This window comes from Centroberyx gerrardi, chromosome 18 (genome assembly GCF_048128805.1).
Source record: "Centroberyx gerrardi isolate f3 chromosome 18, fCenGer3.hap1.cur.20231027, whole genome shotgun sequence".
NCBI classification, from domain to species: domain Eukaryota; kingdom Metazoa; phylum Chordata; class Actinopteri; order Beryciformes; family Berycidae; genus Centroberyx; species Centroberyx gerrardi.
The window spans coordinates 24191810-24256784 of NC_136014.1; the positions used below are offsets into that span (position 1 = coordinate 24191810).

General features: G+C 42.3%; 1 protein-coding gene across 3 annotated transcripts; it reads right to left on the bottom strand.

The window, feature by feature from the left end:
- Positions 1 to 986: 986 nt before the first annotated feature.
- rad51b (RAD51 paralog B) lies at positions 987 to 59986 on the bottom strand. Of its 3 annotated transcripts, none has more exons than XM_071896081.2 (10): positions 59834 to 59986; positions 59294 to 59407; positions 58656 to 58760; positions 57930 to 58066; positions 56888 to 57007; positions 55883 to 56066; positions 49360 to 49402; positions 36476 to 36594; positions 31772 to 31850; positions 987 to 2749 (listed from the first exon to the last, which is right to left on the bottom strand). In XM_071896081.2, the coding sequence occupies exons 1-10, from the start codon at positions 59915 to 59917 to the stop codon at positions 2625 to 2627; spliced, it is 1110 nt and encodes a 369-aa protein (XP_071752182.2). In that variant the 5' UTR covers positions 59918 to 59986; the 3' UTR covers positions 987 to 2624. The 3 variants fall into 3 exon arrangements, with proteins under 3 accessions (XP_071752182.2, XP_071752183.2, XP_071752184.2); XM_071896082.2 differs by having other exon boundaries at positions 987 to 2735; positions 31761 to 31850; XM_071896083.2 differs by lacking the exon at positions 31772 to 31850.
- Between the last annotated feature and the right edge of the window lie 4989 nt (positions 59987 to 64975).

Here is a 64975-nt window from a genome sequence, read left to right on the forward strand (position 1 = left end):
AGGCAGCAGGGAGACTGTCCCGTAACTGCGAGATCGCAGGATCAATCCCTGAAACAGCCAGTGGGGGTCCATCAACTGCCACACTGACCCGTTCGCTGCTCACTCAGTCTAAGTAGGTCACTGGATCCGCTCGTGTGGACAAGAGCGCCAGCTGAATGCCTAAAAATGATGCCACATGGTGATTCTTTTTTAAGGTTTATGATCTCGCATTTGAAAACGCACGATAGCATCGCAGCAGTCATAGCATTTCATGTGCTATAGTATTAAACCTATTATCATCCCATCATTTCCATTTCATGGTTTTTCAATGTGTTTTGTTTTTTTTTGCACATGAAAAGGTCATCTGTCCAGAAATCATGAAGCCACATGTAACTCTAGAATCAGCGCAGAATCTGATCTCTCTACCAGTCACATTTACATGATGGAGGAAAACTGTGCTGACGGATGCAGAAAACCGACTGTGCTGAAAATGTGACTGAATGCCAGTGCAGCGAATCAGTTTTTCTTGCACTGAATGTGAAGTCCTGTTGTCGCTGCAGCAATGTGAGCGCTGTGCACCCAGTAGGTGCTGTGCTACTGTTCGTTATTGATACGTTCATGCACCCATGTCAACAACTATATTGTACTTGTGAATGATTCTGAGTGATGCTGATGAGATCGCATAATGGGAGGGAATCTGATCTGTTTACCCGTCACGCTGTCATGATGCTGAGGTCAACAGAATTAGACTTTTAACCTCTAATGCTGAAAAAGGGCGAAGTCAGAAGGCCTTTTCAAAATGCCTGCATAACTAAAAAGTATGTTACGATACAATAACGTACGATCAATAAAGTATGATCTGTGTAGTGCCTGTTATAGGGATGGATTCATTAGAGTTTCTTTATCAAGTTTTGCATGAGCTTTCACTTGAGTTACAGACACTGAGGTTACTTTTTTTTTTATAGTTTGATGTATTATTTACAAATGATAAACAAAACACTGGAAAAACAAAATACAAACAGCAACTAAGACAAAAAGGTCAGAGGAGCTTACAAAGACCTCTCAACCCAAAAGAGAAGAAAAGATAAGAAAGATAACAAAATATTACAAAAATTACATCAAAACTCTCCAAAAACAACAAAATGCATAAATAACAAGTAAAAGGAATACAATAAATTAAACAACAGTGTGGTTGTGAAGGGAGTGAACTCAAAAAGAGAAAGACGTGGATTTTTGGGGTCTAAGATAAGACCAATAAGCCATCAACTGAAGGCAGTAAATCTAAAAAAAAAAAAATATATTTCCTTGCATGATTTTTAAAATCTAACAACGCCGTTTTGTACAGAAAGTGAGTCTAGGAAAAGTCTTGGAGGGACATTTTGAAAGCTGAGATATTTCAAATCTAAAACTCAACACAGCCGTCGACAGACAGGAGTTTGGCTTTTCCAGCGTTAACTTTGCTTCCCGTGTCCTTCGCTCCTGCAGGAGAAAGCCAGACGGGACTGTAACTCTTACTCACCCACGCATGAGATGATAAGGAGTTAATACAATACTGACCTGTCTGGCAGCCTGAGCTCAGCCGGTGCCTTTATCACCGCTGTGATTTGTTAACCCATTAGGAGCACACACTGCCGTTTCACAACATTACTTTAAAGGCAGAGAAACACGCAGGAAACGTTCGACGCATTCATTTTCAAACAGGACGACTGTTTTCAAAGGCCCATCCTGGACTAAAACGCCAAGATGGCACCAAGATGTTTAAAGTTTGTGGATCTGCAGTGATTCACCAATTTGAAGTTAAATGACTTCCAAAGGTGATATAATTAGTGTTAGAGCGATAAAGCGATATTCTTATATATGCCGATAATTTTGTACATTAATTCTTCATTTAAAGTTAATGTGTCCCAGTGTTTACCTGCCATTGAACAGGTGTGGTGGGTAGCATGGATTCCAGTGGAGAGTTTTAGTGTCCCATGATGGTCTAAATGGTTTCAGAGGCTTTTCCAACATGACAAGAATAAAAATCTGGGAGAAAGACTGAATAATGGGAAAATTGCAAACATATTGGATATTGGCACAAGATATCATGACCTTCAATGCAGAAATATCACTAGCAGCCTTCCAGATCGAACCCTAGATACGATGACTGCAGACTAAGTGGGTAATTTAGCTGGTAGCATCGTTCAAAGATATGGGCCAAATATGGACACTAAACGGCTCGCTTCAGGTGTGTTCTGGTCTTTATTAACACAATCAATTTTGACGCTGAAGTCAAAATGACCATGGAGGTAAAATAATATCTGCCTCTAACTCAAATGCAGATACATTTGGCTGCAAATGATCCCTCAGTCAGTTTTATAGCCAGTGTAATGGCTTCTATAGTTATTTTAACAGCCGATGCATGGAATCCTTCAACTGAAGTTAAAACATGAAAACCACCAACCGGAGTTGTGAGGTTTTCACCCGACAGCGACAAAAATGGAGGCGGGGCTCCTCGGTCAACCCAACAGAGATGAGTCATCATCATTATCGTTTACAACAACAACAAAGGGAATCTTGATCCAGGCACGTATCACAACGACACACCTTCTCTCTCACATTTTCTTCCTGCGCGCTCTGCACACACACACACACAACTCCCGGAGTCAGAGGAGCGCTTGGCCAGTTGAGTCCATGGATTTGGTCAGGTTGTAGTTGAATCCTGTGCGCACCCTGATTGGCTGGAGGCCCGGGTCCGTGCCCTCGTACAAGGTCTCCTCATTGTCGTTTCCTAGAAAACACAGAGAGAACACAAACAGAGTCAAACACACTGCCACTGATCCGGGTTCCCTTCAGGCGACACAAGAGATGAATTGTGTATCACGTCACACCGATTTCCATTTAGTTATCCTGTCTTTCTGTCTGGGTAGATGTCCAAAAAACCCATTTTTAAAAACCAAATCTTAAAAAGAAGAGCTGAAGACGTTTCACCGCTCATCCAAGAACGTCAGAACTGATGAAGCCTCTTGGATGAGTGGTGAAGCGTCTTCAACTCTTCATTTTAAGTCCAGTAGATTTTGTTTTTAAATTTTTTTGGGGGGATATTCTGTCTTTCTATTCTGTGTTTTTGGGCATCAGGATGGTTTAGTGGTTAGAGAAGCTGTATCATAACCAGGAGATAATCGGCAACTCTGTGTCCTGTCAAACTGAACCCCCATCGGCTCACTTATTGCAAGTCACTGAACAAAAATGTCAGCTAAAAGCTTAAAAGGGGAATGTAAAATGAAGCTTGTGAAGTTTCTACAACTGTACAGTCAAAGAAACCTTTATTAGACCTCTTAACTGTTAGAGAAACTGTGTCACAACTGGGTGATTCGTTCCCTGCAACAAACTGCGTCCATGAGTCCTGTTGAAGACACCAAACCCCGACCTGATCCCACACTGTAAGCCGCTCTGGATAAAAGCATCAGCTAAATGCTTAAACTGTAACTGTAAACGACAACATCCCCCCCCCCCGCCCGCCGCCGCCATCATGCAGAGCCGATACTCCGTGTCCGCAGGCCTGCAGGAAACAGCCTGCCGCTGGTTTGTTTCCATAGATCGCCATATGGGTACGGACCAATGTGGGCTCTTGTTTGAGGTAAACATTTACAAAAATGTTGGTCCAAAACAGACTTTGTAAAACAAAAACAGCCGAAGGAAAATAGGGGACGGATTACTTCCATACCTACTGACGTCATCAGAGGTATTTTTATAACATCTATTTGTTTTGCTGTAATCCATATCCAGTCCTCAAAGGGAAGAGAAGGCGGAGAGAATGGGTTTAAAAACACAGACCGGCTGCAGATCACTTCCAGCCTCAATCTGAAAATGGAAAGACTTCATGGAAAACGTGAAGAGACATGTGAAGGGTCTCATACTAAAACAAGCTGACGTTCATGGCTCAAAATTTGCAAAATACAGATGATTGCATCCTTCGAAACGTAACGTTTCTACAAGCAAAGGCAGTGCCGGCAATGATTTTGTAAAACTGTAACTTTTTTTAAAATGGTGGATGCCTCATTTTGGAATTAAATTCTTTGTGAGCACCAACCAAAACATGCTTATACATTTTGTACCATCAGCACTAAGAGTAAGACATGTGCTTTCATCACGCCGTTTGTGGGATTCTCTGATGAGTTGGAACGTGGTAAAAAACCTAAATATGGTTACATGTAATTATGAATAAGTCCCGCACAAAGACTAAGAGGTGGAGATGGCTGCAAAAACCCAACATGACTCAACGAAGCCGTGTCGCGCTCAAACACTGGGGCCTGATTCACACGGCCCACATCTGAGTTTTGATAACAATAAAACTTAATCTGGAAGATCATCTCTCTTCATAACTGGGCAAAAATCACGGTCGATTGTCTTGAGAACAAAAGCGTTTTGGGTGAAGTCTATCTGAAAAGGAAGAAGGACAATAAACATCCCAGAAGATTTTAGAGTCCCGGGGCCGAGCCTCGGTCGCCACCTGTTACCATGACGTCCCCAGACAGCTGAATCACAGTTCATCCTTCATACAGGGTTAAGGTTTAAGGTTTAATCAAGGTTTTATGCTGACTGGGAGCTTTAGTGCTGTGGAGCAAAAAAAAAAATACAGAACTAGGGTAATTTTGCCCCTTTAAAGAGCCAATTAAGCAGCGGTTTATACCTTAGTATTCACTGGCCTCTCTACAGCAAAAGTTCCATTACGAAATTTCACCTCATTATAATAAGAAAATACCTATTCCACGGAAATCACACCCTGCTGAAGTTGCTAAACTGCAAGGCCCATTTTGGCAGATAACCAAGCATCATTTAGAGGTCCTCTTCTATTCTAAATATCTATTTGGCGGATAAGAGTGACAGTGGCTGTTACATTATGGGATGTACTGTCCCAGCCACTGTGGCTGGTGGACAAAAAAAGTAACTTTCCTGCCCTGGTGAGATTTGACACTTCCCCTGGGAGTTTTTCTAGTACTTAATCTGGGGTCAACTTTTCCCAACTGCCCCATTGTTAAGTAAATATACACTACCAGTCAAAAGTTTGGACACACCACATTTGTCTTTATTTTTTACTATTTTCCACATTTTAGAAGAATAGTAAAGACATCAAAACTATGAAATAACATAAATTGAATCATGCAGTGACCAAAAAAGTGTTAAACAAATCAAAACTATCTTATATTTTAGATTCTTTAAAGTAGCCGCCCTTTGCCTTGATGGAAAGACAAAGGCTTTGGAAAGAAATTCATACATAGGATCAACTTCACTATTTATATTTGTCTAATTTCAAGCATTTAAGCAGAAGCATTTAGATCAAAATTGCTTTAAGAGAATGAACAATATAGTGCATTCAATCAGGTGTGTCCAAACTTTTGACTGGTATTGTGTATGAAAGGGTAGAGAAGTTGTCCCGGGCCAAGCAGAGATAATTTCCTTAAAACACTTCCCTGCTCCTTTACTCGCTTAACTCAGTTCTAATGTTGGACGAAATGTTAATTTGGTTAGTCCCTAAGGGGAACGGAGGAAGGAGCGAGGAAGAGGCCGTTCAGGCCGGTGATAAGGGAAGACTGAGTCTGAAGTCTCAGGCTTCCGGAGACGCTTATTTACTCCGTCCACAACAGCAGTTTCCATGACATCATCGCCACAAGCCCCCGACTTAAGCCGCAAGTACCCGACCCCTGACCCCTGACCTAGAATACTCCGTCGTACAGTACGCCCCCCCCCCCTCCCTCCCTCCGCCTCCGAGCCTAAACCCCCCGAGCCCTCTGGTCTGCAAATACACACCCAGTCTAAAACAAGCAAACAATAAACAGACAATCCCAGCCCGGCGCTCCTCACATGCCGCTAACAGTCCCGCATGTTTCAACCCTCCATTTTTCACCCCTCCGTCTCAAAACAAAGAGTCACGCCGAACCCAAACAGCGGGAAGGACTTTGTGTACAGGAAGCGGCCCTATTCTCCAGCAGCGTGCTAAACCTGCATGTGAAATTAATGTTCCATTTCATTGCCTCTCTGCCTCTCTCAGAGCCAGTTATTACAGCCGCACAGCCAGAAACATACCGCCACGGCTCCCAAATCAAACGAGCTCGATGTGGGTTTTTACACAAACTGTGCTCGTACTGTACTGTACCGACTAGCCCGGGATGAGTCAAAATAATAGTTACGGGGGGGGATTTGCTCATAACGGACAACACAGTAACTTCCTCAGTTTCATAAGAAGCAGCCAAGTCAGCCCAAATGATTTTCCGCCCCTCAAAATGAGGCACCGCAAAGAATACCAGCACCGGATCCTCTCTCTTCCTTGACAAGGACACTGAGAGGAAGCAAGGGGGGTATTAGGAGTAAAGAGAAAGGCATTCACAGTGCTTGGGACTGTCTGTGTGTATGGATGTATGTATGTATGTGTATCTTCGTATGCGTGTCTGCAGCTGTATCTGTGTGTGTGGGAGGGGTGAGAGATGAGTGATAGGGCAAAGTCCATGTCAGCGATCCTGGACGGGAAACAGGAGCCCGGGTCTTGTATCGAGCCCCCCCCCCCCCGGCCTCCCCGCCTTTGATTTCTGACCCTCAGACGGAGACAGTGGGGACGGAGGGGGGGGGGGAGAAGATAAAGGCCGTCTCGAAATGAGCACCTTGGTGAAACCTGCCGCTGTATTAAGTAACACCGGGGGCCCTCCTGCTGGACTCGGGCCAAACCGACAGCCCTTTTTTTTTTTTTTTTTTACAGCACTTCATTCCAGTGTAATTGGGAATTTGTTTCTTCGCACTTCCCTCTGAGCTGCCTCAACGCAGCAGGCGGAGGGTTCAGCGTCAGCGTCTGACAAGGATAGACACGTTTGTCGTTGCGGGAGTCGAACCTCTGCCCCGTGGTACTCTGTATCGCCGACTGATATAACACAAAGTTTTACATTTGCTGTTCCAAACACCTGGTGTCTGGTAGGGCTTTATCCCGCGAAAAATCCTCTGACGCACAGCGAGTGATGCGTTTCCGGTTTGTTTGGAATAAACAGAAGAAGAAGAACTGGGTAGTTAGCGTGAGCAGCGATAGCCACCATGGCTGAACAGACGAAGAAAAGAGAAACTCAAACTGCATCGACAGAAAATCCAAGCCCCGCCCACACTGTTTGATTGACAGGTGATCTCTGGGAAGTGCAGTGCAGAAACACCACAGTGGAGGCTGAGGGACAGAGATGTCACCAAGATTAAAAAATGAGAATCTCGCAGATTAGCAGTTAAATTCAGATTCAGTGTCTGGGCTTCCCTTTGGAAAGGATGTCGTTATGGACCCAAGGGGGCAGCGGGGTCCTAAGAAGACCCTTGTTTTTTTGGCATTTTGCCCTTTATTTGATAGTTTCCAGTAGAGAGGGACAGACAGGAAAGATTGGGAGAAAGGGGGGTGACATGCGACGAAGCTCCCAGGCCCGATTTCATACCCAGGACGTCCCAGATACACGGTATGAACCTTTGTGACATCTCACCCACACAGTTTCTATTTCTTCTCTCCCTTTTTTCTCCTCTTCTTCAGCCTTTTTATCATTTGTATGTGTAAATAAACTAAACCTAAAGGGAACAGCTGGGGTCCTAAAGGGCCGTCCTAAAGGCTTTACGGGAATAGTTTGGGAGTGAGAGAGAGTAGGGGAGTCGGGGCGAAGGCGACAGGGTGAGAGCGCCTTACAATGCAACACCCACTACTGCACTCAGACCCGTTTGAAGTCTTACATAATCGTCCTAATTAGCCCCCTTCTCTCACAGGCCCCGGCCCAACACAAACCTCACCAATAATCAAATCAAACTGCCAAATTACAGAGGAGCCCCATTACCGCTCCGCACGCAGTTCAGCCTCTCAGCAGTTCGGTCATGGGAGCTTGGCCCCGGCTGGCTGCGCGGCCCCGGCAGCTAAAGGCTTCCAGATCCTGCTTCTGATTGCTAATAATGAGTCAGTGTGTGTCAGCATGTGTGTGTGAGAGTGTGTACGCTTGCATCCAAGAGTCTCTCTCCTCTGTACTGTGGTTCTGCCCCCCCCTCCACCTCCCCCAACCCCAACCCACCCTCCCTCCCCTTCCTTCACCCCGTTCCCTTCCTCGCCCTGCTGGAAACACTGAGTCAACCAAGGCCTTTTGTTTCATGTTTATCTACACGCCTCTAACAGGAGGATTCGGACAGCGCCGGGCATGGAGGAACCCTCGACTCTCCACTCCCACTGTCTGTCATTACGAGTGAACCGCAGAGAGACTGAAGATAAGAGAGTGCTGCTGATAAACCCATGAAATGTAAAGCTAAAACATGCAACTTTTCACCTTTTCACCCCCTCAGTTGGTCAAGTTCACTCCAACACTTGTAACTCCCTGCATACTCGATGCTAAAGAAGCACCTCACCTCCCCCTTCCCATATGTTCCTCCTCTCCTCGCTCTAATATGTATATCTTTTCTTAGCTTTTATTTCTTTCTTCTCTCTTGCCTGATCATTCTAGGGAAACAGCATTATGGCTCTAACCCTTGTGCCTCCTCCTTACTATTAGATAGGAATTGAAGCTAATTCTACAGGTTTATTCAATGTAAGTTGCCCTGGAAAAGAGTGTCAGCTAAATGCCTAAAACGTAAACGTAAAGTTCCCTGCTTGTAGGCGAACACGAGCCGAGTTTTGACATGAACTTTCTGCGCCGTGCGCTGCTCCGCATGAGGACTCGTGGCGATGAGCAGATGTTATCGTTGCGTGCCGGAGCGGACGGCGGCTCGGCGTAAACCGGGCTCATCTGATCTAAATTGCAGCCCCGGCTGATTGAGCCAAAATGATACTGCGCTGATTCACGGACGCTTCATTTCCTCCTGCCCCAAACACCGTGCCTAAATATGGAGAGGACAGAACGCCATGTTGTGTAATTCCTTATATAACCGGGGCGTTGAGGAGATCACCAATATGGTTTTGTTTGACAGTCTGGTGATTAGCGAGTTTGGCGAAGACGTTCTGCTTTTTAAACTGACACACATTCACAGCCTCCGTCATCACTCCGCCTCCGAGGCCACGAGAGAGGACTGGACCCAGAGTGTGATGCTGCTGTCAAACAAAAAATCTTTTTCTCATATAAATAAATGTCAGTACTTTTTTGCATCAGTTGATCCCTCTTGGATTTGTTCTGCTGTTTTAAATCAGTGTGCGAGTTCTTGTTCTTTTCTTGTATGATTGTTGAACCCAAGCAGCCGAGACAAACAACCTGAATCATAGTTTTCCTTGGAATGCAAATTTGCTCTCTCAGAAAGTACATTATTACAGAAATAAGTAGAAGAATGCATATTTACTCACCGACATTCTCACATTTTCGAAATTCTGCAGTGGGGTTTTGACAAGTCAGGAAGTCAATGAATAAAAGACCATGTGGGTCAAAGCTTTCAATTCAAATATGAACAAAAAAAAAAACACACCAAAACTGCAGTTACTGTACGTGTTTTTTCCGCGACCGCAGCACATTGCCTAACATAACCTCTACCCGCCGTGACCGGGTGGGCAGAGACGATGGATTTTAACACCGTTCTCCATAAACCGGGTTTTCAGCTGGCTCCTGGCCCGGGTCCAGGTGTGAGTCATGTTTTCGCGGAGTAGGTGGCACATTTATTTTTCTTTAACTGCTTCGGTTATTAGTGTGTACATGCATGTGATGCCCTTGGCAGTCAGTACATGAGCAGTACGTGCCGGGGCTCGTAGGGATGGTGGAGGTGGGGGGGGGGTGGAGGTGGAGAGAGGGGGGGGAGGTGGAGGGAGGGGGGGCTGCAGCTGGGATAGCGTGAGTCACGGAGGCCTGTACTGGAAAAAAAGGGATCAGGGTTTCACCTCCACATGTGCTTTCACACACCCGCTGTCACTCAGGTATTATATACTCCTCACAGATGTGTGTGTGTGTGTGTGTGTGTGTGCGTGCGTGGACACAGAAAAACACTGACAAAATGCCAAGACTTGCTTACGGCTTAACACTCGGGAAGGAGGAGCGCTCATTTCGGTTACCGGTGTATTTTACTTTTACAACTTTATGTGTTTATCATGGACCTCGGTTTCTCTTCCATTTCACGTCATGCACACACACACACACACACACACACACACACACACTATTCTAAGTGGATGTGTGGTGGGAATACTGAGCAGCAGCTGGACCGAGACAGGGGGAGAGAAGTAGCTAGCGGTGTGCGATGGAGGAAAAACACTCCTTCACACTAGTGAACTCTCACACCACAGTAACAGTCGGTGAGCAGCATGTGAGAGGTCACACAGCCCGGCTATAAAACCTTCCAACTGTAAGCAGACGTAAGCAGCCACACACACACACACACACACAGTATGCACAGGCTACAGTAAACTATGCTGTAAAGGGATTTGTCTCAGCTGCTCTCAGGAAACGCTTGGTTTCAGTCTACAAGCCACACACATTATGACTAGATAGTCCTCTCTGCTACTATCATCTACACTGCATATTAACAAGTCATTTAGTCTATTATTGAGCCCTAAAATCATAATTTTCATAAAATAAGTGAAAAAATCTGCCAATGGGGTTAGATAATTTCACTTGTTTCCAATACAAATCAACTTGTTTCAAGAGTTTTGTAGAGCCAAGGGACATTTTCTTGATAGCAGTGCAGTGATCTGCCTTATTCTGACTTGTTTCAAGACACTGACACTCATTTCTATAAAGTTCCTGGAAGTGGAAGTGAAGCTGCTGAGTTATCTCACCTCACTGGCAGCATTGTTCTCTTGTTTTAAGAAAAAATAAGATTTGAAGGCTGAATATGAGACTAAATGACTTGTTAAGATGGATGTTTTTTTTTTGCAGTGTAGTGGTACATAATTCCCTTTCTCTCCACACTTTGACAAAGTTTTGTCCAATTGTAGTTTACGATCCTGTAGTCTCTCCTTTCAGACTGGCTCTTATCTCTTCCCCTTGCACTTCTCTATCTTAAATGATCTTTCTAGAAATAGCAATATCTGCTGCCTGTGGCTTTGACCCTTGCACTCTTTGCAACCGACTGCTTATGTTGGCGATCTGAGATTTTAAGCTTCCTCTACTGTTGTGCTTACTGTAAGTTTCTCTAGATTCCTAAAATGTAAATGTCTCTCAGACTGAACTGCAAGTGACACTCGGAGAGCAGAAAGTCCGGCAGATTCTTTGCGCCGCCAGGGGGGTCGGAGAAGATTTTACGCTTTCGTCTCATTTCCTGTCACCGTTATTTGCTTTTTCTACCCAGATAAAACTCTCGTCCTCGGTACGCGGGCAGCCTCGGACATTTTTCCCAACGCCTCCAGGAAATGAAAAGAAGGCCTTGGAAATATGATCTTTTTTAGAAATGCGAGGAAAACGGAGGGGCGAGGGGACGGCAGGCGCAGATACAGGAGAGAGGGGGGGGGAATACGAGAATGGAAGTCAAACGACGGGGGCAGGATTGAGAGAGGAGGAAAGGAATAAAAAGGAGAGAGAGAAAGAGGGAGGGAGGGGAAAGAGGAGAGGAGGAGGAGGAGGAGGAGGAGGGGAGGGGGGTATTTCTTTACAAGAGCAGCCAGAACAAAGAGGGCTTTGTGTGCAGTGCTGAGAGAGTGAAGTGGAGCCAGGGCTTAGGGAGTGTTTAACAGTGTACACTGACTGCATTCCTGCAATGTGATTACGAGCCGCTTTTAATTTATTCTCCTCCAGGAAACAGACTTAACTCTTCGCTGCCCTCCTCCCTCTCGCCTGCTCTCGTCCTTCCTTCCTCTCTTTCTTAGTCGTCTCTTCTCTCTTTTATCCACGTTCTAACTAATCTCTCTGTCGCTATCCTTCACTTTGAGATTTCAATTCCTTTACTTCACATGCCCCCCACTCCAATAAGTTAACATTTGTTTTAACTGTATGGCAGTACAGATATGCTGTACCATTAGCATCATGCTAATTCAAACTGAGGGGACATATGTCTTCTCAGCTGAAGACTTGACTTGACTTGGGTTCTGGTGACTTGGGACTCGACTCTGACTTGTACTTTGATGACTTGAAAAGGTTTCTAAAGTCTTGACTTGAGATCTTGTGTTTGTGTAAATGACTCAGATTGAAAGTGATGAGATTTGTTCCAGCAGACGACTGAATTTAAATTCTGTTTTCTGAATTTGTATGGAATGATTGAATTTATTGAAGTTGAAACTGATTATAGAAATCAAACTCATGATGCTCTTACCAAGTTTTTATCCTATTAAAACCATATTGCATTGAAAAGTCCTAGATATTTAGTTTTCTTTAAGATATTAAATTGATACTGGACTCTTGATTTGTTCTGACTTGACTTGCTGTTCTACATTTAGACTTGAGACTTGACATTAATGACATGGACTTGACTTTTGGACATTTAGACTTGGGACTGGGACTGACTTGGGACTCGAGCAAAGTTGATTTGGTCACACCTCTGCTTCTCAGATATTTGATAGCAAGATTTTTGTTGCTTTTCATTTGTCACATTAAGTCATTCTAATTGTATAATAGATCATACCTCAATCTACTCCTTTTTGTTCCCTCCTCAAAAAAGCTAGCACCAGCAGAGATAGCTGTATTTCAAAATGGCAAACTGGCAGTAACTCTGTTAATATCTGTACTCTGTCAAATGTTTTGGATGCCCTACGCCCCTGTGTGTGCTGCATGTAACCGCCTCCGCTGAAAAGAGATACATCTAACAGCTGTGTTGCATTACGGCTCACATGAAAACTCAATTCAGAAGACAAACGCAGAGCGCGGCGTTTACTTTCCACTCCTGTGTGAGTCACACAACTCCTATCACTGGAACGCGAGACAGATTAAAAACTGGGAGACTTTTCTAATCTCATTTCCTCGTAAACAACCTTTTGAGTGCGGAGATTAAATTGCCGCAAAAAGTGGAAGAGTGTTACATGTCAAACTAAGTCGATTAACCTGAAAAAACACGTACACTCTTAAAAAGGATGTCATTTTCCAACACTATTTGTTTTTGGCATGAGACAATGGCCATTTGTGTTCGTTTTTAATATGACATACAGTATGTTGGTAGCATACATTGTTGTCAATACGTGTTGTGGGATTAGCATATGTTGCGATGAAAATGCTATGTGTATTGTCCCAACCTAAACACAAAGCTGTGTTCAAAGTGAGAAATCTTTGCTAGTAGTGAAACCGACAGAAACATATTGAGGAAGATGTGTTGTGATGAAAGGGGATAGAGGCACATGAACATCAGTCAACCTACTGTACGTCAAACCCTCCCGGCATACACACACACACACACACAATATATATGTCGAGTCCGGAAACGAGACCCAAAAGACATGTATACAAATCTCCTGCGATTACCCATAATCCCTGTGAGAGGCCACACTTCCTGACAACCGTTTCTACCAAGCACCTCTGGAGGCAGATGGAGGAGAGGGTCGACTACTCATCATAACAAAACACACACTGCTTACAGTATGGAACTATAGGGTCGCAGGCACTTTGGCATTCTGGTCGCCATCTGTGTGTGTGTGTGTGTGTGTGAAGCACTTCCACTACGCTCACATGTACTCTAGAGCTGCAACGATTAATCGTTTAATCGATTAGTTGCCAACTATCAAATTAATCGCCAACTATTTTGATAATCAATTAATCGGTTTGAGTAATTTTTTAAGAAAAATAAGTCAAAATTCTCTGATTCCAGCTTCTTAAATGTGAATATTTTCTGGTTTCTTTACTCCTCTATGACAGTAAACTGAATATCTTTGGGTTGTGGACAAAACAAGACATTTGAGGACGTCATCTTGGGCTTTGGGAAACACTGATCGACATTTTTCACCATTTTCTGACATTTTATAGACCAAACAACTAATCGATTAATCCAGAAAATAATTGACAGATTAATCGACAATGAAAATAATCGTTAGTTGCAGCCCTAATGTACTCCTTACATGCTACTAAATCATCGATATTGCCACCATTTCTATGATTTTGCACAATTTTTGGTACAATTTTAAGAAAGTGGGTATATCTAGACACAACTGGGATTGTAGGGATTCTGGTCGCACTGTGTGTGTGTGTGTGTGTGTGTGTGTGTGTGTGTGTGTGTGTGTATGTTTGTGTGTGCACCTTAGGGTTCCCATCTAAGAAAATATCCCTAAAGGGTTCTTTGGAGAACTTCAATATCTTAGAGGATCATGGAAGTTCTGGAGACCCCTAAAGAGTTAGACTTCATCATCCGTTGAACTGTTTTATGTGTGCTAAAGAGTATCAGAGCTACATCAGGAGTGAATCGAACACTAAGAGAGTGTTTGTGAATTCTAGTTGACCCAGGTCTGGTGTCTCTGCGCTGACGGTAAGGACAGCAAAGACCGGGGGGTTTCACACAGCGCCCCGGGAGACGGAGAAGTGAATCTAGAAGAGGAAGTGAGAGTGTTTACATAGTGCTTCATGCTTACCATGCTGGCTTCATTTCCCCTTTCTGGTGATCTGAATGTTTTGAGTTCAAGTACTGTGCTTAGCTTTCTATTCTGACTGACAGACAGACAGACAGGCAGACAGACAGACAGACGATTGACTACTCTTTGGTTCTCCCCTTCCCAGGTTCAAACATGGAGGACCACACACAGACAGGACGAATGGAAGTCCGTTGGCTTGAGGCAGAAAACTGGAAGCACAAAATACCAGCTAGCTTGTTTATTGACAAGCGGTCTGTTTCATTACTGAGATGGTTCAACAACATTTTGCACCTCATGAGAAAAAACAGATTCCTTGAAGACATCCCTTATGTTAGAAGTTGGTGAAAGTAACGCCACGGTTCATGAACCCTTTTCCTCAGGGAACCATCTTGGGTTTCCCTACAGGAAGAAAAACATCCCTAAAGTGTTCCTTGAAGAACCCCCATATGATGGCGGTTCATGGAAGTTGCATCAGTGTTCATGGTTGCCGTTCCCTAAAAATACCTAAAAGCGCTTTCACTTTTAACATTTCAGGGATTTAGCTGACATGCTTATCCTGAGCAATTTTCAATGAGTGCAACAGTAGACTAAGCTTAAATTCCTAGATCGCCGACATTACAAGCAACCAGTCATAAGGATTTCAAGGGTCAAAGCCACAGCGGCCAAGGCAATTAATGTTACAGCAAGGAAAGGCAGAAAGGGAAGAGAAAAAGGGAGTAGCTACGACTCAACTAAGAGTAAGGAGGGCAAGTGTCAGGGCCATATTCCTGTGACCACAGACGGATCAAGTAAGAGAGAAGTGCTGGGAAAGAAATCAAATAAGAGCAGGAGGAGAGAGAGGTAGAAGGGATTTCTTTTTGAGAGAGAACGAGAGTGAGTAGAGGAGACGGGATAAGAGCTCTGGTCCCCTGCAGCCCCGAGGCCCAGAGAGAGACAGTGGTGCATGATGGATGGTGGTGAGATAGCAGGGCATCTATGGGGTTTCTTCCCCTGCCAAACCCCAACCACAACCACGCTTGGAGAGCCTATTCTTTTGACGGCGCCTTCCCGTAGCCTCGTGAACAACTGCACTGTCACTCGCCCAGCTGTTGAGCATGAAAAGAGAGGGCAGTTGTCGGGGGGAGGGGGAGTAGGGGGAAGTGGAGGGGGGTGAGGGGGGGTAGGAGGGTGGTCTGGGTGGGCGAAGGAGAGAGAGGGCAAGTGAAAGCTGGCCCAGAATAAAATCCCTTCTCAAAGGGATCAAAGCCAGGGCTGGCAATTTAATTCCAACAGGATATTGGTGTTCCCATAGGCTTCCCCTGCTTCCTGCAAACCCCCCCCCCCCCCCAACTCACTACCCCCTCCACCCCTCCTCCTCCTCCTCCTCCTCCTCCACCCACGCTGCCCCCCCCTCCCCTCCCACTCCCTCTGCATCCAGTCTTAAGTCTTGCACAGCGAACAGGGGAACCATTATTCCCTCTTCGGCTGCTCCTCGGCTTACAGCAGGGACTCATGGCAAGCAGAGCCAGGAGGATATGCAGCTAGTCTCTCTCTCTCTCTCTCTCTCTCTCTCTACCTCTCTTTCTATCTCCATCTTCCTATCTCTCTCTCTCTCTCTCTCTCCCTGTCCTAACACTCTGCCCGAAACCTCTCTCTCTCTACAGTTAGAGATTTCTTTATCTCCATCTCTCGCTTTCAGTTTCTCAACACTGCCAGAAACCTCTCTCTACTTATCTTCCTCTCTCTCTCTCTCTCTCTACAGTCAGATTTCTTTATCTCCATCTATCTCTCTCGCTCTCTCTGTCTCTCTACCCAACCAGACCTCTCTCTCCATCTCCTTCCCTATCTTTCCCTCTCTTTTTCTCTCTCTCTACAAAGCCAGACTTCTCTCTATCTTCCTCCCTCTCTTTTTCTCTTCACAGCCCATTTCTCTCCATCTCTGTCTCCTTCCCTCTATCTCTTCCTCTCTGTCTCTAGGAATAAAGCCCAAAGCTGAGGCTTCAATCCCTATCCCAACCCACACTCACACACACACACACGCCAACACTGAGAAAACACACATAGGATGTTTTCCCCTCGTTCTAACAGGTCCCAGATGCGCCTTTAGTATTCAGAGCGGCTCTGTTTTAAGTAAATCTGCAACAAAACCTCGAAATGAATAAACACAACAGGTTGAGTTTAAAAAGAAGGCCGAGACGCCGCAACTCTCCTACTCTCTCACACAGGTTTAAGAGCTGAATCACCTTCCTGGCAGTGGAAATGGGAAATGCTGCTGGTTGACCTGTGAGCGGAGGGGAGGTGTGTGTGTGTGTGTATGTGTGTGTGTGTGTGTGAGATATTGATTATGTTCTATTGTACGGTGTATGCTTTCAAATCCATTATTTTATCGTCTCTACATGGTTTGAATGCGCAGAATGCTGTGTGTTGGTGTTTTTGAAACTTTACATTTGGTATATTGTGTGTGTGTGTGTGTGTGTGTGAGTGTGTGTGCGTGTGTGTGTGTGTGCGTCCAGGGTGTAGAGGGGAAGTGCAGCTTTTGGAACCTGGCAGTGGAAATGGGAATTGCTGCTGGTTGACCTGTGAGATGAGGTGTGTGTGTGTGTGTGCGTGTGTGTGTGTGTGTGTGTGTGTCGGGGGTGTGTGGGGGCTTCCAGAGAGGATGTGGCTTGGCATGTGAGAGTGGAGTGTGTGTCAGCTGCCATGGCTGGAAAGGTCAGGCCACAGGAACACACAGGGCAGCTGTGTGGCGACCCAGAGAGGGAGAAAACAAGAGAGAGAGAGAAAGAGAGGAAGAGAGAGATGAACACGAGTGTGAGAACCTGTGCGTGTGTGTGTTAATTTTCACAGCATTTTATTTAGTCATAGAATTTAGTCATAGTCTTTTGCCAAAAATAGATTTAAATTTAGTCCAATTTTAGTCGGCTAAAATAATTACATTATAGTTTCATACAGTTCAACCTTAGAACAGAAACAAAACGCACCATTATTTTAGTGGAAATTACATTTGCAACATTTAAACATTTTCCTATTTTCCTATTTTTATCTCCTTCTCTTTAGAAAAAACACTGACTTTTTCATTATTGTGATGGTGGAAAAACATCTGCTTCGGTGTGTTTTCATTTTGTCATATTTTCGTCAATACTGGAATGAAATAAAATTATTTCAAATATCACCATGGGACAGAATATTTACTCAAGATAGCTGCAAAAAGCCTTTGTCAACATTTTAGTCATTAATTCTATGACGAGATTAACACTGGTGTGTGTGTGTGTGTGTGTGTGTGTGTGTGTGTGTGTGTGCGCACATACATGACAAACAGAGAGACAGCTAATCCCGGTGAACAGCTGGCCCTATAGAGCCACATCAGGAAGACGGCATCACCGGCCAGTGTAAGACAACTCTAGCACTAATGTTGATGAATAAGCTTGGAGGCAGGGAAAGGACAGCCGGGTCCTGAGCAGGTACAGTACACCAAGTCACTATAGATACACACAAGTGGGAAAAACACCCAACGTCCCAACTCATAGATTCCCCATCCAAACCACTGCAAGCGATCCAAACCTAAACATCATAATTGTATTTCTTGTCAGCCTGTCGTCGTGTTAGCTAGGTCGACTTTTACACCATTTGGCAGTCTCTGCTGTAAACAGCCTGAATTATGGTGAGAATTAATAACTTGTAATGCTAACAGGGAAGGCAGGAAATTACCACCAGCCACCAGCCAAATTCTGGTCAATCCAGGCTGCAAATTTAACTCTGAGAGTGTAAAGATCAACACAGCTCCAGTGTTTATGCGAGTCCACACCCATCACGGTTAATTTAACACTTTTAGACAGTTTTGAACAGCTGCCCCCAGAGCCATATCAGCTCTATGAGTGGACAAAAAACACTCCAATCAACACCTGTCAAGTCCAAATAATTGTCACCGAAAAACCAACACTTATTAATACTAGAAATCTGCTGTGTAGTCTCCTCTAACAGCTACTTTGGTAGGTAACTAACCATCATCTAAGGGGTCCTATCCCATCTTAAAAATCTAGCTGGCTGGTTAAACAGTGTCTGGTGAATTTTGGTGTTCGCTGGTGGATGAAAAAGTCAGTTTCCTGCCGCGCTAGAAGGCATCAACAGAGATTGTTAGCAAGGCTAGGAGTTAGCTGCACCCCACAAAAGTACCCGGTTGGTCTGGGAGGACTGACGGCCACAACAGCAAACAAGCACAGAAAGTCCTGGCGCCAATGTGGAGTCTGGATGCCGAAGTGCGGCTGACCTCAGTGGGATAGTGCTGTCTTCTTCTAAATTACATTTGATAACACTGGACCACACACATTCACCAAAGCCAAGGGGACTGACCGCTCACTATACAGTGTCGCCAATTCCTCAGATACAACTCTAGGTTGCTAAAGTCCTCCATTCTGACCACAGTTTGTCCCACTGGTAGATATCATTTTTTTAACACCCAGTCTTAGTCCTGCGTAGAGGATTGGTGACCCAGACACACTATAAGCCCCTGTGGATATTAGTAAAAGTCACCAGTGTCTGAATTAAAGCTGACTGAAGCATTAAGACTTCCTGTGTGTGTGCTGACCCTGATCAGCCCCGGTCTAAACATCCACCAGAGCCTCTGTGAAAGACTGCGACATGTGACTCAAGTCACATAAGACTTTGGGCAGCAAGGTGGCCTAGTGGTTTCAACCGGAGGATCCTGGTTTAAGCCTCCATGACGGCAAACATTCCCTCTGCTGAAGTGTCTTTGAGCAAGACAGTGAACCCTACCAGCTCCAGGGTTGCTGTTCTGTAGCTGACCTCTGACCTCCTGTGGAGGGGGGCAAGAGGACAATTTCCCGACTGGGATCAATAAAGTACTGTACCACATTCAGATTATTATTTTAAGTACTGTATAGCCATAAAATTTTATTACCGTCATTTAGACTGACATACGGCCTACATTAGGAGGTAAAAAAATGGCTGTGTGTTAGAGGTAAATATGGCCGAGGGTCTGTAAATATGTATCATTGAGCGTTGGCTGAAGTACGATTCCAAAATAAAAGAATGCAGAGGACGTTTACTGGAAGTTTACTTGCCTGACAACCGAGAATGCATCGAAACCCCAAGACTCATTGCGAGAACACCACATCACGTCCATTGAAACAGGTTGAAACAGCTGGGAAAATGAACACCTGTATGTCTTAACTGATTGCGCAACGTCAAACACACAGTCCGTCTCAAACTCTACGGATGCGTTCACTGTGCTCTTGAGAAATTCCTTCTCTCCAGGACAACTGGGGAAGAACGTTTTCCACAAGGACAAGTATCGACTTGGTGTTCTTGGATTTGGTAATCACTTCATCTGTGGCAATCCTGACGCCAAAGAAAGCAATCACCTTAAAGATGTGACAGTTGGCAGAATTCAAGAGTCAAAGTCATTCTCTGTCGTCAGAGGATAAACGAACGGCGTGGGCGACATACCTTCACACAGTCTGCATCCGCCACTGGTACACCAAATAATGACCGTTGGGCTAAATACCCAGCTGCTTGACTTTCAGTAAATTACACAGAATGGTTGCCAGATCTGCTCATGTTTCACCGTATTCAAGACAGGGAGAAAGTATGAAAAGTGCTGAATTTCTGTGTGAGCCAAATTAGGACGGAGTTACCTGTCGGTGTCCAACACATGCACAGCAATGGCATCTGCACACAGGTAAGTAAGAAAGTAGGCCGGTACATAGGTGCTTTATCTATCCCAGAGGGAAATTCAACTGTCAAGTCAACATTTGGCACCGTAAGCAACAGAAACAGAAAACAGAAATTCTCTTCTCCAAAGAAAGCCTGTATATAAATCAAGAAAGATATTGCACAAATCTGTGTCCATATATCCCCCTTAATAAATTACATGTCAAGTCAGGTATTGCACACATCCATACTCACATATCCAGTTATATGTAGTATATGAGTAGCAGTCAAGACCGTGTATCACCAAGCCAGGCCTTCATCAGAAACAGGGGAACATCTAGACATCCCAGAGGGAAATTCAACTGTCGAGTCAACATTTGGCACCGTAAGCAACAGAAACAGAAAACAGAAATTCTCTTCTCCGACGAAACACAGTTCATAAATCAAGAAAGAAAGACATTGCTCAAGTCTGTCTCCATATGTCCCCCTTTAAACATTACATCAGTCAAGATGGGTGTTCCACAAATCTATATTCACATATTCATCATAATCACAAGATCGGAAGATCTACCTGGGACAGCATCATGTATCAGACCAGAGATCTGAATATATTGGGTTCCATCCCTGCATTCCAGAGGGTTTGGCACGTCTTCGGCAGTTGCCTGGCAAATTTAATGAAAACCAGAACAAACCTCCACCGCAAGGAGCAAAACTGAGGCGGAGGAGGACTGGGGGGGGGTTGAGGAAGGTAAGATGAAACTATGACTCCGTTCTCACCGCAGGCCGTCATGCTCAATTTTGAATTGCTGCTCATATCTGATTCTTTTGGGATGACTGTTTATTCTAGGATGTGACCCATATCCGATACCAGTATGAACTGACAGTGATGCTGAAAAGACGCGTGCACACAGAAAGATGTCACATTCCTTTTTGTATCCGCGCCTCTCCCGCTTGTTTCAAACACATTTCGGTTACAGTATCTGCCTTCAAGTTTGGACTGAATTGAGGCGTCTCTCAAATACCAATAAAGAGTCAGCTTTGTTTTCTCTCCGTTGTTGTGTCTTGTTGTCCTCCGCGCTAACGCTGAATCAGCTAAGTTACCGTGGCGCCAAAGTGATAACAACTGTCTCAGGTGAATATAAGATTTACTTATTGTCATGGCAACGGTTTGATTTGAGCGTACAAGGCGCATGTAGGCCGCAAGGTTCTAGATCCAATCTGGTAGACTGGTAGCTTTTTTTTGCTCATACTGATTAGAAAACATCAGATCTGTGTCACAAACAAAGCAAAAAATCTGAATTGGGACAGTTTGAGCTGCAGTGTGAGCCTGTATCTCACAAACAATCCTTGGGTAGGAACGTCAGGATCACTGATCAACAAAGTCACAAGCTGTCCTTCTCCCAGAGTTCCTAAATATTTCCATACACCGTTCCCACACCTCTACTTATTTTCATGAATGGATTTGAAGATTTTAGACCATGTTTGATATGATCTATGCTGATAGTGGCCGGGCAATATGACAATGTGACAACAAAAAAACATAATATGTGAAATTACAGTTGGTCTACAGCTATATAACAGTTTTAGTAATGTGTGTGTTGGGACTGAACACCCCAAAACAACATTTTTGAGTAATTTTTTTACACGTTTCAAGTCCTGGAAATAACCAAATTCATATTCCATTCTTGTCCAGAGTTTCCAGACCCTGTTCTCCATCAGGGCTCATGGTTTTGCAATGACTTGCCCAAGTAGATCAGGCTAGCAAAATCAGTATCTTCTGTGAATTTCGGTTTGAAAACACACTTAAACAAAGACGAGTGTCCTTGAATATGACGCCAAAATGCTTTGAGTACAGGTACACACTGAAACAAAGCAGTTTAATCAAGTGTGGCATGTCTCATGAGGCAGAAGGCTGTTTCAGTGTGTACCTACACTCAAAGTAAAAACAAAAAAATTACATCATATTCAAGGACGCTCTTCATCTGCTGAGTCTACTTTTGTACTTTTGCATTTCACTATTTTTTTGTCATATATTTCATTGTTTCAGCTTTTAGTTTTTTCTCTCAAATGCCGTCTTTTACTTCTTCATACTGCTTTTCTTGTTTTTATGTTGAGCTACTGTTCAATGCATGCAAAGAACTTCATGACCTTTTTTTTGAAGACAGCTTCATAAATAAGGTTTGTTATTATAGTCGCATCCATGAAGAGAACTGGCATCAAGAAGCTTTGCTCTTCTTGTCCTTACAGAAAAAGCAGGTAATCCCATTTACATGTAAGGCATTTAGCGGACACTGTTATCCAGAGCAAGTTAAAATGATTGCAACAGTAGAATTAGCCTAGATTCCTAGATTGCCAACATTACAAGCAACCAAGACTAATGAGTGTACGGGTCAAAGCCACAGTAACCATATAATAGATGTAGCAAATATGCCTTTCCCTAGAATTATCATAATGACAGAGCGGTGTTGGGTAAAGAAATAAGAGTCCGACACACATTATACATTTTATTGAACATAGGGACTTGGGGCATTTCTTAATTGAGCCAGAAGATGAATAGAAGTGTGTGTGTGTGTGTGTGTGTGTGGGCTCAGTGTAGGTATATGGATGTGCTATGTGTATTGTTTTTTTCTTTTTCCCTTGTCTCCAGATGTGCAATGTGTTGTTGTGCTGTGCATTGTTTTTTGCTATTATTGAAAAAAATCAATAAACATATGGAAAAAAAAAAAAAAAAAAAAGAGTCCGACACACAGGTTCACAGCCCTTTGTGCTTCGCTTGACGCCCCTTCCATCGCTCTTAGCCGACACAGGCCCTAAACCAGGTGCATGATGGGCAATATAACAATAAAAGTCAAGTGTTTGGACGATTGTAAAAGGCGGCTCGCCCTTTTGTCTGAGGGTGTGACAGCGGAGTGCTCATGTTCAAAGATAGCGAGCACTAACAGGGAAGTCAATTGTGAGGGGGGCTATAGATACAGGTTGGTGATATATGTGTATAAAAAAATCTAAAAGTGCATGTGCAACAAATCCCTGTACCATGCTGTCCTGAGAAGGTGAACTTTGCTGTGTAGGCAAAGTCTTGACTAGGGATTGAATTGCAAGTAATTGTGCATAAATGCAAGTGTCTGAAATAACTTTTTGATTTACCTGCCATGGACTGGTAAACTAAAAAAAAGTTCTACCAAGAATAATTTTACCCTACTCCTTTTCACACTGTGTTCAACTGTATTCTACTGTGTATAATCAGGTACTGTGGGAAACAATCAATGAAGAGGAAAAAAACAGATTTATAGTTTTAATCTAAAACTTGCTCAGTTTTTTGTCTTCATCTTCATTTTGTCCTTTCCGGTGGCCTCACACCTGCTATGTGTCGCCACATGGGAATAAAGTTAAGTTCCATCTAAATAGGCTTGTTAGCCATCCAGGCAGCAGACAAACAGAAGTTTAGATGCTACCGCTTTGTGTAGAGCAGCGTAACAGGCAGCCTTTAATGCAAAGCCATTGTTTACTTTGATTCGATTTGCTCATGGTCAGAGAGAGTGTACGGTGGCCAGCAGGGACAAAGTTTGAGAAGAGGCAAAGACCAAAGACTGTATATAACTGAGGCATTCAAAAGTTATCATCTCAAAAAGTTATCGGCCAATGTAGCGGCAGACAAATTATACTGGCACTTGGCGCTTGGTGGGTGTAAAAGCTTGTAAATGATACACAGTTTGCTGCTTTAACAACATTACTTTTTAGATGAAGTCATTTTTCTCAGTTGCTTACACAGTTACAGCTCTTTGGCTTTGTAGGGCGCCATGTGTGTCAATATGTACTGTGTTACTGCAGAAGCTGTTGGTGTATCTCTGCACCAATACCACTGAGTCAAATTCCTGAACTGTACTTGGCGAACCTCGTGATTCTGATTCTGAAATTCAAGTAATCTATCTACCCTCCACATTTCACCACCACGCCGTGCCAAGCGTGGCTCAGGTCTCGAGTCTACGTCCTCCTGACGTAAGCGAGTCTTAGTCCTCTGCTTAGTCGACCCGTACAGTCAATCCACAGCGGCGTCTCTGGTTACCTGGCTGCACATGTTCCAGCCGTCCACCAGCCAACGGCAACGCGCACATTAAATAACACATCAGGGCGAATACACCGGGGACTCCTGTCCTTCGCCATGTCAACTGAGCTGACGACAATAGTGCGATATGCTGTTTGCTGTGATAAGATTACAAGACAACAGCGACGGGAAGCAGAGGAGAGAGGTCGGGTCTCGCCGGTCTGAATGGAAACGAGGTGAGCAGGATCAGGGTCTATGTGGGTTTTGATCCCCACCTCAGGGCCTGAAGGAGAACACATGTGTATCTCCATGTCCCACTCCATGGACATGAACAGGTCTTATGCAGGTATGAGTATTTGGATACATGCATACACACAAAAACACGGCCATACACAATACTCCGGAACATACATGTACAATAGAGGATGGGGCGGTCACCTACTAAGCAAGATTCCACATTATCATTTACTTATACCTACAGTATACAACGTTTTGCCTTGAGGCAGTAAAGTGTATTGGTAATTCCTCCCCTCATTGCCCTCAATTCAATCCCCAACACACTGATGAGCTGCCTGCTTTGAAGCGACATCTAGCCTGAGGATGAGGTAAAGGTAACCGGCATCCGTAAAGACGCTGAAAACGGTGAATGCAGCCAATCTGCAATTAAAAAAAGCCAATGTTCACTGTGTTTCTGAATGGGTCTCGTCTGATGCACGTTTAGCTTCGACCGTTCTTTCGTTTCTTACCGTTTTCCGCCATTGTTGTGGTTACTATGACTTCCCTGCTCTTGATAGCCACAACCAGCACATCGTTGGCCACGCCCACAGCAAATGGCACACATCCCAAAACGTCCAACATCATTAAAAAGACAATTTCAGGCAAAAGTTTAGAGATATACACAAAGGGTCACAGACTTACACAGACCAATACATCCTATTTTCCTATTTATTTATTACTTTAATGTCAAAAAAGTTGCACATTGCAGCTTTAACTGTATTTCTAATGAGAGAAAAAAGAAAACTTCTGCTCACTTTATAACAAACTATTGACTTTATTTTACCTCCACTGCCTAAGCAAAATTTGTCTGGGTGTGTGGTCATCTCTCTACAGATTAAAACCATTAAAGCACAGTCACTGAATTGGCCCTGCTATGAGAGACATTAATCCAACGCGAGATGAAAACAAGAAAATAAATTATCTAAACATACTGGGAAACTCTCCTGTCATCTTCTCTGTGAGACACCAGGGTTTCCGTGACTCCCATGATGCATCTGTGCCAGCTCTGCTGCGCTGGTTACCACATGGAACACAGTAGGAACTGAGATAGCGCCCGTAGCCTTATACAGTTAGACAGTTGTGCAGTGACAGCACTTTTTCCTTCCGCGTGTTCTGCCAGCTTGGCCACTCCAGGCAGGCCCATAAATAATCCTGAAGGCAATAACAATAAGTGAATTCCCAGGCATGCAGGATCTTGCTAAGGTGCTTTCTCTCTTTCTTTCTCTCTCTCCCTCTCTCTTTTTCTCTCTTCTACTCTGTTCCCTCTCCTGCTCTCCTGCTCTCCCTCTGGCACCGGGCACAGTCTGGTTTCCTTCTCCTTAAGAGAGGAGGCCCTTTCACATCAGTCACAGGCCTCAGTGGGTTAGCAGATCCCACACAAACTTACCTCCTACTTACCTCAGCTTTCCTCTGCCAAGTTCAAAACTCCCTGAAAGCATTAGCACTACATATCATATCTGGGTCAAAGGATTTTATACAGCATTTTAAAATAATTAGCAAATTTGTTTTGACCTGCCTGACGTACCCGTTGGCTGGCGTTTGTTTTGCATAAATTCAGATATTGACGGGGAAGTTGTCAGCCACAGCAAAGCTAAATCTACTTTCAGATACTTTGTTGTGATTATCTAAACTTTCTGGCACTCACCATCTAAAACTCCACCCATATTTCATCCAATTAGGCCAAGACAAACCATAAAAAGTATGTGGAGGTACGAGCCAGGCTTGGCGAAGGCCGACCTACCTCAGCTCCTCTCTGCCAACTTTAAAACTCGCACAGAGAAAGCTTCCTATGATCTTCAGTACCAGATATACAAGACCAAAGTATAAAGTAGCAATTTGGATTATTTTATAGCACTTTTTGCGTCTTTTTTTGCATCTTCATACATTATACAAAATCAACTGTTCAGCTCTAGTAAAAAACATCTACCCAGATAGTTTTAATAGTCTGCTGTTCACTTTAATAGTGCGCCAGCCAGAGTTCTGCACACATGGCTCAAATGTGTTGACACGGAACTATTGATTACAACATTACCACGGAAATCTTCACTGCAACTCTGACTTACTGATGACAAGTCTCTTCAGTATGAAAACATCACACGGAGCCAGATAAAAATGGGACTAAACATCCAGTGTTGTTCACAGATGCAGGATCAAGACAAGGGGAAACTTTTTTACTGTTGAAGCAGCAGAAAATAACAGGATGCAGAATGGAAATATAATTAAGAACAGAGCAAATTGAGGGTATCTGAACATAACGCATTTGCTCCATTCTCATTTATAGTCCATTTCTTGCTGTACCATATAAGTATAATAAAATCCAACGCATTCAATACTTGCTTCACAACATATCGCATTTGCATCCACAATGCAACGATGACATTAATGAACTTCCATCGCATTCGACAGAGTGAGTGTGAGGCTTTAGAAACACCTGCTCTTTCTAGACTGAATCCAGGTGTAAAGCTACGATCCCTTACTGATTCGACCAATTAAATACACTTAAACCATGGAGGGGAGATGCAGATGAAGGAGGGAGACAGGTGCAGATATTTTTAAGCCTTCAGGCAACTGAGAAGTGGATTGTGCAAAAGGGAGAGAGAGACTTACTCTGCGCTTGTAATGTTAGAAATTAAGGAACTGGGGCTTTTTCTACCATTGAACTCATTGTAAATTGCTCTGGATAAGTCCGGTAAATGCCTAAAAATGTAAATGTTTGATCAGACTAATAAAGAATGAGTTTTGCATGATACATTATGTGTGGATTGCTTTTTTAACCTTCTTTTTAACATCAACATAAATCTTTTTAACACGTATTTTCTTCCCTAACTCTTCTCTGTCATACTCGATCATCCTAAAGTCAAAGCAATGTTTTGTTTCTTCTGTTGTCAGGGAGCTGTACGGGTTATTTGTAATGTTGGCGATGGAGGAAATGAAGCTTTTTGTGCTGCTGTACTGCTAAGTTCCTCTGGCTAAGACGGCCGGCTAAATGCCTAAAATGTGAGATGTAAATGTTCTGCATCTGTGAGCTGCTCTGCGGCTCTCTCCAAAACCCCCGGTCACGAACGCTCTCCTGACAAAGACGAAGAGGGGGAAGTTACGTAATGCCGAGGGACAGCGGGTCCCCTAATGGAAGCGATGTGCGCTGGACGGGGATGGTAATGAGATCATTTAATGAGACACCAGAAAGAGAGCCAAGCCTCCGCTAGCTCAGGGTGTCACATTTAACTTTCAGAAAGCAGTTGTCATGGTTTTTGGAGGGGTTGCACCGCAAAAAAAGAACAAAAAAAATCCATCTTGTCAAGTCATTTGTCTTAAAATCTTACTTTTCCTTAAGCAAGTGAAAGGAACTGCATTTGGGGTGAGATAATTTCACTTGTTTCCAAAGCAAATCAACTTGTTTCAAGGATTTTCTTAAATTGTCATTTTCTTGAGGAGTAGTGATGCAGTATTCTTTTCCACTTGTTTTAAGAAAATTTAGATTTTAAAACTGAATATGAGGCTAATTGACATGTCAGGATGACATTTTCTGTAGTGTAGTTACTCTTTTTCCTAATGCACACTCTCCTCTGCTTGTGTAACCATTACAAAAAATACAAATTAAAAAAAAAATAAAGAGCCTAGAAAATGTGGCAGGTTTTTGGACAGCTGAAATGGAACAGCAATGTTTCTTTTCATAATTCAAATCTGTTAATCAAGTGTGACGGAGGGAAACTGGTTTCGAAACCTGATTTGTCTTGACCGTTGTGGTTTTGAATACTATGATGGGAACATTTGGGGTTTTCGTTCCATCATGCGTTGCAAAACCACTCATTGTTATCAGCATTTGGCAACAATCAAGTAGAAGTTGTAGATGGGAACTGAAAACGCTGCACAAGGGCTTCTCATTCCACTGAAATCCCCATTTCCAAAAAGTGATTCCTCAAATGATGATTGTGTTTATTTGAAGATCTTAAGTGGCTCACGGTGTCAGCCGTCTGCATCCATCAAGGTGATGTGGAGCTGGCATCATGGGAAGCTTGCACTGTGAGTGAACTTGTAACGCTGTTATACAATCTGACTCGGTTTGGTCCAAGATGGTGGAACAGCAGTGGATTATGGGATACTGGTTGATTTTGAACCATTCAGTTATTTATTTAAGACGATATGAAGTTATATGCTGCATGTTTATAGCCTACATATGTTCATCTGCTCATTATGCGCTGTTGTTGTGCTTCTGAATCTTTAATAAATATTTAGACTTTGCACAAGTAAGGTGCTTCCAATCCCTTTATTTTGATTAAGACAATAAGAAGTAAAACCTAAAATAGGATGAAAACAATATATTTTAGCAGAATTTTAAAAATTGCAACCTAGATAATCAACTCACTGTTTGCAAAACATTTCATTTGCAAAGACACACCTCCTTCCTGGTTTCCTAGTTTGCATGCATCGCTTAATGAAGCCAATCAAAGATTTTCCAAACTGGTACAAGCTTTAGGTCGGTTTGTCATCTTCTTATATTAAAACCAAAATATTGTGGACAGAAATTAGTTCTACTACAAAGTACAACCTTATCAATCAATATCACTACAATATAGAGGATCCAGACTCTAAAAGTGTTATCATTTTGTCAACCAAAGACTTATAAGTTATTGCCTATTCTACCTCCTATCCTTAAACCAGGTTTTCCTTGCTGTTCTGGGAATTTAAACCAGAAACCTTCCGGTCCCAATCCCAGTTTAACTTGACGTCACTTTGTAAGCAGCGATACTGAACAACAACTTAACAGCTGTTTTTAAAGCGTGCATTTTTGCCTGTGTCATAAAACAGTTATTTGGGGCCTCAGGGACAGCAGGGAGGTCAGAGGGCTCGCTCTAATGAACAGTGACACAGAGCCGGCGGAGTGTACAAGATAAACAGGTTCAACACTGAGAACCGCAGCAGAACCACTGGAACGACTCGGATGGCCCCCAGAGCATCCATTTGCAGGCTTACACAACCCAAAACGTCACCGTACACACACACACACACACATTATTTGGCTTTGATTCGTGTTACCATGTTCCAATTGGATTTTAGGCTTCGGCTTCAAGTGAAAACAGCAGTGAGTTATTGCGCGCAGCTTTTTCAGGGCACGTCTCCGCTGTGGGGACGTGATTATGCAGCGGTCACACAGTACAGATGGAGGCAGGTGGGAGGCTCCTCTTTCACTCGCTCTCTGTCTCCAGTTGACTGGATGTTCGGGAATATTCAGCGGCCTTGCCTTTTCCGTGAGAGAGCTCCAAGGTGATGTTTCCATATGGAGATTCATGTGGCCTCGAAGCGGCGCGGCGATAATAAAACACTGCCTGAGAGAGACTGAGAGACTGTGTTACCTCATGGGCTGAGTGCATTACGCAGGTCGATGCCATTGTACATTAGGTGAAGAAGAGGTCGACCGACATGCACAATCAACCTTTTTTAACCGGTGCTCATTTGGATGAAGTTGACTGAGCACATGTGCTCTTTTTCAGAAACACCCTGTTTCACATGCACACAGTTCTGCACACTCACACCTGGAAGCAGGGCGGAAAGATACTGACAAAAAATCCAATTGCGATTATTTGACAGAATGTTGCAATTGCGATTTAAACTGCGATTCGTATCATCACAAGTTTTTCTTGTCAACATTTTCTAGAACTTTAAAATTGTTTAAAGAGAAGTCAATTGTTAAAAAAAAAAAGAATAGATGTAATTGTGCAGGATTTAGGAGTAATGAAAGGTTTTCACCAATATTGTACTTGATTCATCGACCAAAGATTACCTGCAGCTCTAAAACACCTTGTTTAAAAATTCAGTTTGGACGCTCCTCTCTCTCTTAAGCAATTAATTACAGCCTCTGCGAGTTGGAAATTACACAAGTTCATATTGCGATTTATTAATTGTTCAGCTCTACCTGGGAGCTGCCCAGTTTCTTTTTCCCCAACCACATTTCCCCAGCTGGTCCGCGGATTCAAAATGGCGACCTGCCAATCACAAGCCTGCTTTTCAAACCTCTAAGCCACTACCACCTCCCCTGGGTATTTGGCAAGTCAGCCACGGTTCTCTATGAGTATGGAGAGTCATTATTAGTCATTTTGAAGCCACATAAAACGCTGATAGTCTGAAGTCTGTCACTGGTCTGACAGAATTAGGCAGGTTGGACGTTGGTTGAAAAAGAGGTCAACCAAAATGTACAATCAAAAAAATATGCTCATTTACTTGGAAGGTCGGCCTAATGAGTGCTTGGAGGGTCATGTGGCCTCAAAATGGCGCAGTGACAATAAAACGTCTGACAGACTGTAACCTCTCATTAGGCCGAGCACATTAGGCAGGTTGACCATGATGTACCTCAGGTGAAGAGGAGGTCAACCAAAAAGTACAATCAAAGAACTAAATGCTCACTTGGTTGGCAGGTCAGCATTATGAAGATTCATGCGGCCTGAAGACAGAGTAGTAATAACAAAACGCTGCCCGGCAGGCTGTTTTCTCCCACTGGACTAAGCGCATTAGGCAAGTTGACCCTGAACTTATTTAATTGGCAGGTCAGCCATGGCACTGAGCATGGGGAATGACCTTTGGTCTATGCTTAAGACTAAAGATGATCTGGCTTTTTCCATCAGGACCACAAGGTTTGCAACGACCTGCCTGAAGAGCTTAGCCTAGTAGAATCAGTATTGAATTTTAAATCACTTCTTAAAATCTATTTTTATAGATTTACTTTCATGTGACGTATTTTATACCATATTGTTTTTACCCTCTAGTCTCTTCTTTTCATCTTTTGGTGCCTTGTTGTTTGTATGTGTTTGTTTTTAATTGACCGTTAAATCACTTTGTATAGCAAAAACTGCTATGCAAATACAGTTTACCACCCATGCGGCCTCGAAATGACACACTAACAATGAAATGCTGATACTTTAACTTTAGTTTTATTAGGTTGGCCCAATCTGTCGCTGCTTTTAGACCCGTCTTAAAACCTATTTTTAAACCTATTTTTTTTATTACATTGGTTTGTATGCCTCTATGTGTGCCTTCTATTGATTGTGTGCGTGTGTTTGCTCTTTTTTTTTATCTGATCGTCTGTGTTATAGTTGTGTATGTGTATGTGTTTATGTGTGTACATTTCTGTATCTCTGTAAAGTACCTTGGTACATTCTACTATTTATACAATATGTTGTTTTGTAAAGCACTTTGGTACAAACTTGCTTTGTTTTTAAAGCGCTATATAAATAAATTTAAACTCTTGGCAGGCTGATGCTGTTATCCAGCTGCTTAACTAAATGCCCAACACATTCAGTTGCACAGGTCAGCCATGGTAGCGACTGAGTATATGCTGTCTCCTTGGTTACAAGCTTCAGAAACAGACAGATGTTGAAAGGTTCAGACTTTCCACTCACCATTTAGGCAGATGCCCTGCTTCTGAATGGTATAGTTCAGCACTGCAAATGGAGCCACGGGTGACTTGGCTATCAATATCTGAAAAACAGTGAGAGAGGGACAAGACAATGAAAGAAATGTAGAGAGAGAAGGTAAGAGAGACTGTAGAGACATGTAGAGACAGAAAGGCAAAGAGAAAATTAGTAAAAGCAAAGGAGAGGGAAAGAGTCAGAGAGAAGGGAAGACTGAGAGATGGAGTGCGAGACAGGAGGTATGAAAGTTGTTTATCGGTCACATCTTCTATACAAGGATGAACTCAGTTACTCTTCTCAGTTCATTGAGTGAAAGGTTCTGCACCACTGCGACATTGAAAGAGTCATCTTTACACCCCACTTCATCTGAAGAGACTCTCTGCAGCTCTCAGACTGAGCGCGCTCAAGTATCACAGCTATTGTCACACAGTGTCAAACTTGGCTACTGTCAAGTGAAAACACGAGGGTGGCGCACTCTCAAAGGTAAAAGGGCTTGGAGGAACCTTTTCACGGTTCTTCAGATTGCAATTCTAAGGGAACCCAAGATGGTTCCCTGAGGAATCCCTTCATAGAGGGTTCATGAACTGTGGTGGTACTTACATTAACCTCTAACATATGGGGCTTCTTCAAGGGAACCTTTGGGGATATTTTGTCTAGTGAGAAACTCTAAGGCACCTTTTGGCTCCCTTTGGATCTTAGAAGAACTGTAGATGAACCTGTAGTTTTAGGAGTACAGAAGCAGTAACCAACGAAGGGCCAAGCAGCATCGTGGATGCTTTTGAATGTAAACAAATTCATGGCACAAGTGGAGTGCTCTGATACAGGAGATCAACATTGGGAATTAATGTTAACAGTTGAGAAATACACTATTGTAAACCTGTTGAACCACCTCAATAGTGAAACAAACTACTTGTCAGTAAACTTGCTAGCTAATATTTCATGCTTCAGATCTTCTGTTTGCGAGTGCAAAGAATTTTGGGATACATATTCAATGACTTCCTAGTAAAGATCCACCCATGAACCCCTAGTCTTTAGAGTGTATGGCCCATGGCCAGAGCCACACAACGGGTGTAAGGTTACCATAGCTGCCCCTGGGAAGCCATGTATTTGCGTCAAACCACTTGAATAGGCCAACGTTCCCGTATCATTCTCTTTACATCACCTGCCCCAGATTTTATTTCCCGTAATTGTCATCTATGCATTTTGTTTTTGTTAAACTGTTTTCTTCCTTGCCCAGTTTTGCTGTCATTAAGTTTCTGCTATCCGATGCGCTTGTGGTTTTGTCAACTTGATTTTGTTGTTTGTTCTTTTTTGAGCCAAGATGTTTTATAATGCGTTTCTGGGATGCTGCACTCCAACCCCCCTGGACTGTCAAAACCAGCCAAAGAGTTTTGCTGGCAGCTGGCACCGACAAAACTCTATGACCAGGAAATAATTGAGGCAAAAACAGGATGTCTGGAATCCCTGCATAAATTGTTATAAACTGTGCAGAAATAATAAGGGCATCAGTCAGGTGATTCAGTGTTTTGGAAACCTGGCCATTCATGACATTAGGCTGAAACAATATCAGAGTCAAAGCAATGAAGTGAGATTTACTTGGATCACTCTTTTTCCTCCTTTAGATTGACAGAGTGCCTGGTTGTCCCTTTTACTCTTGTGGATCTCAATGAGGTTTGGCTACACGCCTTGCTCACATCTGTACACACTGTCAGTGACGGAGACCTGCAATCATCCTTTCAAATTAAGGATAATTGGCAGACAGTAATGGAATACTGGAGCGGTAATTTTGACTACTATTTTCATAATGAAAAGTTTCATGTTGTTGATAGTGATGATGTTGGTGATAATTATTATCATATGGTTTGCTATTTCAACTTTTCAAGAGGGGCCATCGTTCCAACATGTATCCATTTCATTTTATGGGAGTTTTCTTTCTAACTACACCATAAATAGCCAACATGGTTTCCTCCATGTAGTCACATATTCATGTTGGATTAGAGCAAGTGGTTTGCTGTGATGCTCTGGGACTAGAGATTAGGTTACAGATGATGGCATGCAAAAATAATGTTTGAAGTTATGAACAAGGTGATAGGCCCAGTATCTACTCTTTAGCTGCAATGAACCCATTCCCAGGCAGATAATGCATGCCCAAGCAGTCCACAGGGCTGCAGTGGAAATGGGGAGGGGGACCTCAGATTAAGAAAAACAACCCCAGCACAGTTAATAGGTTTGCTTTCAGGAGGTGCAGCTCCAATTTGAACATTTATCCCCACTTAGGGCTAACCAGTTACAGATGTCGGCTGTTTCTTGATTAAAGTTAAAAATAAACCCTGAGTGCTATTTCACAGCGGATTAGATTACCTGTGGTCGGTAATAAGTTATTTTGTCTAACCCCCCTGAATTAGGCCAGTGTGAATAATGCAGTCTCAGTTGATTTTCACAGGCATGCGGAGCCATGGGACCGCATGGACCATTCCTCCGAGTTTCAGACCGCTGCAGCCACAATAACATGTCATTACAGTGACAGAGACATGTCTCCATGTGTAAAGCCAATCATGTTTCCTCCTAATGACTTAAAGCTAGAGAAACATTGCAGGGTAATGAGTCTGGGGCATCGTTTTGGGATTTGCTTTTTTTTTTATAATTATCTTGATTTGCAATAAGTACGATTTTACTGTCCCAGTAAAATCTGTTGTTGGATTTCTGCTCCAATTACAGCTCACTCGTCTCTATTGTGAAAATGTGACTATTTCCGTCAATCACAGGCTATCGTAATCTGTCAGACTTGTCAATGTTTTCTTGGTTGCCAATAGAGGTCGATAAAAGTCATAGATTACTGAATTCCCATTTAAAATGTCTTTGAAGTTAGTATACGTTTAGTTTCTATTTATCTTTCTTGTCTGTTTTTATTTTGTTTCAGTTGAAGCCTTAATATATTGTTGGTCAGGGCCAGGAAGTAGCTGTCTGACGGAGGTATTTTATGGTTCCACTGTTAAAAACAAGATGCACAAGCACCTACAGTTGTTGAATTTCTTTTGATTTTGAGGACCATTTTGATCCCAAACTTTTCAACGTATAGTTTTACTAAACCATAATAACTTTTACCTAGGTAGATGGTTTGAGCCAACCGCACAAGACAGAAGAAGACGGGACAGCACAGAACAGGACAGGACAGGATGGGATAGGGCGGGACAGGACAGGACCGGACAGGACAGGACGGGAGAAGACAGGACAGGACAGGATGGGACAGGACAGGATGTGATAGGGCGGGACAGGACAAGACCGGACAGGACAGGACAGGACAGGACAGGACAGGGTGCACACAGCAGTCTCAGTGAACCAGGCCAGCGAGCAGCCGGCGCTGAAGCCTGAACGGACCAGCAGTTGTGGACCGCTGCTTTCCTTTCACGCTGTTTTTCCTTTGGGGAGGATTTGGATCATAAAAACGAGAGCAGAGCTTTTGGGCCTCGGAGGGCTTTGCGGAGTTGCTGTGGAATGCACCGCAGCTCTGAGCCGTGCAGGATGAGACGACAGGGAGGATGGTGGGAGGTAGAGGAGGGGGATACACAGGGTCTGGCTACAATATTTCACCAATAGATAATATAAGCAAGATCATATTTCTGTGGTTTACTGCATGCCTGTGGAAGTCCTAGTGGGCCAATTCTGTACAGATTCACAGAGGCTGTATGAAGAAACAGCTCTTTTCCCATCGTTAGACTGTATGACTGTAATGATATACTACATTTCTGTCCCTAACTTAAGAAACCTAACTCAGCTAACAGTTATACTGAATACTCCAGCGGTCCATTTAATCAACAAAGTTCTCCCTTATTATTGACCCCATCCAAATACATGCAGTCATGCAAACTAAGCTTTAGATCTGGTGTATATCAAAGAAGACCAATGCACACGTGTAAAAACAGCTCTGATGCCAGAGACGTGCTTCTGTTTTTCTGTAAGTCATCCAAAAATGTAAAACAAATATTAAAAACCAACTTACCAACTTGTTAAAAAACTTGAAATACAATCAATCAAATAGCTGTAGGGATGGGATGATCTCACAATACGATTTGATACGCAATATGGGCTTCACGATTCGATACAAACACGATACAATGTAATGAATAAAGGTTCGATGACAACAAAGTATGACTTATGACTTAGAATTATGTTTATTTCTCAGACACAAGTATTTCCAGCAATGACATTGGCTTGCGAAATTGGCTTGTGAAATTGTGATGGTCAAGTCGTCTCATTTGTGATTACAACAGCAGAATAAAATGGAGCTAATATCGTGATTCATTTTTCTGCCCCATGATACGCATTGTCACATTTTTGTATTGCGATATATTGAATTTCGATATATATTCTCCCATCCCTAAATAGCTGACTAATCTAGTAAGAATGGGCACCCATATGATGAATTAATAATACCTAATGTGGTACGATGGGTCATTTGGACAGCCATGGGTGACACCCTATGCTCCCTAGGGGGCCAAGAGGATTAAGTCAAGTCAATATGATAAAACAGCATAATGATTAGAGAGACCGGCCCGCAGCATAAAGGTCACAGGTTCAATCCCCACAAAGCAGCCAAATCTCTACCTGCTCACACATGGTAGGTCACTTTGGGTAAGAGCATCATCTACATGGCTGAAATGTAAATGTACTTTGTACAAGTGCATCCCTCACCTGTCTCTGGTGTTCATCCACATACTGGACAATAAGACGCGTGTTGACACTGTGACTCCACGTGTTCCCCAGCGCCGCCGTCACAAACCCAGAATCCACCTCTCCAGACGGGACGGATCCTGCAACACACATCAGAGGAACATAACACTTTAAGATAATGATCACTAATAAATGGTGAATTAACTATTAACTATCAACCTGTATGATCCTAACCGGTCTGACTTCAAACGCGGACACTCTACCGAGACTGCGCTCTTGTCTGTAGTGGAAACTCTGCGATCAGCTAGAGCTGCCGGTCAGTCCTCTGTTCTAATGTTGCTCGACCTATCGGCTGCCTTTGACACGGTTAACCACCAAATCCTCCTCTCCACACTCGCTGAGCTTGGCTTCTCAGGATCTGCCCTCCGCTGGTTTGAGTCCGACCTCTCAGGGAGATCTTTTGTGTGTCTTGGAGAGGGGAAGTGTCTAAATCCCACTGCTTGTCCACAGGGGTACCTCAAGGGTCAGTGCTTGGACCCCTTCTCTTTTCAATATACACCATCTCACTTGGTGCAGTCATCCGCTCACATGGCTTCTCATACCATTCATATGCTGACGACACCCAGCTCTTCTTATCGTTCCCGCCAGAAGACCCCACAGTCTCGGCACGGATATCGGCATGCCTCGCCGACATCCCGGCATGGATGAAGGAACGCCACCTTCAGCTTAACCTATCAAAGACTGAGCTCCTTGTCATCCCAGCCAGTCCCTCTGTACAACAGATCAGTATCCAGCTCGAATCAGCTCAGCTCATTCCCGCAAAGTCTGCCAGAACCTTGGGTGTCATGATTGATGACCAACTAACCTTTAAGGAGCATGTGGCTTCTGTTGCTCGGTCATGCCGATTTGCCCTGTACAACATCAGGAAGATCAGACCCTACCTGTCTGAGCATGCAGCACAACACCTAGTACAGGCGCTTGTAATATCACGCCTTGACTACTGCAACTCCTTACTGGCAGGGCTCCCGGCATGTACGCTCAAACCTCTGCAGATGATCCAGAACGCGGCGGCGCGTCTGGTCTTCAACCAGCCCAAAACAGCACATGTCACTCCACTGTTCATATCCCTCCACTGGCTCCCAGTTGCTGCCCGCATCAAGTTCAAGTCCTTGATGCTCGCCTACAAAGCAGCAACCAAAACGGCTCCTACCTACCTGAACTCCCTCATTCAGGTCTACGCTCCCTCCCACTCACTACGCTCTGCTAAGGAACGGCGCCTGGTGCTGCCATCACAACAAGGCCCTAAGTCTCTAGCCAGACTCTTCTTCTGTGGTTCCTCGGTGGTGGAACGAGTTACCAAACTCCATTCGATCCGCAGAGTCCCTCTCAATCTTTAAGAAAAGGCTAAAGACCCAGCTCTTTAGCGAACACCTTCTCACCTGATGGACTGTGTAATCTATAAAAACAAAAAAAACAAAAAATTCTTGATCTGCCTCTGTGCATTGCCTCTATGCGCTGCCTCGTAGCACCTATGTCCTGTTGGACCAGAACTTAGCTTTATGGCACTTACTCTCGTTGTTCTCTCCTAACTAGATCCTTGCTTGTGTTGTATTAAAATCTCATATGTACATCGCTTTGGATAAAAGCGTCTGCCAAATGGGAAATTGTAAATTGTAACTATTAGAGGATTAGTTAATTTCTTACATCGTTTACTAATACAGTGTATAAAGTGTTACCAGCTTCTGTTTTAAACTTTATTTACCCGGAAAAGGTTGGCTGAGCATGCATGCTCTTTTTCAGCAGCACCCTGCTTCAAATTCACAGTTTTACACATTAACAACTCGGATTGGCCCAGTACAGCCACCATAGCAGCAACTGCACTGCAAAAATCTCCATCTTAACAAGTCATTTAGTCTATTATTGAGTCCTAGAATCATAATTTTCTTAAAACAAGTGAAGAAATCTGCCAGTGGGGTTAGATAATTTCACTTATTTCCAATGCAAATCAATTTTCTTTTCTTGATCCCAGTGCAGTGATCTGCCTTATTCTGACTTGCTGCAAGATATTCTACAAATACAGATATGCTATAAAATTCCCGAAAAGAGTGAAACTGCATTGGAAGGAAGTGGAGTTATCTCACGTCATTGGCAGAACTGTTCTCTTGTTTTAAGAAAAATAAGATTTGAAGGCTGAATATGAGACTAAATGACTTGTTTTGCGCAGCGTGGGCGTAATGTGCATTATTCAAGGGCACATTGACTGTAGTTGCTATGGGAGGACAGAGTGTTTTTCCCTCACTTCTTCTGGCCAGATTTTCCCAGCTGGTCCAACACATACATTTCTAGTCACAAGCCCTCTGCTCTAACCTTTAGGTACCCACTGCCACTGTATCTGCGTGCTGAACTCTTTGTGCTGTGTCATGAGTGAAAACAGCCCGCGGCTCATCACAGGGTTCAAAGTCGCCAAACAACAACAACTACAGCTGTGTGACTGTATTGTCCTGCGCACTTTAATGAGCCTTGACCAGAACAAAACACGGCCCTAACTAGCCGTCTAGCACCTGATACTCTTATCAGCTCCAGCTGCCTTGATGTGACTATGACTCCCGCTGTTCCCATGACATCAATAAACCCTGGATGGGAGTGCTGAAGGATGAGACCTGACATGCAGATTTTTTAAACCTTTTATTTTTCCAGATAAGATTCTGCTCAGCACGTATGCTTTGTTTTTCCAGCAACGCCTTGTTTCATAGTCATAGTTACACTTATTCTCACCTGGGAGCTTCCCAGTACAACCACAGACAGTACTTTCTTTTGCGGTGAGCAGTAGCTGCTTCTTCTTTTTGAGTGTTTTAAAATGTCAAATATCATGAGGGTTAAGGCTCTATGTCAGGAGGAACAATACCATTAAATGCCACTAAATGATGTGCTATCCATTTGTGTACGTTTGTTGGGACAGGAGATGAAAAGTCACTGTTGAGTTTCACTGTTCACTTCTGTTTGGTTTGGTAGGGAGGTACTGTTGGCCACTGAGCAGCTCAAATGGTTCAGTTTGGGGGGGTTCAGTGCCTTGCTCATGGGCACCTTGTAGCAGGGTAACTGTTGAGGGAGGAGAGAGCTTTACACTTGCTGGAATAAACTTCCAGATGCTCCCACCCCCACCTCTTTTAAAAGTAGGTTCAAAACATTGCTTTTCTCTGTGGCCTTTTGCTGAATCATCTGTATGTAGATGTAATGGTGTTATTATGTTTATTATTATTTATTTATTTTATTTATGTTATATTATTATCCTTACTTACCTATTTTATCTTTCTTTCTTTGTTTCTTTCTTTTTAATGTCATTTTATGAGTTGATAATGTCATTTTGACCTGACAAATTATGTATTTTTTTTGCGTTTTATGTGATTGATTCATTGAATTTCCCTTGTGTATTAAATGTGCTATATAAATAAAGTTTGCCTTGCCTTGCCTTACTCATTCAGGATGGATGGAGGATTTGAACCCGCAACTTTCTGGGCAGAAAGACTTTAGACTGAGTTGTCACAGTAAACACAGGCCCCCGGCCGCTGCCCTCTTCCTTGATGTTTTTTCCATGCGCTAAGCAGGGATTCTGCTTCACGAGTGTCACATCAGCAACTCTGACTTCCTCAAAACATTTCCTGTGGAAATGTGCGCGTGGAGAGAGAGAGAGAGAGAGAGGGCATCACATGACGTGGCCATTGTGTAATCGCAGCGAGGGCAGCTGATTGATTTCAGCAACAGGTTACAGTAAGAGACTAGAGCAACAACAGAGAGGCCATTTTGGTGGACGTTTTAAACTGAATAACCTTACAGTACCATGTTATGCTCTACTCAATGAGATATGATTTGTGTAATGCGAAAAGTATATGTAATATACAAATGTATGATGTTTTTAATCTTTGTAATATTCATATGAAATACTTAATATTTGCTGTCCCTGACTCTTCTTCCAATAATTAATTAAGCAAAGTAGTATGAATTAAGGGTCAAAGTTCACTATTCTTCACATTTAGGGTTGTGAGATGAAAAGACTAGAAAGCAAAATATCTATACAGGACACCACAGAACTAAAACCACTCATTCGTTCATATCAAAAGCAAGGAGAACCATAACTGAAAACGTATGCCACTGATCATGGTGGTTTGAACAGAATCACAGTTTCCTGAGTGTCTGAATTGAGGGGAAGAAGGGAGGGAGGGGGGGCAGAGAGAGAGAGAGAGAGAGAGAGAGAGAGAGAGAGAGAGAGAGAGAAGGCCGGTGGGAAGGAGAGGCAGACTAAACAAACTCCATGTGTGCTTCGGACCTCCCCTCTTTTCCCTGGAGGACTGGTCTGCTATCGGCCTGCCTTCCCCTGCTGGCTCTGCTGATCCTGCCTCCAACACAAACACTGAGACCCTCCTCCTCCTCCTCCTCCTCCTCCTCCTCCTCCATTCACCCCCATCACTCCACCAACCTGACCACCCCCCCACCCCCCACACACACACACACAAACCGCCACTGGTCCATACAGCTAACCACGGCCCATATGATTTCCCACAGCTGGAACAGCAGATATGGTAAAGGGAGGCAGGAACCCAGCCAGGCATGTAAACTGAACCAGTCGACTCTACTGGACGGCTTCCCGAACAACAGTCTGTCCAAAGGCAGCGTCCTATAGTATCAGCACGAGTGCAGAAAAAATGGGATGCAGTAAGATTGCAATGGAGTCTTTGGTGAATGAAATTATCAGCATACTGGCATCGGAAGAAAAGAGCTTTGGACTGGGAAATTCCCGATTTTATACTAGTTGATATTTTATAATGGCCAAAGATTCCTCAGCAGTTTCTGCAGCTTCAAAGGGGCAATAAGAAACACTTTTACGGCCCCGTAGCACACAGTGACCATAATATACGGTATCTGAGGGGTTGATAAGGTTGTTCATCAATACCAATAAAGCAATGATTATCAAGAGCTCAGTGATGAAACGGGCCGCAAAACATTTCAGCTACGAAGGCTAAAAAGTCTCGTTCTCAAGCCCAAAAAAAGCGAATGACAAAGCAGTTTTATTATTCCGGTATTCAGCTTGGTGATATATTAGCTCTTCACCAGACGTTTCTGCTTGATCTCTGCTCTGATTAGCTAGCTTACTTGTCTCTATTGTGAAAAAATATATTGCTTGTGTCCATTACAGGTCATAGTTCACTTAATGGCCCTTTAAGTGGGCCAACTTCCTTCAAAGGACACAATCATTTTTCCTAATTAGCCTCCGAAATAGCCTACAAAGACAGTTTGTTGGACAGAAAAGTTTGTCTGAAAATGTTGGCCTCCAGAGCAACAGTTTGAGACTTCAGCTTAATAAGTGGCCAATGTCAGCAAGCCTGTATTTAGAAAAGATATCGCATTTCTCTTTATAGGAAAGCAAAGATAAAGCGTTATCAGTGACATGTGATAGTGAGCTCCCAGTGAGATGGAGAGGAAGTCGACTCTCATAAACACAACTACATCAGATCTGTCGTTTTCTCCTTTCCTCCACTCTCCCACTTGTTCAACTTTGCCCCAAAACTCATCCTTTCTCAGAATCTGTCTCTCTCTCTCTCTCTTCTGTATTCGCTTCTTCTCGCCTGTTCCTTTTAAAACGCCCGAGAGCTCAGTGCTGCCAGCTCAGAGCATAGAGGTGGATTACGGGAAATGTTTGTCTATCAGCATGTTTGTCTACTGCCATGTAATGTTAGCTACTGTGCAAATCAGATGTGTTCACAACAAGGCAGTGATGGATCAGCTGACCAGATACCATGGTTAGTTAGCTGGCCTGGAAGCTGACATTATCTAAACATCAAATCCATCAGCTGGATCAGTGACAAAATAATCAGTTCCCATTCAAAAACTGCTCTTAAATTAACCATGTGGCTCTGACCCTTGCACTTATTTCTAATGGATGCTTTCAATGTTGGTGATATGCAAATGTAAAGCATGACTCTGGTCGTTTTCAATCTCAAGCTTACTATTCACATCATTCTCCATCATACCGATCGATTCTGACCAAAATCTCATCAATTGCTTCACTATAGAGCTACTAATGTCTAGCTTGCCTGGGTGTGGCTTTCCAATACAGTCCTAATGGATACAAAAATAAAAAATAAAATCGACAGAGACAAATGGAACATGTATATATTTAATTTAGTTTATCCATGACAGCTATGACTATTTATTTTGCACTACTTTACATAGCAGTGCATGTAGAGAGGCAGCCACAGCCAAAGTGCTAAAAAAATGGCCAAGGTAGCATCAAAACTCGAGAAAGAAAGTCATGATTTTCAAACATCTTTTTACCAGTATGTCTCATTACAAAATGAGAAATCGTTGTGTAGAAAAAGACATGCTTTGGGTGCTTTTGTAGTTGATTTTTGGGGCGTCCATCGACCCTACAGGACTGAACTTGGGAGTCTTACACCCAGGCAAGCAAGACACAAGCAGCTCTATAGTGAAGCAGTTGATGAGATTTTGGTCAGAATCGATCGGCATGATGGAAAAAGATAGAGTCCAAGTCAAAAATGGCCGGAGCTAATATTTAAGCTTATTCTACAGTTCACTCATTGCAATTTGCTCTAGATAAGACTGACAGCTAAATGCCTAAAATGTAAATGTAAAATGTAATTGGGGACAAAAAACCTAATCATGCAGATAGAGCAGTGTGAGGGCAAGGAGGTGTGTCTCAGTATGCATGTTTGTGTGTGTGTGTGTGTGTGTGTGTGTGTGTGTATACACAGTGGCTCTCTTATCAGAGGCAGTGCTGAGGAGCCGGAGCGAGGGGCTTGAATCAGTGGAGCCTCTGTCACACACAGTCAATGAAGGAGGCTTGCAGACAAAGAGAGGCTGTCCACAGGGCCGGTGGCAGGTCTCACACCACTGCCCTCCAACTCCCAGATGACCCTGCAGGGGCAGAGGGGCGGGGCGGGGCAGGGGGTGGGTGGGGGTTTGGAGGGGGGGGGAGGATGCTAAACCACAGCGGAAGACTCCGTTTAGCCTCCATTTCTGGTTTACATCCCACCCACAGCTGCCACACACACGCAGTTGTATACACAAATTCTCATTCACACGCACAAAGGAAGGCTTACAACCTCACCTGCACAATGTCTCTCTCTTTATTTCTTATGCTGGTTTATAGGGGTTGAATAAATGAACCTAATTGAAATGGGTTAAATAGGTGAAATCAATTAGGGAATTGCAGTTTTCACTTGGATTCACCCGGTCAGTTTCGTAGAAGACGCAGTTTGTCCTGATGTTTTAAGATCTGAATCAGATAACACCAGTTGAATACATTTGGTTACAGCACATACTGTACAACCTCAGCATCTCGGACAAGACCAAATCACGGTTCAGAGATTACAGAAACAAAAGCAAACCTTCCACTCACTGTCAGTGTTCAGTATAATAACATGAGAGACCTAACCAAGGTAGTAATAGAGCGTTGGAGATTACAAATCATCACAGTCAGTGCAAAACAAAGCAGCTCGTACCAGAGGCCATGTTTACACTGCTGTTTACAACTCCTGCCCTCACACACACACAGAGTCAACAGTAGTTTATTCTTTACTACTCATTTTCTAGAAACTCAGCTCCAAGTTTCCTCGTGACTCCTATCAGAGTACAGCCACACCAACCCCCCTCCCAGCACTCTGCCTTCCACTGTGTTATCTTTCATCATTTTGAGTGTGTATTTTCAATATGCATATTAGAAAATATTCAACCAACTAGACTAAACTAAGCTACACAAAGCAAAGCAGAGATAAGCTAGGCCAAATTAAAACGGACTAAAGCAGTCGAAGCTAAAATAAACTGACCAAAACTTTGCTAAGCTAAACTAAACGTTATGTCCTTCCTTGGGTATTGGGCATTGTGTGAAAGCTGTATAGCCGAAACACGCTCATTTTGATAGCTGAATAAGGATACAGCTGGTTAGTTTTTCCAAGGTGCCGCCTATTCTTCCAGTTCTGGCACGTCTGCTGAGCCTTTTGCACTTCACCCTGTCTTTCTGTTTGCATATCCTCGTCCGCTGCCTGTCCTCGGCTCTCCTGGTGGCTCCGCTGCTGGCAACGGCGGCTCTTGGCACTCGCTGAGCTATTGAGTTTTCACAAAATGAGGTCAGAGGGAGCTTCAGTTTGGACAACTGCAGCTCCGCTAGATTAAACACAGGGATCGAGGCGAACCTCAAAGACACCCAGCGTCTTCCTGCCCTACCACAGAGTGTGAGAGGAAGAGATGTGGAGATGGAGAGCGAGGGGAGAGCCGCTTCTCCTCGGCACCGTTTTATTTTCCTTTCAGAGAGCAAAGAATACTGAAAAAGTGAATAGCTATTACCTTTAAAAAAAAGAAAACTAGGTCATATTTTTCAAATGAGCCTCTGTATTCAGTCAACAGCCAAGATGTGTCTTCATTTTAACAAAATAATACATCATTACAATTTTATTAGTTTGCTCTGGTAACTCCAGGGTTATTTATGCTCAGTACTGGTTTCTCCTTTCAACGACCAAACAACACTGAAGAAGTGAATAGCTATTACCTTATTACAAATACCGAGTCAAATATATCCGATTACTAAATGAGTAACACAAGCAAGTCACGGTATTCAGCCAACAGTCAATATTTGTATTCATATCAACAAACTGATGCATTAGTGTTCAACTAATTTACCCAGGTTAATTCGAGGGCTATTTTCCCTCAATGTTGGTTTCATCTTTCAACTGTCAAAAAACACATATTAACAAAATAACACATAACAAAATATTTATCGCCCTATCACAAGATCGCAGTCATATTTAACCTGTTACTGAATGCTTAATGTCTCCTGGTCTCAGTATTCAGTCAACAGTGAATTTCCGTACTCGCACTGACAGACTGAAGCTCAATTAAAGCAATATAAATTTGCTCAGGTCAGACCAGACGTGATCTTCAAACCAGATCCACGTTGAAGCCAAAGAAGAGTTGCTAATCATTTGAATAAGTTTCCTTTTTTAGATTAGTTTTTGGCATTTCTGCTTTATGGGATAGTCACGGTATAGCGAGACAGGAAAGATGGGAGAGAGGGGGGAATGACATGGGATAAAGGGTTTATCACTTCAGGACAATACCAGAAACTGTCTGGTAAGCTGTCAGTAAAAGGTATCGCTGTCAATCAAAGGTGTTACTGACTTCTGAATACTTTCCTCTGACTGGCTAATCTCTCTTGCACTCATTGTCCCGTCCCGTGTGGAAAACCCCGCTCATCTGGCAAGAACACTAAATCCAACCATTCCTGTTATATTTTAACTTGTCCAGAGTGACGTACGAGTGCAACCAACTCCTCAATTCCTTGATTACCAACATTACAAGCAAGCAATAGTAAGGAGTGCAAGGGTCAGAGTTACATAATGCATCCTCTCACAGCCATATTGAAGGGAGGGAGGAGAGAGGGGGGTGAAGTGCGTTAATCTTTTTCTTCAAACTTACTGCGGCTTTAATTTCTGCAGTTTTTGACCAGCAAGTGATCATTTTGTTTGATACGTCTGCTCAGTTTTGTCACAATTTTGTGTTTAGATAATGTCAGTTTGTTAGTTAGCTAGGTAAGCGTAGTACCTGGTCAGTTAACTACAACTGTGTTATTGTAATCTCATCTGCACAGTAGCTAATGTTATATGGCTAGTATTTGCATCATTAACATTACGTTACTTTGCTAAATGAGCAAAAACTTGATTCCACAACTCCAACCAGCTTGAGAGTTGAGGTTGGCTCCTAGAGTCCCTCCTCGAATCTTCGTATCTGTCGATTCTGCTTTGTCGACCGGTAACTTTTTGTCTGTGTACATAAAATAGGCAGTTGTTCGAGAAGCATCTTGACCAGTCATTTGTGTGAAATACCTTTTGGCCATTCCTCACAAATATGTTACCACAGCTTCACCTACACAGTGTCTCAAATGTCGATTTGAGCAACTCGATTCTAGTCGATTCTAGCAACTCCCACAGTTAGAATCAGTGGGAACCGTCGTGCACCACTACTATTTGGCCTGGATGTGATTCATCTTCATCTTCAACAGGCCTGAGCACAGGACAGCAACAGCCCACCTGAGTGTGTGTGGCCAGATCACCCCCCCCCCCACCCCACCCTTCCCAGGTGAAACCGGACCCGCCCTCCCTCAGACAGGAACAGACAGAGGTCCTTTTCAAAGCCTCGCCCATCGCCCGACGCTCACTGTACCGACATGGGAGCCCCTCGCCGGGAGATTAAGGCTCCAGACGAGGGCCGACGTCGTTCGGGGAAGACGAGACGCGGGGTTCCCTGGTTGAAAACGGAAACCGGCGCTGAAGACAAAGGAGGAGAGAAGAGAGCGAGAGAGACAGAAAGACAGTGAGGGAGAGAGAGAGAGAGAGAGTGAAAGAAGACAGCGAGGACACGGCAGGAGTCGCCGTCAGGGAGATGTGAATCTGATTACATGAGCATAAGGAGGGTGAATCGGATACACGCCCTATTGTTTGACTCTCAGTCACCGTCCACAAACATACACACTGTCCCAGGACAGATGGAGGGAGGAAGGGGGGAGAGAGGGAAAAAGAGAGAGGGGGAGAGAGTATGAAAGAGAGCAGGACCTCTGGGGAAACACTACATCTAAGGGGGAGAAAGAGAAAGTGCAGGACAAATAGATGGAAAGAGCTAAACACAGAGAGAAAATGAAAGAAAAAGTAGGTTCAGACAAAGATGGACATGATCTAAAAAAGATGCTCTTAAATGACAGATAGAAAAAGAGAGAACAAGAGAGTGAAAGAGACAGAGAGAGCTACAAACAAAAGGTATATAGAGCAAAAAACAGAGAAAGAGAAGAGGAGAAAGAGGAGAGAATACAGTTACAGGTCAATATCATGTGTCTGTTAGATAACATAACCGAGCAACCCATATCCCCTTACTTAAAGCTGCGCTCAGCAAGATTTTGATGTAAAAATACACCCATCACCTGTCCTATCAGCCTAAATCACAATAGCAACAGAGGAGAGCGTCCCATCCTCTCTAATTGAGACACTAAAGATTCACCTCGTTTGCCCAAATGATGTGGTATCGGGTTTGGACAATGGCGGGAAATCTTCTCCGCCCACAGAAAGTGACGACTTAAGAGCAAAATACAAAACTGTCTCCTCCACAGCAGCCAGGGAGCGCTCCACCCAGAGAAAGCTGGACTCAAAAACTTTTGCCTCTCTCGTCCTTTTGGCTTCCTTTGGTATAAAGCATCACAAACCGGCCGTGTGAGCAGTTAATGACGTCACCTTAGAGGATTTCTGGGTACTGAAGTTCGGATCGTTTTCAGACAGTTACCATCTCGCCGCCATTTGGAGCCGCCAACGTGCAAAGTTGCCCAGTGCAGCTTTAAAGCTTCAACTACTCAACCGAGACAACCACAGGGCTGTTATGAGAAGACACTTAACCCCTCGCACCCCTTAAATTTCCTCTTACGTAGCTTCAAAGTTAGAAAAAATATTTGTTTTCATACTGTATGACAATGCCACATGTATCTGCTCGTTCCAACGCTTCACTAAAGCTACGGCTGCTTATTCTGAGTGAAATATTCAAACCCAAGGCGCCATTTTTTTTTTATGGCTGCACCATTACGTCAAATGGAAAAAATCTAGATGTTTGTGCACCATTTAATACACACGTCCCTGTAACTGAACATGACACATTTAGTATCTTTGGAAAACTTTGGGATCTCTAATGATGGTACCGTCTGTGGACCAGGCAGGTTAGAAGTGGTTTTAAGGGATAAAGGTTACAGTATATGGGTTAGTAGGGCAGGAACCACATTTTTCCACACATAGGCTGATCGTGACTGGTGGATTCAAAGGGTTACCCACCCATTCCACCCTTTGCATATCATTAAATCTGCATTCAAAGGTTTGTTACAGTGGCAGCCACTGTACAGGTCCTGCTTCATGCATGTATGCTGCATTTAAGTTAGTACTACAGACAGTTTATTCTTGAATATTACAGTGGAACCAGATTAATATATTTAACACAATACTCTTCTGTCTCTCCGCTAACGAATGACTGAAGCACTCCGGTGGTTAATATATTATAATAAAGGTCATTTTCCAAGCAATCCCTCTTGGTGATGGAGCAAAACTGCATCAGTAGCTCAGCAAGCAGGCAGTAAAAAGTGGTGTTAATTTCCCCACCCTTGGAGTTAATAACAGGATGGTTCTTAAAGTTAATGGCTCCAGGCAGATCTGTGTCTCTCAGAGAAGTTACTGGTCGGAAAAAGTTAACATGCTTGGCTGAGTTCTACTGTTCATAGTTTTTTAATTTCACTGATCCCGAGGCAACATTGAGTCACTGCGGCGGCGAAGACTCTAGGTGTAGGTTGGAGAGCTAAAAAGGTCATAAAGGATATGATTATAAAGGTAGTAAAGGATGGAAATAAAATAAAAACTCTACCTTTATTTATATATAAATGAAAGTGGAGGTTTTATCGTGTCTTTATGAGTGTTTTTATGATGCTAATCCTGTTTCTACTGGTTAAAAATGGATTGGTGGCCACTGACAGATTTACAGATTTCTTCATGGAGCGAATTTGCACCATGAAATGTAAACCAGATCAAATCTATACACGAGAGACACTTTTTCAAAATTGCAACTGAGGTGATTAAATGCCCAATTTGTGTTTTCACAGACGTTACGTTTGCATTATACTGCAACATTCTCCCTCTCCATCGAGATTTTTTTTGGCTTCAAAGACACGACTCCTCTTTGGACCCCATGTTTGTGGCAACCAGAGATGCGGTTCAGAAGAACAACATAACACTGTTGTTCTGGCTCTTCTCTGGTCGACCCCGACCCCGAACCCCCAACCCCAAAAACAGCCCTCCATGACAGCACAACTCTCTCACCTCTGTCCCCCACATGAGTCGTGATCTGGTTGGTCAGGACCACCTAGGGAGAAGAAAACAGAGACAAATTCAGATAAGTTGGGTTTGTAAAGCCGTGGTTTGTTGTTGGCTTGCAAGTCATTACTTTTGTTATCCAAAGAAACTCACAGTGAGTGCAACATCACAAGAAACCAATACTAAGAAGGGCAGAGGGTCAGACCCTCAACGCCCAGGCAATATTCCTGTAATCCTAGAATGTATTGACATGTAAGACACAAGTGCTAGGAAAAGATTTAAGAGAAACAAGAGCTATGAAGGCTAGTTATTTCAAGAGAGCGGCTTATAAGAGCGAGTAGAGGAAGAAGTGGGGGGTACTTTTTCACTAAATCTAATGATGAAAGTAAAACTAGATGGTCAGTTTAATCCATCTGGAGAAACTCTAGTGTATGTGCGGTCATTGGGTTACCAAAGGTTCAAGCGGACCCTCTTCTAAGCCTATGATCTTCTACTTATTGGGAAATGTTTTTATTGTTGTTATGTCTAACTTAAATGTACCGCTACTCGCTTGGAAAATAAATTCTTGATTTCTAATGGACTAAGCTGGAAAATAAAACTATCTCGCCTCATATAAAAACTTCGCCTGCTTCTCTCAAATTTTCTCTTTTTTTTTTTACATTTTTTATCCAGGGAAAGTTGACTAAGCATGCACTTTTCCCAGAAATGCTTTTCTCCATATTCATACAATTACACAGATTCACAGAAAGGACTTGCCCAGTACAATCACAGTTTTCTTTCATTGGCCACTAGTTAGGGTTAAATGCCTTGCTCAAGAGCGTTTCAATCACCGTTACTGACGGAAGAGACTGTGTTTCTCATTCACTTTCCCTGCCCCGTTTTCCCAGCCAGGCCAGCGACCTTCTGATCCCAAGGCCGCTTCTCAAACCTTGAGACGACTCCTGCCTACTCCTCTCTTTGATCACCAACATTACAGAGTAACAGTTTCAGGAACAAAGCTGGCCTTGGTCACAAAGGCAACTTACAGCGAGTGATAATAATGTTGCCAATAACAAGAGATAGAAGCTCTGTCTGCTTCACATGAGCAAGCATCATCTAATCAACAGCTACTGCAGCACACTGTGGATTTAAGCATTTGGACTGAAAATGCTACATATATGATAATTTATCAGTCAACTACAGCTGATTAAAGCAAGACCATCAGGATTATTCACTAAGCACAGTAAAGATACAGACTAACAGACCAACGAAGTACTGTTTATCAGCCACAGTCTACAATGAGTGTCTTGATTATGTTGGGACAGTGAAAAACACTCTAAGCAACGACCGCTTATCACCAAAGATGTCGCCAAATTCAAGAAAAACAAGAATCACGCAGATTAACACATTAAAAAGCTACTTTAAAATCAACCATAAACGAAGTACAGCAGATACTGCTCGCATTTCATAAGCAGAGTTGATAGTATTAGCGTGAATATAACTTTCACTACCTTGCACTGCCGACACTGGTGGATTCCAGGATTTTATTATGATGTGATTATTATCTCAAATTTATGACAATAATAGCTGGTATTTTATACATGTCATTCTGTAACCACAAAGCAGAAGTATTGAATGAATTGGAAATGTGTGAAATAAGTTCTGTACATGGACACTGTAGTGCAGACATGTGATTGCTGTAACTACACCAGGCGATAATACACAGGATGGACAAGACAGTAACAGTAGTGGGGGGAGATTCTCATAAACTCATTCTATGCTACAATGTCCTGTTTTAAAACCACAAAACAGACAGATGAAACCCTGTATCTCTTGTGGGCTTGTTTGCTCGCGTGCATTATAATAAAACCTCAGTGATTTGAAACTCTGCGTATTTCCAGGCCTGTCTGGTGGTGTGTTTTTTTTTGCCAAAACAGCCCTATCATAGCATTGCTGTCATCAAAAAATGCAGCTAAAACGATAGCAACTCATAATTTAGAAAGGAATCTCCAGGATGAGACAGTTTGCGGTGCATCATACCGGCGTACCGAGCTGATTACACCTGGATCATATGCCTCCACCTGACCCCATTCTCTGGTTTTGAGCTACTTATTCTGGACTCCCCCTAATCCATACAGTAGCTTAAAATAAATAATTCAACACTGCTTCTACGCCTTGGAAGCAACATATAGGTTAGAGCAGTGGTTCTCAACCTGGGGACTCGCGAGATAATTTTTGGGAGGATCCCGAGATGATTTATGGGAGAGGAAAAAGGCATATTTCAACTATACAAATGAATTATCAAGTCTATTTTTTCAGATTTTTCTCAAATTTCTGCTTTTTTTCCTTGTGAAATACTGAATGGTTTCCAGCCTCTTGGCCTCCTCTGATAATATAAATCAAATCAAAGAACCTGATAAGGGAAAATCATTCTTTGGTTGAACTCTCCGTTTTAAGGAGTCACGAGCCAAAAAGGTTGAGAACCACTGGGTTAGAGAAGCAGGCGTATGTGCAGAAGGTGGCCAGTTCAAATCTCCAGACTTACTGGGGAAATCTGGGCGCAGAAAGTGAACAAGTAACTGGTTCCCCTCCCGCAAAAACGACCACCACGGTGCGCTTGGGCAAGGCACTTTACCTCTGTTTGCTACAGCGGCCAACAGTAGAAGACTGTGGTTGAAGTAAGCAATCCAGGTGTGAATGTGTGTCAGTGAACGAATGTGAAGCAGGGTGTTGCTGTAAAAAAAACTGTATGCATGCTCAGTCAGCAAACCTTTCCTTGGATAAATAAAGATTAAAAGAAGCAAAGCTGTCCAATCTGCCAAAGTCATCAACAGCGTGATTAAATATGGTTTTGGCACTTCAAACAGCACCTTAACAACGCTTCATCAACTGAACAACCTTGCTGCCATGGCCCTGGGTGCTGGTGATAAAAGTCTTTTATTTATTTAGTCACGATAGTCTCAAAAGAAGAATGCCAGGAGGGCCACGGCGAGGTAACTTCCCTCCTCTCCTTGTGTGTTTCTTGTCAGGGCATATTTTAGCTGATACTGAAAGGTAAAAAAAAAAAAAAAAAAAAAAAAAAAAACACAAAACGCACTCAGGCTGTTTGCTTTGTCAAGTTCCAACAGCACTCAACTTAACCACAAATATCCATATGCCAAAACATGGGCGCAGACATGGCACATTTGGCTCAAGCGTGATAGAAAACACGAAGCACGCAGACTAAATAAAAAAAGAGCGGGGAGTGGGAGAGGCCTCGGTAACGACAGAGGGCTGAGGGAAGGAGATTATTTGAACAAAAGCTGAGAGCATCGCGAGGATCTTGTTGCTACGTGACGCCAAGTAGGGCCTATGTGACATGTGTACATAAAGCCCGAACACAGGCTGCTCTTCTGTCAGGCTCAAACGCTTCAAGCCATGCTTTCTACACCTTGGTGGCGGCAGCGGGCTCCAGATGTGCAGCTGAGAGAGAAAGAACTTTGTTTTTAGCGTTTATTAACCCAGTAAGGATGACTGAGTTCTCTCTCTCTTTCAGCACCGCCATGTTTTGCTTCATATTCACACCATAGATTTACATGCATTCCCACCTAGGTACAAACACAGGTCACAGTTCACTTTATTGCTCAATGGCACCTCAACACTCATTGCAGATGGAGGGGAAAACGTTACTCATTCATTTTCCCTGCCCACATTTTTCCCTGGAAGTAACAATTTGTGACATTTTCAAATAAACAAATTCCTGTTTATTCTCTCTCGTCGGTTGATATAACACAACAGTGATTCAGTCTAAACCCAGTTCATGAAAGCTTTTCTAAACAGCTGGTGTCTGGTAGCTCTTTCCTGGGAAAAAATCCTCTGGCACACAGAAAGTGATGATACGTTTTATGTTTGTTCATTGTTTAACAAGAGGAAAGCATTTAATACAAATACCAGAGCAGGGCAGGAAACTAACTTTTTTTGTCCACCGGCTACAGCGGGTGATGCATCCCAAAATTCACCAGCCACTTGCACGATTTCACCATTCAACAACATTTTTTAGAATAGATTGGGAACTCCAAAGTTGCTGCTAGAGAACATGAACTTACCAGCCACAGACAAGGATTTACCAGTATTTGGCTCTAGGCTGTTAGTTTTCCATCTGGTCATCATTATAATATGTTTCTATATAAGTAATATAATTTGTCAGGTTGAAAACCAGTGACGTTAAACACCTGCTGTGCCTTTAGACCCGTGTTGCTTGTAGGAGAAATGGATGATGGACTGAAACACACTCTCAGGAGATTTGGGAGGAAACTCTGAATCACATGGAGGTGGCAGGGAGGCAGGGTGGGAGTGGGGTGGGGGGGGCTCCTAATCTCTATCTGATGTTTCTTCTTCTGGTGTTTCTGTACAAATGCTGATTTCATTCCACAGAGTCAGAGGTGAGGACCTTGGAGAACCAGTTGACTGAGCTACTCATATCAACAGCATATGAAGTCATATTGTATTAGGAGTCAGTAAGAGTCCAGGAGTTATAAATAGTAGTGTGATAGCAGCAGTAGCAGTAGCGGTAGTAGTAGTAGTAGTAGTAGAAGTAGTAGTAGTAGTAGTAGTAGTAGTAGTAGCAGGAATTATGATAGCAGTAATACTAGTAGCAATGGTAGGAGCAATAACTAGTAAGAAGTAGTAGTGGCAGTAGCAATCAAGGTAGTAGTGGTAGTTTGGTAGTTGTGGTAGTAGTGATATTATTAAAGTAGCACTGGTAGCAGTAGTGGCAATAGTAGTACTCATAGCAGTAGTAATAGTAGCAGTAGTAGTACCAGTAGTAATCATAGCAGTAGTAATAGTATCAGTACTAGTAATAGTAGTCGCAGTAGTGGTAATAGTAGTAGTCACAGGAGTAGTAATAGTAACAGTAGTAATAGTATTAGCCTCAGCAGCAGTCATAGTAGCAGTAGCAGTAGTAGTAGTAGTAGTAGTAGTAATAGTAGCAGTAGTAGTAGTAGCAGACGTAGTAGTAGTAGTTGTTGTAGTAGTAGTAGTAGTAGTAGTAGTAGTAGTAGTAGTAGTTGTAGTAGTAGTAGTAGTAATAGTAGCAGTAGTAGTAGTAGCAGACGTAGTAGTAGTAGTAGTAGTAGTAGTTGTAGTAGTAGTAGTAGTAATAGTAGCAGTAGTAGTAGTAGCAGACGTAGTAGTAGTAGTTGTTGTAGTAGTAGTAGTAGTAGTAGTAGTAGTAGTAGTAGTAGTAGTAGTAGTAATAGTAGTAGTAGTAGTAGTAGTAGCAGACGTAGTAGCTGTAGCATCACTGAAGCACCACAAGTTGATGAAGACATTCCCCACAGTGGGATGAAATAACTGAGATCAAATAAATTAAAAAACATCACACAAAGATGGATGGTGTGCAGCTCCACTCTTCCCTGCCCTCTAGCGCTGCTTTATCATCTTCTGACAGTTAGAACCACTAAACTATCTACTGCAGATATATGAGCCGGCCAAGACACACTGCTTACAGCATGACACTAATTTGATGAAGGTGTCAGATGGGAGCTGCTTTTATTCCCCAACCCATTTGGTATTCTAGAGAAGGTGTATCTGCAGTGTAATGATAACCTGCTTCATATTTTTTGTTTTCGTGACCGTGAGGAAGATTGGGACAAGTCTATATGGAGAGATCATTTCCAAAACACTATAAATCCATTGTGGAAATAAATCTTTAACTGAAGTTGATCATCTAGTATGCCTAAAAGTGTAGAGGATCCAGCCTGTAAAAGTGATTCACGAGAACTTTAAATATCTGCTATGCTTTAAGAAGTACCGTAATTTGTCATTTTTGTGCCATCAATCATTTTGTCAGAGAGAGTGTCACATTTTTCAAACGGCTGATATCTCATTTAGGAAAAAAAACTCTTCCTATGACAACACTGACATCTAGTGGTGGAAAATAGCATCACAATTAACTGGAGTAGAGTTCCTGTAGTTGAACCTCAGATATTCAAACCAGGGCTGGACCTTATACTTACTTATTTAATGGATTCGATCTTCTCAAAATGTCTCAAAATGTTGTTGGACAACTTGTATTGTCCTGCCTTTGTAACACAGCCTATGTTGATATCTTAATACTCGTAAAATGTTCCAGTAATGCCTCATAAAGATCTTGTTGTAAATGCTGTGTTGTTTAAATTGCTAAATGTGTGTATGTAGAGTCACATGACCCTGGTTAACGCAGTTCATTTTAAAGGATAACACCAGTGTAATTTTTGTTCTGTCCTATCACAATTAATGCCTATGATAAAGTCTAAGCCCAGCAATGTATTTGCCACAGTCAGAAGCTACTACTACTGTCTGTCGCCCTAACTCCCAGAAGTTTTTAAAAAGTCCATTAAAAACAGCTCGCAGCGACATACTGCTGCTGCAAACTCAAACTTCATCAACAGAAAATCTTCATCAAGGAAAAAACTCTCAACCCTAACAATTTAGCACCAAAGATAAAGCCAAAATAAAAAAACATACCACTTTAAAATGACCACTTAAACAAGTATTTGCAATACAATTCCTGGTTGGGTTTGCTTACCGGGATGCGAAACTCGTGCGCCAGGTATTTGAGCGTGGCGGCCTCCTGGCCCAGCAGGCTGCTGCGGTGCATCAGGTTCCCCGGCAGCGTCGTGTCGAACTCCTTCCGCACCACCGAGGCCACCGAGTCCAGGATGACCAAACCCGCTTCGGTCGAGATGATGTCCTCCTCCAGTTTCTCCAGTCTGGACACAAGACGCAGCAGAGAGATCAGCACAGAGATAACTGGAAAACTCAACATAGTGAAGGACTGGCTGACTGCACATCTTAATACTAGTTGCTTATAAGGTCGGTGATGTAGGAGTTTATGTTTATTCTACTGCTGCACTTATTGTAAGTCACTCTGGATAACAGCCTCAGCTAAATGCCTGAAATGTAAATGTAACCAATCTGAATACTAGGATGAATTCTGTAAACTTCCTGTACATGATGCATTGAGGAAGAATATACTGTAAGGCAATACTACCACTAAAAGGCAAACAGACATAACTACTGTCTGTGTGTTTTAAAGCTCAAAAGGTCATGAGTAGGGTTGTAAATGATTAATCAATGATCGATTCATTGTCATTCAGAATTTTATCAATCAATAATATCTGGATATGTGGTCTCGTCTTGATCTGCATCAGGGGGAGTTTTTAGTGAAATCATTATCTAAATTCAACACAAGAGGGCGCAAAGCAACTATGATGAAACTGGCCAGGCTTACAGTCTGTAGCCTTCAGACTACAGATTTAGCAAAATGAAGTGGGTGAAACTCAAAGCAACAACAAAGACCACAATGGAAACAAGTCCAGCACTTTTTCCTGAAATCCTTGGCTGTTTTTCGCATGTGTGATATGTGTTTTTAGATTCGTTAAAGAAAGAAAGAAAGAAAGAAACAAACAAACAAACAAACAAACAACTCTTAGATTGCTACACTGCACCTTAGAGTATTACATCATTGACTCTGCTAAAAAGTCTAAAAAGCCTCAACAGAGAAGGGTAAATGAAAGCGGCTGGCCCGTACCTGTGCAGGACGTCCTGACAGGTGAGCTCTCTGAACAGGTGGACCCGCCCGGCCATCTGCAGCACCCGCTCCTTACAGCTGAAGTATTCTGGGAACCGGCTCTGAGCGATCTCCACCAACCTGAGATGAGACAGATCGAAGCATCTGTTTGTTCATTATCACTTTTCAGGGCCGGGAAAACGCCGTTTTCCTCTGACACCAAGACTTTTTCCAGATATTCTATGATGGTTTAATAAGATTGGTTTTATCTCACCTGCACAAATCAGTACCTTGCTTATCTTCTTACTGTGTAGTCTGTCACTGTTTTTATCGGTTTTTACTGTTTTTTAATAAAGTGCTATCTTATCTCATCTTATCTTATCTTATCTTATCTTATCTTATCTTGTTTTGGCCAGGTCTCCCTTGTAAAAGAGATTCTGAATCTCAAGTGGACTTCCTGGTTAAATAAATAATAATAATAATAATAATAAACTTTATTTGTATAGCACCTTTCATACAAGAAATGCAGATCAAAGTGCTTTACAACAGAGAAATTACATGCACCAAGTGCTTCACATAAAACTTGATAATGATAGTGAGAATAAGATAAAGAGGAGAATAGAATACATAAAATGCATCTTCACATGAAAATAGACATAGAATGAGCATAACATAAGATGGAAAATAAAACCCACTGAATAATAATAGTAAAAATATGAGGAATGCATAACATAAGATGGAAAATAAAACCCACTGTAAAATAATAATAAAAACAAAGTTAAAAAATAGAGTACATAGGATGCATAAAATCAAGTAAAATACAACATTTTAAAAGAAGTGCAGCAGTGCATAAGTGCGAAGCAAAGTGTAAAAAAAAAAAAAAAAAAAAAGGTTTAAGGCCTGTATCTGGAAAGTCATAGCTAGTTAAAGGCTAAAGTGAAGAGATAGGTTTTTAGCTTAAGGTTAAATACAATAAATAAAATAAAATCTTATCACGTCACTTGTATGTTTTCGGTGTAAATCACCACTAAACTGACACGGCAGGACCTGTATGTGCCGTTACCTCTCAGCAGAGAACGCGGACTCTGTGTCTATGTAGATCACGCTGCTGTCCAGGCCGCCCATGCTCCTGGGCAGAGTGGCCAAAACACTGAGCATCAAACACATCTGGGTCTTCCCACATCCGGACGGCCCCGTCACCTGAGAGGATGCAGATATATGTTCATATTAGGGTTATTATTGTGGTTAATATCATCAAAAAAGCCTGATAAATACAAAAAAATTGCCTCATTCATCTCTTAGCTGGTTCAAGCAACATACTTAAAATGGATGTGTTGTGTCTAGTTTGAGAGAATACACATTTGCTTACTAGGGTTAGACCGATATATCGGCCGATAGTGGACTTTTTATTTAATATTGGATATCATCCAGCCATGTCATCCATCACCAATATGATGGAGGTTCCTCCCTGACCACAGCTACATAAAAAACCTGCAATAAAATTTTATTTTCTTTGCACATTTCATTTTTTTTTTCATTCAATTGTCCGATAATGTTATTTTTATAAATTAATTCTTCATTTAAAGGCAGTAATGTACCCCAGAGTTTCCCTGCCTCTCCACTGAAACCCAGACTAATGAAATTATTTTATGATGAGCATCTCTTTAAGGCAGGGAGACCAACTGCACCTATTCAACAGCAGGGAAACTCCGGGATACATAAAAGGCCAACATCGGCCGATATATTGTTCTAACTCTAAAAATGACATGTATGTTTTATTGAAGTGTACCTCTGTGATCGTCCCGCTGGGCAAACCGCCTCGAAGGAATTTATCCAGCGCAGGTAAAGACGTAGAAAAAAAGGATTCTGGGTTTTGCTTCCACAACTCCAGAGCCTGAGAAAACAACAAGGACTGCAATGATTAAGAAAAGAAGCTGACTTTTGATTTTGTGCTTTGCTGCACTGGTGGGAAATTACCACCAGCGACCAGCCAAATACAGGAAAATTTACTCTAGTAAGTTTGTCTACTTTACTTTAGCAGGTGACCAGCTGTCATTTGGATGTCCTGTTCTACTTTGAAAGTCTACATGGCTGATAAAATAATGAAAGTGGCTGGTGGATTTTGAGATGCATACGAAACAGTAGCCAATTCAGGACACACTTGGCCGAATCCGAAAGGCACACACACTGTTTGATATGAAATTTCACATCTAGCGTATCTTCTCAAATACGCATGATTTCATGTCACTTGCCTTTTGGCTGGAAAGAAAAGCTTGAAAAGATTTCAACTAAAAGAGTGTGTGTCTGGATACATTAACCAGTCACTGTGGCCGGTAGAGGAAAGAGTTAGTTGTGTGTAACTAAATGATGGCCCAGTAAAAAAAAAAAAGGAGAGAGTGAGTTTCCTGGTCTGGGTCTGGGACGAACCGTTGTGACTGAAGGGGCGATGGCTTTGCTGACTGACTGCAGCAGCATGAAGGCCTTTTGGTAGCTCAGTCCTGCAGTCCACATCACTTCCAGAGGAGTCAGAGACAGCAGATCCTGGAGGAAACACAGAGTCCAGAGTCAGGCAAAGTTACTGTCCAGGTGCCGTTTTTCCTCATTTAATCAGTCATGTAGTGGTAAACTATGACTTCCAGCCACTTATCAGCATAAGGCAAACAACCACCAATACAAACAAAAGTCAGTTATAGCTTCGGAAAAGCATCATTATGTTTCCCCCCTTAAAACTCACTTTCTTCATGTGGCACATCAGTTTGACAGTACTTAGCATGCGTAACTATGAATTGACATCATGAAGATTTGTGTCAACCTGAAAAAATGGGTAAACTAGCTATATTCCGCAAACAAAAATGTGACTAAAGTGAATCTAGGCTGGTTTACCCTCCACTACACCCCTGTATTTGAGCAAATCTAGACAGGGTTAGAGAGAAAACGGTAGTAACTGCCGTTAATAAGCAAACTTACCTTACAACTTTGTATTTGGTGTCTCTTGAGTCGTTCACACATTTCCGCCGAAACACCGGCTCTTATAAGTTTTCTACTCGCCATGTCGGTTTACTTTATCGCCCTTGTCGACGGGAGAAAACGTTAAAAGAATAACAAAACAAGGAACCATTGTTTTTTCACTTCCTTGAGCAGTGAGCTCTGCAGCAGCAACACTCCGCGGCGCACGGCTCTTCCGCACTGCATTGTGGGAAATGTAGTCCGTGTACATAGGACTTAGATACATAATACTTTCATGTGCTTTTGGTAGCAGAAATAAAGTTTTTTTGGTGGGTGTTTTTCTGCTGCGGTGGCAGAATGAAGATAATTCATATCAGGCTTGTAATTGATGTTTTTATTAAAAACAAAGAGTGAAAATAGAAACATACAACAATATAGGGACTATTTACATGGAAACACACAAAAGAAATTATATAAACTACCATATACAACACACAGTAAAACACATCAGTAATAAAATTAATCATTTTTAACATACATGTTTGACACATCTTGCTTTCTGCCATTTTTCCTTCAAGACACGCCCCATAAATGTCACGTCTCAGTAACTCAGTCTTTGTGTTTCTGTTAAATGCACAAGCAAAAAAAAAAGTGTCTTGATTCACGGTCAAAAAATGCTAATTGTGTTACAAGGTTGTGATGTCAAAAGAGAAAATGCTAACAAGCTAACATTAGCACTAAGTAACATTCTGTTATACTTTTTATTTATATTTTCAGTTTTGCATTTCTGTTTTGACAAACACATGAAATCAAACATTAACACACCTTTTTACTACTGTCACTACACCCTGATGAAGTCTTTTTTGATGTTTTACTTTTCGATTTTTTTAAGTGTGTCTTGAACCTGGATTAGAGCCCCAAAACACGCAGGTGGCTCTCTTTTCCGCTTTGATTTTCATTGTCTTTTTTTTTTTTTTTACAATTTCTGTCACAGTACACATACAGAACATTTACTCATGTATCACTGTCATATCCATAATCTCAATAAACAACACACTCGAGTATTATTGCTTTATTATCCACTGATGACAGATATAGCCTTGATGAAATCCATGATAATCACTTTCAGTTGTCCAACAGGCATTTGTCCCATGGTGTGTGTGTGTGTGTGTGTGTGTGTGTGTGTGTGTGTGTGAGTGTGTGAGTGTGTGCGGATGGATGTGAATGGAGAGGCCCATATAAGGATGAGATGGGTTCTCCCCCTTTTATCAGAGTGAATGGAAGAGCACACTAAAAACTAGCGGTGCATCACTGGTTCTTCTAAAACCCTAAAGGGAGATAATAAGGCTCTTAGGGTTCCTCACAAGAGAACATATTCCTAAAGGAACCCTCCTGGAGGAACTAGTTTTGTAGAAGTATCATCAGGGTTTATGAGCCTTTTACAAAGGAGTTCCTCAGGGAACCTTCTGGGGTCCCCTATGGTTGTAACATGTAGAACTCCTGAGGGTTCCTGCAAGCCCTTTTACTTTGTAGAGTGCACTTATCTCACTCTTCTGGGGTTGGCATGTCCACAGCTGCTAATGTAGCCCATTAAAATAGGAATGACTCAGAGCGATGGGAGAGACTGGCTGATAATCCAGCGGTCAGAGCTGCTGTGTGTGATCTGCCAAGCTGACAGGAGCTGACAGAGAGGAGCATGCTGGGAATCTAAAACACAAAGGCCTGTATGTCAAATGAAGCTTCAACAGGTTCAGATTCTAAAAAACTTGATAGTTTCATCAGATGGGGTAGAAGAGTATCTTTGTGGCTCTGAAAGCACAGATATAAAAACACAACACTTTTACATAAAGGAGGCAAAAATGAAAATGCAGATGTTGCAAATGCTATTGTGTGTCTTGGGCTTTGTTCTGCTTCCTGATGTTTGTCCTATATCATTCTGTTCTGTGATTGATTGTTGATCAGTTAGATCTGGATTAGGCAGTCTAGTCTAAAACTCTATGAATTATTAACTCCCCTTTTAAGAGATCTTGTATTAATTCCATGTAAAAGGGCATCTAATGTCGGCTCTGCTAGCATTCTCTGTAAAGTCCTTTGAGACATGCTTGTGATAAAGGGCTATAGCAATAAAAAACTGAACTTGAGTAGAAGAATGTAAAACAGACTATAAATCAAAACATTGTGCACAGTAGCATGGGCTATAGAATCCTTAAAGGAAAAATCCACTCTAAAACACTTTAACACTGTTAAAAAATGTACTTTGCATTTCTGAGCCCATTTTGTCGTTTGTGTATTTTTCTTATTCCTGTGGATAACTGGCCAAAATGTAAACAATGTGACGTCATGCTGAGATATTTCCAGCAGCTACAATGGAGTTTGATAGGAGAAAATGAATTGCATTTTTGGTCTATTAAATAGCATCAATAGATCAGAATGCAATACACAAGACATGCTGTATTTTGAGTAAGGGGTGAAAGCCATGCTGGGAAATGTAGGAAATCACTAACTGAAGTAGAAGTACATGAGGGAAAAGGTTGAGGGAAAGTGGGTTCACCAAAAAGTTAATTACAACACTTAAATAACATCACAGATTGATGATATCTGACAGTGTAACAGTATCAGAGTGGATTTTTCCTTTATGAATCTGTTGGCCAGCAGATTGGTAGGAAAGACAAATGGCGAGGACAAGCAGAGTGGAGAAAGCTTTTAAGCGGATAGCAGAAAGAAAGAAGCCACTGGTTGTCGGTGTCTGTGCCAAAATGACAGACAGAGCCAATCTGGAGGTGTTTATTTTAAGATCAGTGGATTCCCAGGCTCTGGACAACTCCACACCAAGTGCACTACTGTGGAAAGAAATCACCACTGTTTCCATCTTTGCTGAATCTGTTTATATGTGTTTATCTTATTTTATTTAAAAATCAACATGCACTTGTAGGCCTGGGAGAATAGAAAGCTATTTGTCTTGGAAGGGGATCAAAATTCAAAAGTAGCTTCTGTCACAACTTTCTGCCTAAATATCCGTGGCTCAGTCTCTGCTTCATCCTGCTTTTCAGTGGGAATCTTTCCACCTATTTTCAAGCTTGAGATATCTTAGTTAATCTACAATTAATTGCTTGCAATTACATATTATATACTTGTTCTATACCCACTGTTATACTGTATGTTGTTTACCCTGGAATTCAAAGAAACTGTAAGAGACTGACAGAGCGCTGAACCTTAAAATCCACTCAATTTAAAATCACAATGGAATGAAAAATGTCTTTTCACCCTGTTTGCCAATATACACTTAACAAAAAATGCCAAAAAGAAAAGAACATTTCTTTCATTTTCTTGTATTTTCATATCAATTCCCATTAATTTTAACTTGAGACTTGACTTGAGACTTGACATTAATGACATGACTTGACTTGGTGTTCTACATTTAGACTTGAGACTTGACATTAATGACATGAATTTGACTTGGACTTGACTTGGTGTTCTACATTTAGACTTGGGACTTGACTTGAGACTCATCCCTCAAGGCTTGAGACTGACTTGGGACTCGAGCAAAGCATCTCACACCTCTGCTTGTGAGTCATTGCGATTTTTAGGCTTCTTTCAATATTTAGTCAAGTAAAATACTGAGTAAAGGGGAAAAAACATAATTTGGTGCATTTAGGCCTATAACAGGGGATGTTGCTTTATTTCTCGGTTTCACTACCTGAAAAAAGTTGCGATCCACTGGATTAGGCAGTCTAGTCTGAAACCCTATGGATTCTTAACTCCCCTTTTAAGAGATCTTGTATTAATTCCATGTAAAAGAGCATCTAATGTCGGCTCTGCTAGCATCTCAGTGCCAAGAATGTACAGTGTAATATTCCTGGGAGCTGCGGAGCATCACTTAACATTCCCTCTGAAGAGCGGAGGGAGTGTAACCTAACAACCAGGGAGGAAACAAACAGAAGCTCAGAGCTGAAGGGTGACACTGATGAATGCAGGGGAGCCGACTCTGCTAGGATTCAGGATTAATCACGTTTCCAAAATAGAGACACCTGTAACGAGCAACGACAAATATCTGTAGAGGGGATTGCACTCCATTCAGTCTGCAGAAATGTCACATTTAAATTTAGCTCACAGATATAAACATGCAGAGACAGACTCGTTGATGTGGCCCCGGGGTATTCCAGTAGCTCTATATGATGATTAATGGCAATTTGTGTGGTAGGCCTACAGTAAACCTCTCTCCCCCTAATGTGAAGGGTGTAGTGTAGTAGATTTTTTGTCTATTTGACTGCAGAACAACAGATCATAATGTACAAATCATACACAGAGGATGTACAATAAATCAACACAAACATGGGGATTGTAAAAGAAATGTAACATTAATAAGGGTAAAGAAACATTGTTACAATGAATAAAAACTTGGACAAATATGGATTGACTTCATAGCTTTGGTGTGTTTGGAGAGTTTACAGCAAGAATTCAAATATTCCTCAAATACAACAAATTTGGGCTTGGATCAGAAAGTGCTTACATTGGTGGATATGGAATTTAGCCAAAATTAATGAGAAATGACATTTTGTTGTTATTATTACAGATGCTTTTCTCAGCCATTCCAAACAAAAGATGAAGTCTTAGAAAATGTTCCCTTTTAAAAGGTTTTAAACATCACTCTGATGGAAAAACTGCTCAGCAGAACTATAAATCCATGTAAGGATATGATATTGATGACAGGAGATTTAAAAAAATAAAATACCATGAAGTAGAGTAAGGTCACTATAAACTCACAATTACACCACAGACACACTGTAAGTCCCTATAGGAATAATATTGGAATATTATAGTGTGATGGGAGATTGAAAAATGTAAAAAAAAAAAAAAAAAAAAAAAAAAATATATATATATATATATATATATATACATATATATAATAATAATTATATCAATATAAAAAATATATTTAAATTTGTAATTTTTTTATATTGGAATACTACAGTGAGATGACATGAAAAAAAAAAAAAACTAAAATCAAAATTAAATTAATTTTTAAAAAACACTGGAATATTATAGGGGGATGGGAGATTTAAAAAAAATGCCATAAAGTACAATAAGGTCATTATAAACTCACTTTTAGCACAAATACACTATAAGTCCTTGTATATTATAGTAATACCATTGGAGATAAAA

Excerpts from the sequence above, each read along its gene's own strand:
- rad51b (XM_071896081.2), bottom strand. The coding sequence starts at position 59,917 with ATGGCGAGTAGAAAACTTATAAGAGCCGGTGTTTCGGCGGAAATGTGT. Across the intron at positions 58,761-59,293 it reads TCGCCCCTTCAGTCACAACG|GCTCTGGAGTTGTGGAAGCA; the intron begins GTTCGTCCCAGA and ends TTGTTTTCTCAG. Across the intron at positions 36,595-49,359 it reads GACTCATGTGGGGGACAGAG|GATCCGTCCCGTCTGGAGAG; the intron begins GTGAGAGAGTTG and ends TGTGTGTTGCAG.